Source organism: Oryx dammah, unplaced genomic scaffold (assembly GCF_014754425.2).
Source record: "Oryx dammah isolate SB20612 unplaced genomic scaffold, SCBI_Odam_1.1 HiC_scaffold_2, whole genome shotgun sequence".
Taxonomy (NCBI): domain Eukaryota; kingdom Metazoa; phylum Chordata; class Mammalia; order Artiodactyla; family Bovidae; genus Oryx; species Oryx dammah.
The window spans coordinates 32,500,362-32,572,450 of record NW_024070186.1 but is presented as its reverse complement, the minus strand read 5'-3'; the positions used below and the strand labels follow the sequence as shown (position 1 = coordinate 32,572,450).

The 72,089-nt window shown below is 39.4% G+C and overlaps 1 pseudogene; it reads right to left on the bottom strand.

Annotated features, from left to right (window-relative positions):
* Positions 1-29,171: 29,171 nt before the first annotated feature.
* Positions 29,172-62,785, bottom strand: LOC120881438 (annotated as a pseudogene).
* Between the last annotated feature and the right edge of the window lie 9,304 nt (positions 62,786-72,089).

Here is a 72,089-nt window from a genome sequence, read left to right as displayed (position 1 = left end):
GCTGAATCTTGTCAAATGCATTTTTTATGCTTATTGACATGACTATATGGTTTTTATCCTCCATTTTGTTTGTGTGGTGTATCACATTGATTGATTTGAAGATGTTAAGCCATCCTTGCATCCCCAGAGTAAATCCCACTTGATCATGATATATGAACCTTTAAAGTAGAATTCAAAACTGGGCATTCAGAAAACGATGCTCTCTTTGTTAAGTTCTGCCTCATCGAGACTAAGACAAATGATCGCATACATGCACACCTAATAGGGAATTATTTTAATGCTACATTTAACCTTTTGGAGGTATGAGGAATGGGAAGAAGAACCCAGTGTCTTTTTAAATCTCAAGCATGAGTTTTTAATTTCCATTGCTGAAACAAGGTCACTGTTTTAATGCCTTTAGCACCTGATTAATTAGTAATCAGGACAGAATTAGATAGTTTTTATGGTTCATAGCTGATAATTACCATTTCTGACACAGAATTCAACTTTTGATGGGCACACTGATGTCACAATTATACTCTGTTCCATACTCCAAATTTATTTTAAAGTTCTGTTTGGAAGAAAAGAAAACAAAACGAATTCTTATAAAGATTTTATCTAAAGCAGCTTCTTAGAGTAATTTTTTTTTCTTTTATAAGATCTTTTTATTTATAGGTGATGTAATTAATTATTTGATGAAAGCAAAGAATTTATGGAACACTATTAGGTAGCTCAGGGACATATTAAACACTCATGTCGTGATTTTTAAAAAGAGGGGCCTTGGATTTTGAAAAAGTTATTGTTTTTTAAGAAAGTTTCCTAAAGTATCATGGGAAGTTAAGAAAATCTGGCTTTTTCCTTTTCAATTTTAGTATTGTGCCTGCAGACAAACAGATGTCTAAAGCCATGATTTATTCACCTATTAATTAAGAATTATTTGGGAAAAAATATGTAATAATTCAGTTGATATTCACTTTTGGAGTAGAAGTAACCAAATTATCAACTATAAGTCCATTTTTCTATTATCAATGTTGGATGCTGAAGAGAAAAAAAAAATGGTAAGATAACCACAACAAAAACATCTTAAAATTCCTGTCAACAAAAAAGTGGTCACTGTTCTCTAGCTAGAATTTTAAGGTATGGGAAGCCAGCTTTAGGGGCATTTCCTTTTTAAGTAGTATTCTGATCAAGTCCAAGCTCATACTCCTAGAGGGACAAGATGTTGTCACAACAAATAGCAACTTTATTCAGAGACCAGCAGACCAAAAAGATGGCAGACTAATGTCCCAAAGAGGCATTTTGCCTGAGTTAGAATTCAGGCTCCCTTTATGCTAAAAGTGTGTGTGTGTGTGTGTGTGTGTGTGTGTGTGTGTTAGTGGGTGCTGCTTGTTGCAAACTTCTTGGTCTTGGCCGACCTGTGGATAGGATGTGATAATCCTTTGTACTTGCACCTGTCCATGTAGTTCTGAGATAAAGAAGGAGAGAGGGCGAGCATGAGTAAGTCTTGGAAGAAGGAGGGATAAGAGGCAAAATGGTTTCCAGAGGGAACTAAGAGGCTAAAGAAAGACTTTTAAAACAAAAAATGTTATGATGTGTGTGCTTGGTTGCTCAGTCATGTCTGACTCTTTGCAATGCTTTCAACTGTAGCCTGCCGAGCTCCTCTGTCCTTGGGATTTTTCAGGCAAGAATACTGGAGTGCTCTGTGTGTAATTAAGTGCCGATAGGAAATAGACAATGGATAGGGTTACAGTGAAGCTTCAGGAGGGAAAGGGCATAGGTGTTGTTGGTACAAGTCCCATAGGAAGGAGAGCAAAATTGGGATCCAGAGAGCAGTTGGAGGAATAAACTACATAGAAACAAGAACACCTTTCAAATTCTGAGAGACCAGTTAGACCATTTTGCAGAGACCACACATGTTTTACATATGTGCAATCAACAGAACTTTTTTGTTTTCAATCTATCACAGAAAAGAGGACACTAAGACACATGGCGCTTACAACTTAAGGTAAAAAAAAAAAAAGAATCACATAAATGTGAGCACAGTAAATGAAGCAGAACTGGAGTTTCTTTTCAGCCCCACATTGCTGGACTGTAAGTCCTTGTGAGGTCAAGAGGAGGGGACGATGATGGACTATTGAGCACCCAGGAGGATTCAGCAGCAATTTAGCAAATGATGCCAGACCAAGAAATATTCAGAGATCCAGAGATGAAACTCAGAGTGCAAGGGTTAATAATATAGAGAATAAAGCTTTACAATGTTTTGAGGGCTTCCCTTGTGGTTCAGCTGGTAAAGAATCCACCTGGCAATGCGGGAGACCTGGGTTCGATCCCTGGGTTGGGAAGATCCCCTGGAGAAGAGAAAGGTTACCCACTCCAGTATTCTGGCCTGGAAAATTCTGTGGACTGTATAATTCATGAGGTCACAAAGAGTCGGACATGACTGGACGACTTTCACTCACTCACTCACAATGTTGTGACAGTTTCTACTGTACAGCAAAATGAATCAGTCATACATATACATACCCCCTCCCTTTCGGACTTCCTTCCCATTCAAGTCACTACAGTGCATTAACTGGAGTTCTTTATGCTATACATTATGGAGAACAAAGTATTTAGATACAGTGAAAGGCTAGGACAAGAACTAAGGTGAATTTCTGTATGGAATATTTAAATTTTTGTACTTAAAAAATATATATTCTCCCAGGCTCTGTTACAAAGTCAAAGCTCTTAGTAGGCCTAGGCTGACCATGCATTCCAGGGTCAGCAACCTATCAAGAAAAATATTAATTGAAACTCAAGCATGGTCACCTGCAAGGCTATTAGTAATATAATAATGAAAGGGCCCCTGGTATGCAATTAATTTTTTTTTTTTTTCGGCCATGCCACATGACATGTAGGATCTTGGTTCCCTGACCAGGGATTGAACCTATGCCTCCTACAGGGGAAGTTCGAGTCTTAATCACTGGACCACCAGAGAAGTCCCTGCAATTGATTTTTAGGACTACAGTAAACATATGCCAAACTTAATACTCTTCTGTGTGACTATTTCTGATTCATCTATAAGGTTTCATATTAGAAACCTACTTGAATAAGTCTAATTTATATTTTGCAGAAAATTTTCTAATGGATCACACTCTGAAATATGAGGGATTTGTAAAAAAAAATCTTTAAATTTATAATAAAGCACCAAAATAATAAGGATGCTTAAATTTTAAAAGATCAAGAGATAGTTCATTAGAATAACAGAAGTATTATGGGTAAGCTTTTTCCTAAATATTTGGTACTTATAACTGTAAACAAATTTGGAAGTCAAGTTAATGATATGCTTGTTGAAATATTTTGAAGTGAAAAGTACAAATATCTGCAACTTCTTTTGAAATGTATAAAAAATACAAGATGCTTTGTTCCATGGATAGAAGGATGGATAAATGAGATAAGTAATAAAGCAAAAGTAGAAAATGTAGCAAAGCATTAATTGCAGACTCTAGGTGATAGAAACATGATTGCTAACTTTATGATTTTTCAACTTTTCTGCATGTTTCAAAAGTTCATGCTAAGAAGTTTTAAAAAGTATTTTTAGAAATCATCATTTTACTCAAGTTCTTGCTTTCATCAGCTACCATCCTCTCAAGGTCCTTGCTTCATCAATTATGAACTATTTTTGGTCTGTTTTATACCACTTTTTTTTTTTCTCCTTACATGTTCTTCCATCATTTCAACACTTTGAATAGATTCTATATGTGCATGTATATGTGTGTGAGTGTGTTTTGTAAAAACAGAAATGTATTCCAATTAGTCTTATAGAAGAAAGATTTGGACTACTCATAGTTTGCAAGTTACAGCGCAATCTGACTTGGACAAATGGAAAATTACTTAACTCAAAAGTCATGCTACAGAGGTGAATCTGGAAGCCTCAGGCAAAACTGAATCCATAAACTCAAATTATGCAGTCAATAATCTAATTTACTTCCAGCTCTCTGCCTTTCTTTTACTATACTGGTGTCTTTTCAACCAGGATAAGATTATTTGAGAAGTGGTTACCTGAAGGATAGGATCATATATAAAAACCTCACCTGTTCTGGAAAACGTGAATCTCCTTCTACATCTCACCTTATCACTTGCCATACATTTTGGATATGATATTCACTTCCTTCCTCACTTCAAAATCCCTCCTTGGTTCTCTGCAATCTGGCTTCTACTGCCACAACTTCATTGAAACTGCCTTTGCAAAAGTAACTAATGACTTCCATGTTGAGGAAGCCAGTGGGGAGACCTTCAGTCCTCTTACTTGTCCTCTGAGCTGCACTGACTCTACTCACCATATACTACCTTTCTTCATTTGGAGTCTCTCAGTAGCAGATGCTAAGACAAAGATTTGGGTTCAAGAAGTTTATTTGAAAAATGACCTCAAGAAACACAATTGAGGAAGCAGAAGGAAGTGAGACAGGGAGGAGATAAATGCTCACAGAAAGTCAATCATTTTAAAAGGCCCTCATCAAAAGAAATACTTAATTTAAAAAAGAAAAGGCCCTCATTAGCTTCATTCTCATCTGGGCTGTGATAGCAGTCCCCTAATGAGTCACCTTGCCCAGATTTTGCTTTTCTAAATCCATATCAATGTACATTCAAGGAGTGAAGTAAAGTATTAGTTATTCAGTTATGTCCCACTCTTTGCGACCCTCTAGATTGTAGCCTGTCAGGCTTCTCTGTCCATGGCATTCTCCGGGCAAGAATACTGGAGTGGGTTGCCATTCCCTTCTCCAGGGGATCTTCCTGACCCAGGAATCAAACCCGGATCTCCTGAATTGAAGGCAGATATTTTGCTTTGGTAAATCCACATCAGCATGCATCTGATGCCTCTGACACTCCTCCCTTTTTAGGCTTCCGGAGCCCTGCCAGATACAGACAAATCTAGCTATCTAGCATTCAGCACAAGGCCTCCCACCACTTCACTGTTATTTGCTTTTCTTCTCACTCCTTGCCCTGGTCTCTACGGCTAGTTTTGGACTAGGACTTAACTACTGTGGGACTCCCAACAAGATGGACTCCTTCTCAACCTCCTGTCTTGGCCTCTACCTAAAGCGCACTCCCCCATCTCTATACCTAAAAATACCTTATGCTTCCCTCATGATGGATCAGGCGGCCTTGCTCCACATCGCAGGGCATCTTGAGCAAACCTTTACACTGGCATCATTTAATGCAAATATATCAACACAGTCTATTCTCTTTTTCCATCTCCCATACTAGATCAAAAGAACTTCAAGAATAAAGACCATTTATGATTTAGTAGGACTTAATGAATACTAAACTGTTAACTAAAAAATACTAATACTAGTAAAAAATATCATTCCTGACATCTCTCGACCTAAGCATATAAAATTGATGATAATTTACTTGAGGATATAACCTCTATTTACTGAAGGAGTGAGGAAGAACAGCAAATAAGTCTGCTTTACTCTAGTATGTTGGAGCTAGCCAAATGTCCATAGCATAAATTGCTGGAACTGGTGAAGGAGAGCTCTGTGTTTCTTGGCACCCTCCTTGGTGAATTTGCTAAAGTTTCTAGGATATGGAATTGGCCTCAGCCACTAAGATGAAGATATGCTTTGATTAATAGGTTGAGAGAATTTAAGTTGCTGTTTACCTTACCTAATATAACTAGGTGTAAACTTCCACCACAAAAATGGGTGACTTGACCTTAGTTCTTGAGATTCTCAGAATAGTCTGTTAGTACACGCCCATGTTCTTGCCTGGAGAATCCCAGGGACGAGGGAGCCTGGTGGGCTGCCATCTCTGGGGTCGCACAGAGTAGGACACGACTGAAGCGACTTAGCAGCAGCAGCAGCAGCAGCAGAGAACTTACAATCCGCATTCATGATTCATTCATTCAACTAATATTTTGTTTCATTTTAGTTAGGTTTTTGAAAAAATCAAACATGAATATGGCATGAATATTAAATGGTTAAAAAATAGAATATAGTCAGTACTCTCCAAATCATTGTTCTGCAAAGATGAAAATGTTCTATTTCTGTGCCAATACGGTAACCACTATCCACATGTTGCTATTAAACCTTGAAATATGCTTCGTACAAATGAGGAACTGAATGTTTTATTATATTTTAACTAAGCTAAATTTAAATAGCTACATATGACTAGTGGCCAACATATTTTAGTATAACGTAAATAGCAAAAGCTCACTTCCCCAATGTTTCCCCCCAGTCACCAAGTTCCCCTCCTCAAAGGAACTCATTATTATCAGATTCTTGAATGTCATTCCAGTGATATTCTACACATTTACAAACACATATAGATGTGAATGTGCACAAATAGAAGCATAGAGGATTACACAAACCACTTGGGTTTCTGGTTTTTCCCTTCAGATATTTTGTTTATAATTCCACCTCAGAATATAGGATTGCCTCATATAGGAGTACTATATGGTACTGTAGAGTATTCCTTTCTGCATGGTTGCCATGACTAGTTCTCTTTTCTTTTTTTAAATATTTTTATTTATTTGCCTGTGCTGGGTCTTAGTTGTAGCATGTGGGATTTTTAATTGCAGCATGCAGGAGCTTTCTTTTTTTTGTTTTGGTTACAGCATGTAAACTCTTAGTTGCAGAAAGTGGGATCTAGTTTCCTGACCAGGGATTGAACCCAGACCTCCTGCATTGGCCGTATGGAATCCTAACCACTGGACCACTGTTGGTCTTCTTTACAGACCTGGACCTGGTGGACCAGAGTTGATGAAAAGAAAGAGAGAAAAAGAGAGAGAGAGAGCAGTATCTCTCGGGTTATTGGAAAACCAATAAAACCCATACATAGGATCTGTACCACTCATGAAGGCACAGGGCATCCTCTCAAGTAGGTCTTGAAAGCCCGGGCAAGAAAGTGAGCTCAGTAGGTTTCCATGCTCCGACAAAAAGGAAGACAGAAAGAAGAGCGCAGGGGACCCAGGTCTCTATTGGAGCAAGAGTATTTTATTAGCAGAAACGCAGGCTTATATATCTTTAGTAAAATGATTATTCAGCTATTACAAAGAATGAAATTCCATCAGTTGCAACAAAATGGATAGTCTAATACCTACAAGGTCGCTGATGCTGAAAAGAGTCACTGAAGGGAGTTACTGAAAGGAATCCAAGCAGGTACCCCTTTCCCATGATCTCAGTCCTGAAAACTGCATGCAGCTCTATTTGTTCCAGAATAGGAACTGATAAGGAACAGAGAATCCTTGAGAAATGGCACACAAAGGAAGAAAAGTGCAACATATTGGATTCCTTAAAGTTGAACGTCCCCTGACAGACCACCAAGGAAGTCCCTTGTTCTCTATTCATAGACATTTTACTTGCTTTAATAATTTGTTGTGAAGATAATTTATAATAAGTAGTTCAGGAGTCCCCAAGACTATCTACATATTCCAAGATTCAACAGAAGGACTCTCAGCATTCAGAATATTGTTGCTCTCACAGCTAAGGTTTATGACAGCAAAAGGACATATAACAAGTTCAGTAAGGGGGAAAGACATAAGCAGAATCTGAAGAAATTCATGCATAGGCTTCCAATGTTTTCTTCCTCCTTGAGGGGACACACAGAGTGTACACCTTCCCTCAGCAACAAAATATGCAATAACATGTATGCAATGTTTCTGTCCAGGAAAACTATTTACCCAAACTCAATACCAAGATTTTCACTGAGGATTGGTCACATAGGTACCACCTGCCTAGCCACTACCAAAATTCCAAACTTCTAGAAGGAAAGCAGTAGATCAGTATCCCAAGTAGGCATAACAGCTTTATCACTTAGGAAATCTTCGTATCAATACAGGAAACTATTTACCAGCCAGGTTTTCAGAGCCAGCCAAGAGCTACCTTATAAGCGAATATTTCTAAGATAGCAGCCTCAGATTTATTATGCTAACTTTTTTCTGTATCATGAATATCGTTTCATGTACCTGATTTTTCACATGTATATCTGTAAGATAAATACCTAGGTATAAAAACTCTGTATCAAAGAACACGAACATTTCCAATCCTAATAGATATTGCTAAACTCTACCAGTGTACACCAGCACTTGCAACGGTTGAGAGTATTTCCCTAAATCCCCACAGACACAGTAAAACAAATAGTTTAACATATACTATGGACTATAGAAGGCAAGAGTTCACTGGGCATATAACGTTAAACAAGGCAGAGGGTTCCTGTTTACATTCTATATGAAGAAAGAAGGGAATAAATAAGTAAATGACTAGTGAACAAATAATGATAAATCATACGAAGAAAGTAGAATCAGGGACTTCCCTGGTGGTCCAGTGGCTAAGACCCTGAGCTCTCAATGCAGGGCCCTAGGTTTGTTCCCTGGTCAGGGAAATACATCCCACCTGTAGCAACTAAGAGTTCACATGCTACAGCTAAAAAGATCCTGCATGTGGCAACTAAGACCCAGTGCGGTTAAATAAAACAAACACCTAAAAAAAAAAAAGTAGAATCCTATGAAAAGAGTAGAATCAGATCACATAACATATGAGAGCAAAGGGGAATACTTTGGATTCAGTAGTTTAAGGAAGTTCTCTCAGGTGAAATGATCTTTGAGATGAGATCTGATTTGCAAGGGTACAATTATCCCAAGACTGGAAGCAGAGCCCCGCTAGATAGACTTAAGGGAACCATCATAGGCTTCAAGGGAAAAAAAAGAAGGAAGTTCACTGAGGCCAGAACACACTGCTGGACCAAAGGTGAGACTACTTCAAGTCAGAAAAGATAGCCGGGACCTACTATGTCACTGTAAAAAGTTTTGGTTTCACACTGAGTGTTTCATTTTGTTTTGTTTTGTTTTGTTTTCTGACCAGGGATCGAATTCAGGACCCCTGCACTGGGAGCCCGGACTCTTAGCCACTGGACCACCAGGGGAGTCCTTAGTGTTGTTGAAGAAATCAGACTCATGTATGCAGTATTCAACCCCTTTCTCAGTCACATAGGAAGGGGCCATGAGACTTCCCCGGTGGTACAGTGGATAGGCATCTGCCTGCCCATGCAGGGGACACGGGTTCTATCCCTGGTCCTGGAGGATCTCACATGCTGTGGAACCACTGAGCCCCTGTGCCACAATTACTGACACCCACGCGCTCTAGAGTCCATGTTCTGCAACGAGAGATGTCACCACAATGAGAATCCTGTGCACCACAATGAAGAGTAGTCCCCATTCTCCACAACGAGAGAAAGCCTGCTCACAGCAACGAAGACCCAGCCCAGCCAAAAATAAAATAAATAACAATTTAAAAAAAGAATGGGCCATGAACTTGGAACCTCTCTTTACCAAATCCTTGATGGGCTTATGACCTTACATGGGAATATCTTTCCCTGTTTCAGACACAGTTGGGTTCTGCCTTGTTCTGCTTAAGGGTGTGGGTCATGTGACATGTGGTCAGCCCCACTGCTATATCTGTCCCCTGCAAGATGAGGACACAGTCCTTCTACTGCAGCACAAGAAGGGTGAGTGCAGGCCAATCGCCCTGCATTGGCTACTGGAAGGAACCTGCTGGACCTGGGGGTGTGACATTCACTGCTGAAGCTCTGTCTTGCTCTGTCTCTTCTCTAGTAAAGCATTGTTCCATCCAGGGCTTGACAGAGGCTCTGCTAACAAAACACCACAGGCAAAAGTGCAACAGATAACACTTGCTCAACAACCACAATGTGATTGTATTAGATTTCTTTGTACAGAGCATTTCCTCACTTAGAATCAGTCTTGAACTAGAATTTCTGGGTTAATGGGTAAGAATATTGATAACTTTCTTCTCACAAAATGACACATTGCTTTCCTAAAGCGTTGACCAGTTTCCTCTGATGCCAGAAATGATGCTAATATGTTTCTCCCCTGCATTAGATACCACCATCTTCAAAAAATATTGTACTAGTTTGAAAATTAAGAAACAATATGGATTTTGATGAATTTGTATTTCTTTGTTTACTAGTGAAAATAAAACATTCTATATGCTTACTAATTATTAAAAAAAATCAATGAATTGACTGAAATAATCTAAGTATTTCTGCCACCTTTTATCATTTCTGAAAGATAAGCTAACACTACTTTTTTTTTTCATTGTTTTTTTTTTTAATTTTACTTTACAATACCGTATTGGTTTTGCCATACATTGACATGACTCCGCCACAGGTGTACATGAGTTCCCAATCCTGAACCCCCCTCCCACCTCTCTCCCCATATCATTTTTCTGGGTCATCCCAGTGCACCAGCCCCAAGCATCCTGTATCGAACCTAGACTGGCGATTCATTTCTTACATGATAGTATACATGTTTCAATGCCATTCTCCCAAAACACTACTTTTTAAAAAAAAGCGAAAACAAATGTAATAGAGGACTTCAAGTGGGAGACCAAAGTGATTGGTTGACAACTGTATAGAAAATGGATTTGAAAAAATATAAGAAAAAGAAGAAAAATTTTAAAGTTATAAGGCATTCCAGATGAGAGATGATGGTGATGAATCCACGGAGTAGCAGTATGGGTGGAAGAGGTGAAGCCAACAAGAATGACGGTTTTAAGCTTGAGCAAGCTTCAAGAGTTCGTGATGGACAGGGAAGCCTGGCACAGTCCATGGGGTCACAAAGAGTCAGACACAACTGAGCGACTGAACTGAATTGAACTCATACCACGGACTGGAACCAACATAATCTTGGTCCCTGTGTTAAGGATCCTGAACCAGGCCTAATTTCTTTTCTGCATGTTAAACAGTAATGAGAACAAGCATGAACTAACTTAGCTAATTGAGGAAATACTAGCTTCTTAAACATGAGATACCCGCTCCAGTCTTCTGGCCTGGAGAAGTCCATGGACTGTATAGGGTCGCAAAGAGTCGGACGTGACTGAGTGACTTTCACGTAAACATGAATTATAGAACCAACTAAATACCTTACCCATCAAGACTAACAGCTTCAGAACAATAACCTTGACATATTAGCCTAACTGAAATTATTATGTTACAAACTCTGTCTAATCTCAACCAGCTTCTTGCCTTAGAAGACTCACCTTAAAAATTGGTGAAAATCCAATAGATCCAATAAAATAAATACCTAATAAAATCCAATAAATATCATCCTTGACTTCAAAGATACTGCTAAGATTGTCATGGTGGTTTTCCTCTTTACTACAGAGGTCTAAATAACTCAGCTCTACTAGATCAACAGCTTGTTCCTGTTTTCTTATAGTGTTGAAAGTCCAGAATGTGTTGGGAGAAAGGGAGAATGAAGCAAAAGAGAAAGAGTCTTATGGAAGATTCCTATCCTACCTCTATTACTGTAAAGCTATCAAAATCTTGGTATGAAATCCTAGCTGAATGAGTCCTAGATTAAAATTCAAAATGGTTAGTCTGTGGCAAACCCATTGACTTAAACCTCTCAGGGCCTCAAGCTCTTTTTCTACTAAATAATGTAAAAATAAAAATTTAAACTTTTGTCCATCTTCAAACATATGAAATTATATATGTAAAACACTGAGTAGCTTGAGGGGAAAACTGAACTTTATGAAGTAAAGGAACAGTATGATTTTCTGATTGGAGTGGAACTTTTAACTCACATTCAACCATTTCTCCCTTTGAACCACAAGATGAGATTTTCTGATTCTGCAGGAAGTGCCTTGAAACCAATTGTGTTTTACATGAATTTAAATTCTATCAAAATAGGTGACAGAACTAGTATCTGGGTATTAAGTTTCTTTCAAATAGTAGGAAACAGATAATGATCCCAGAGCCAGTAGGACCTTAAAAATAGACATAATCCTAAATTACACAGAAAAATGATTATAAAACAAAGAGTACAAATATTGGCAGGTATCCATACGACACTTTATTCCAGTTATGCAAATTCAATTGTAAACTATTATTCTTCTCAAAAGAACCTATTCTTGTTATCATAAACATATTAAATCTTTACTGATTTTGAAATGCAAAGCAAATTTTGTTCAAAATTAGGAGAGAAAACAACTATACTTCTGTCTTGTTTGAATTTTCTATTTCAGTGTTTCTCATCAACTATTTGTAATTTCTTTATATATTGCATGGACCAGGTGATACACAAACCAGTATAAACCTTTTCCATAAAAAGACAATAATTAATCAGAAAATGAGAGTCTATCAACAGTATATTGTGGTATATCATCTTGCAAAATCTAAATATAGTGCTGGGTCAGCTCCTATAGGTTACTAAACAGGACTGCTGGCAAATCAAGACAATTACTTTTTGTATTTCCCCCCTAACATTTTCACCAGCTGTCTTCATGTCTGACCTCTCCAATCATTTCAAGCAGTTCACAAAGGGAAGAAGGAGAAAAAACTGGCAAGCCCATATGCCAAACTAAATCATATCCAGGAGACCAAATGCCTCCTGAACCTAAGAAATGGCTATATATAGACTTGTAATTAGTGATTAAAACCTCAGGGAGTACTTTGTTTTCCTTTTAACCTTAAATTCCTCTCAGTTTCAATGTATTCTCATACTAAATGTGATGCTGCACAGCTCTGCCATTTAATAGGAAACAACCTAGTAATTATTGTGGGAAATATGCTCTTCACAGTATGTCTAGTTTGCCTCATGTCTTTAGTGGCCAATTATTCTTTAAAGTAAGATCAGAGCCTAATTTTTCATGGTCAACCATCAGGAAACTCATCAATGTAGAAATTCAGAGAGACATTAAAAATGAAAAGTGACTTTTCATTAGTAGGAATATTTCTGATACATTTAAGCAGGAATAGAGACTTAGGAAATGGATGTTCAAGAAGGAAAAACAGAGTCAAACTCACTATATCCCTATAGATTTAATAAGTGAGAATCGAGCAATGTTAGTTTAAAAGTGCTGCATGTGTGTGTGTGCACATGTGTGCTCATTCATGTCCAACTCTTTGCAATTCTATGAACTGTAGCTTGCCAGGCTCTTCTGTCCAAGAGATTTCCCAGGCAAGAATACTGGAGCAGGTTGCCAGTTCCTCCTCTGGGGGATCTTCCTGACTCAGGGATCGAACCCATGTCTCCTACTTTGGCAGGCAGATTCTTTACCAATGAGCCATCTGGGAAGTCCTTAAAAGTGCTTATCTATCATCAGTTGTTCTGAATATTAACGAGTGAAGCCCTATATATTTGTTTAATTAATATTTGCCCAAATATAGACACTTTACTTCTAGCACTGAAAAACAGAGATCAGAAAACAAAACAAAAAGATAGTAATGATTAAAGATCTCATGCCCAGAAGCCCAAATAATTTACATAGATACTCTGCCCTCAAAAAGGGGGAGTGTAACACCCCACTGCTTGTGTGGGATCCACACGGTAACTTCTTCCAAAGAGCACAGTATTCTCCAGGAGTAAGGAGGAAGAAGAGAACAACTCTGAAGTCAAGAAACCTGACAAACCCCACCTCAGCCAGGTGACCACAGTCAGTATTCACAGTGTGGCTCATCCTGATAGTATGCACTCTTGATATGTTGTGATGACAATGGCACCTCTGGTTATTTCTCCCATAAAAGCCCATAATCTCAGTTTAATCATGAGAAAAACACCAACCAAATTCCACTAGAGCGGCATCCTACAAAATACCTGACCAGTATTCCTCAAACGCATTAACGCCATCAAAAACAATGAAGTCTGAGAAACTGTCACAACCAAGAGGTCCTAAAGAGACATGAGAACCAAGTGTTAGGTGGTGTCCTGAACGGAATTCTGGAATAGAAAAATGAGATTAAGTAAAAACTGAGGAAATCTGAACAAATTATGGACTTTAGCTCATAAAACATCAATAATGGTTCAAGAATTACAAAGAATATACCATATTAATATGTTAATAATAGGAAAAGTCATAAGTATGTAGACATTTCCTGAATTAATTTCTCTATTTTTCTGTAAACCTAAAACTGATATAAAAGAAAATATATATATATAATTTTTTTAATTTTTATTTTATATTGGAACATAGTTGATATGACTTTAATGGAAAAAAGTGAAGAGGAACTAAACAGCCTCTTGATGAAGGTAAAAGAGGAGAGTGAAAAAGCTGGCTTGAAACTCAACATTAAAAAAAAAAACCTAAGATCATGGAATTATTGGTCCCATCACTTTATGGCAAATAGAAAGGGAAAACAGTGACAAATTCTATATTTTCTTGGACTTCAAAATCACTGTGGATGGTTACTGCAGTCTGAAATTAAAAGACACTTGTTTTTTCAAAGGAAGGCTAAGACCAACCTAGACAGCTTATTAAAAATCAGACACATCATCTGCTGACAAAAGTCTGACATAGTCAAAGCTATAGTTTTTCCAGTAGTCATGCACAGATGTGAGAGTTGGACCATGAAGAAGGTTGAGCACCAAAGAACTGATGCTTTTGAATAGTGGTGCTGGGGAAGACTCTTAAGAGTCCTTTGGACAACAAGGAGATCAAACGAGTCAATCTTAAAGGAAATCAGCCCTGAATATTCATTGGAAGGACTATTGCTGAAGCTGAAGCTTCAATACTTTGGCCAGCTAATGTGAAGAGCCAACTCATTAGAAAAGACCCTGATGCTGGGAAAGAGTGAAAGCAAAAGGAGAAGGGGGTGGTAGAGGACGAAATGGTTAGATAGCATCACCAACTTAATGGACACAAATTTGAGCAAACTCTAGAAGACAGTGAAGTGAGGAGCCTGGCATGATGTAGTCCATGAGGTTGCAAAGAGTTAGACATGACTTAGCAATTGAACAACAACAATAATTGATTAACAATGTTGTGTTAGTTTCAGGTGCACCACAAAGTGATTCAGTTATACTTGTATCTATTATTTTTCAAATTCTTTTCCTATTTAGGTTATCACAGAAAATTAAGCAGAATTCACTGTGCTATATAGTAGGTCTTTTTGGTAATCTATTTTAAATATAGTAGTGTGTATATATCAATCCCAAACTTCCAATTTATCCCTCCCCCTGAACCTTCCCTCTTTGATGACCATAAGTTTATTTCTAAGTCTGTAAGTCTGTTTCTTTTTTATAAAAAGCTCATTCATATAGTGTTTTTAGATTCCACATATAAGTATTATCATATGATATTTATCTTTCTCTGTCTGATTTACTTAGTACGGTGATCTCCAGGTCTATATACGTTGCTGCAAATGACATTATTTCATTATTTTTAAGGCTGAGTAATATTCCATTGTATATATGTACCAACCTTTATCCATTCCTCTGTTGAAGGACATTTAAGTTGCTTCCCTGTCTTGGCTATTGTAAATAGTACTGCAATAAACATTGGGGTACATGTATCTTTTCAAAAGTATGGCTTATGCCAGATACAGGCCCAAAAGTGGGATTGCTGGATCATATGTTAGCTCTATTTTTAATTTTTTAAGGAAACTCCATACTGTTCTCCATATCAGCTATACCAGTTTACATTCCCACCAACAGAGTAGGAGGGTTCCCTTTTCTCCTCACTCTCTCCAGCATTTATTATTTGTAGATTTTTAATGATGACCATTCTGATGGGTGTGAGATGACACCTCATTGTAATTTTGATTTGCATTTCTCTAATAATTAACAATGTTGAACATTTTTTCATGTGCCTCTTGGCCATCTGAATCTCTTCTCTGGAGAAATATCTATTAGGTCTTCTGTCAATATTTTGATTGGTTTGTGTTTTGCTTTTGTTTTTGTTTTTGTTTTTTTTTAATATTGAGCTTCCTGAGTTGTTTGTAGCTTTTGAAGATTAACCCCTTATTTGTTGAATCAATATTGTCAAAATGACTTTACTACCCAAGACAGTCTACGAATCCAATGAAACCTCCATTAAATTACCAATGGTATTTTCACAAGCATAACAATTTTCTTTAATTTGTATAGAAACATAAAAGATGCTGAACAACAAAAGCAATCTTGAGAAAGAAAAATGGAGCTGGGGGAATCAAGCTCCCTGACTTCAAACTATGCTACAAAGCTACAGTCATTGAAACAATATGGTACTGGCACAAAAACAAAAATGTAGAGCAATCGAACAGGATACATATCCCAGAAATAAACCCATGCACTTATGGTCTATTAATCTGTGACAAAGGAGGCAAGAATATGTAAGGGAAAAAGATACCTCTCTTCAATAAGTGGTACTGGGAAATCTGGTCAGCTACGCATAAAAGAATGAAGTTAGAACATTCTTTAACACTGTATACAAAAATAAACTCAAAATGGATTAAAGACCTAAATGTAAGACCTGATACTATAAACTCTTAGAGAAAAACATAGGAAGAACACTCTTTGATGTAAATCATACCAAGATCTTTTTCAGTCTGTCTCCTAGAGTAATAGAAATAAAAACTAAACTAAACAAATAAGATCTAATTAAACTCAAAAGCTTTTGCACATCTAGAGAAATCATAAACAAAATGAAAAAACAACCCATGTTGGGAGAAAATATTTGCAAAGTATAAAATACTTAAAAAATAATAATACCTCTAGTACCCAGATCTTGGTTCCTTGGAGAAACTGGCTTGGTTCCTCGGCTGATTCGTGGACTAGGGCAGGAAATAAAACCTGGACCAAGAAAGTAAAAAAGTACTCAAAAAGAAAAAAGAAAAAAAAAAAAAGAAAAACCTCCACAATGGTGAGCATATGTCAAAAGGATATATGAACTAACCAAAAGAGCTGCTAATGGCCAAAGCCAAAAAAAATTAATCATTTAGCTTTTGCCACTGATCCAAGAAGAAAAGAAACTAATATCAATCATAGGCTGCTGCTAAGTCACTTCAGTCATGTCCGACTCTATGCGACCCCAGAGATGGCGGCCTACGAGGCTCCCCTGCCCCTGGGATTCTCCAGGCAAGAACACTGGAGATTATAGGCTGCACTATATTAAATGCTGAGCATTCATGTTGAATTTAACCTGAAGGTATCACTCTATGATGAAGACATGATTATCTCAACTTTATAAATGAAGAAGCTACAGGTCAACAAATTTACTCCCTTGCCCAAGTCTCACAAGTTTCAAAAACAAAACCATATGTTTTGAATCCTGGGGTTGCATAGCCCCTAAGCCCATACTTTTTTCACTGTCCAAAGCTGCCTCTAAATCAAATTCAGTCTTCACCTGATCATGAAGCTTTGTCCTAAATTATTTAAAGTTTTCTTGTGATACCTTTTAGAAAGTTTTAAAAAATTAGATAGAGAAAGGAGCCTATGTTAAAATTTATTATTATTATTCTTTTAGTGACCATCATGTACAAATTACACACACACACACAGACTACAAAGCTGAGGACATAATAAAGATATCCATTTAAGGTACCCAGAGCTTAACTGTTCTTGGAACTTCAATTTGCATCCCAGCAGTGGCAACTTACACTCAGTCCCTTAAAAAGCAGAGTGTTTCTGCCTCATTTCTGTTTACTTAGCCTCGAGGAGAGCCAGTTTCTACCAAGTTGTTGAATAAACAGCTAATGGAATCTCTGTGTGACTTCAGGAGAAGAAAGAACCCAACATACTTCATAAGGCTGCTCTCATCAAGCTGCTACCTTGGAAAGGCCAAACAGAATCTAGTTAAACAGTGTTTTACCAGGGAATGCACAGTAAGAGCACAACCCAGCATAGCGCATACACTGCCTATGTACGGGCTACATCCCTCTCCACATACCACCAATCCTGCCTCCACTCCCTGTCCCCGCCAGCCGCATTACGTGATGCTCAGTAAACTTCTCACCCAAAGGCCTCAGTATCCAAATACTAACCCAGTGGCTGTTCACTACTGTATTTAATCAACACTGTTCTACATTGCTCTTGTTGAAGTTTATTTCCTCTTTGTAGATAAGTAATCCGCATTGGTTGTTTTGGACTATATGGATTTCATTTACATATTTGTTTTCCTTCAGCCTCTCAGTGGTTCATTCCAACTACATTTTCAAATTCTGACTTGAACATTGTCTCAAGAATTGTATGGCTTGGAAATTTAAACATGACAATGATCAGAACTATGAGGTGTCTCAATGTATTTTTCTGACTTTGGAAATGAACCTTTGCTTTTTTCAAATTATAGTCTTTATCATTATTCAATTAGTCACTTGTATATGTAGGTCATTTTCATTATGTCTTTGTAAACAAACTTTTAAAATCTTCTTAGAACCTAACCATGTTATTTTCTTATTTTCTTTGCATAAACAATCTTCAAGTCATTGAAGAATAGACTAAGAGATTGAAAAATATCTGGCACCATAGAGTAGAAATGATCTTATTAAACTGAGAAGGCATCCGAGGCCTTCCAAACTGGGCTTCCAGACTCTGGGAAAGTTTTATGGGGGCACAGCTCATATCCAAAAGGCTTGATATACAGTAAACCAACTCAAGTTTCTATGTCAAAGAATAAAGAATCTGCCATTTAGAATGATATATTGGGGCAGGAGGTTAGGGAGAGAGTATAGTTAATCTAATGTTTTTTATATTACTAATCTTTATTACAAAACAATTTTAAATAACTTATTTTTGCTTCTTATAAAAAAAATGAATGGCTAACTTCCAAGTAAAAAGTATATTTTGCCTGCCTGAAAGAAATTAACAACAATATGAGTAACAAAATTTTAAGCAGAGTTTGAAAAATATTATTTCTAATATTTTCCCACAGTTAACAGTCTGGTGACATTTTCCCTTGCTAGATAACCAAGGAGCTAACCCTATATAACATTCTGGCAGTTTGCCCCTCTGGACAAGGGTGGGAAAAGCAAGTATTCAAACTCTGGGAAAAAGCCATCTCCTAGGAGACCCCCATGTTTACCCTTCTTGGAGGAAATTGTGTGAGAGCAGGACTTTCCATGTCTAAGCAGGTGACAGGCAGAAAGAGCTTTCAGCAGACATTAGCTTATTTGACTTTTTGTAATTAATGTCTGTGTAACTGTCCAAAGCCTCACGCTGCCATGAAGAATGAAATCTCTGGGAATTTAGCCCCTGTATTTAATGGCTGGCAGGGAGAAATGGCCAAAAAGAGAGAGAGGGTTGAAGAAAGGGCAGAACCAGTTTGCATAAAGAATGGAACAAAGCATCTCTCATCTAAAAAAAAAAAATTTAAAAATCAAATTTTAGCACTCAGTGTTTCTAATTAAATTTGGATTATTTCAAAGACATTCCCTTTCCCATCACAAACTGTTTTAGAAAGGATTAAGCATGATGCTAAAGAAGAGATTTGAGGTTCCAAACCATTGAACAAATAGGACATTTTTAATATAATATGTCACATATGAGGCTAGCTTCCAGTATAGAAAATGTTGGGAAATGTACATACTGTGTCTAACCATAGTTAATATTAGATTTTGTACAAATGAGGGTGGAAGAAATAGCCAAACTGCACCATAGGTATAATTGTATTCTTGAATCCCATTTAAAAGTTCTGCTATAAACTCAGGGAAACAATCTAGAAGGATTTTTAAAAAAAAGGGATTAAGATTCAATTGTTTTTCATCTTTGTCTGATAAGGTAATAAAGAGGGTGCATTCAGTGATCAAAGCAGTAATGGGGGCTCAGGGAAGGATGGAGCCCACGTAGTTAGGACAAAGAGTAGGTGTTTTACTGATGAAGCATCTTTGAAATGAGCTATGAAGGAGTACTTTGGCCACCTCATGCGAAGAGTTGACTCATTGGAAAAGACTCTGATGCTGGGAGGGATTGGGGGCAGGAGGAGAAGGGGACTACAGAGGATGAGATGGCTGGATGGCATCACTGACTCAATGGATGTGCGTTTGAGTGAACTCCGGGAGTTGGTGATGGACAGGGAGGCCTGGCGTGCTGCGATTCATGGGGTCACAGAGTCGGACACGACTGAGTGACTAAACTGAACTGATAAAAGAAAAGGAGCATTGAGTTTTGACAGGTGGGGATAGTGAGGACTAATGTCTGGGTAAAGGCTCAATGGCTAAAAATTCATAGTAACAATAACAATAATAGTGAGTTTGGGTACATGAATTGGCAGCTTGTTTAGAGCTAGTGGTTATCAAAATGCAATAAGTGAAGCAGCTGTCAGAATTGTATAGAAACTTGTTAAAAGTGTAAATTCTTCCAAAGAAGATATTCAAACACCCAACAAGTATACATGAAGAGGAGCTCAATATCACTAATTATCAGGGAAATGAAAATCATATTTGTTAGACTAGTTATTATAAAAAAGGCAAAGGATAACAAGTGTTGACAAGGATGTAGAGAAAAGAGAATAATTCTTGAGCATTATTTGTGGGAATATGAATTAGTGCAATGACTATGGAAAATAGTATCAGTTCAGTTCAGTCACTCGGTCGTGTCCGACTCTTTGTAACCCCATGGACTGCAGCATGCCAGGCCTCCCTGTCCATCACCAACTCCCAGAGTTTACTCAAACTCATGTCCATTGAGTTGGTGATGCCATCCAGCCATCTCATCCTCTGTAGTCCCCTTCTCCTCCTGCCTTCAATCTTTCCCAGAATCAGGGTCTTTTCCAAGGAGTCAGTTCTTCACATCAGGTGGCCAAAGTATTGGAAAATAGTCTGGAGGTTTCTCAAAAAATTAAAAATAGAACTGCTATATGACCTAGCAATTTCACTCCTGAGTATATATACAAAGGAAATGAAATTATACCAAAAAGACATCTGTACCCTCATGATTTTTGCAACATTATTTACAGTAGTCAACACAAGAAACAATCTGAGAGTCCATTGGATAAAGAAAATGTGGTATATACATTTACAGTAGAATATTATTCAGTTATAAGAAAAGGAAATCCTGCCATTTGTGATAACATGAAGGGAGCTTGAAGGCATTATGCTAAGTGAAATAAGTCAGACAGAGAAAGACAAATTCTGCACGATTTCACTTATTTGTGGAACCCAGAAAACAACAAACAAACAAACTCGTAGAAATGGAAAACAGACTGGTGGCTTCCAAAAGCCAGGTAGGGGAAGTCCAGGGAGAAGGCATAATTTATTCTCCTCTGATAATGGTTTATATTCCTACTTTCTTATTTTAGCTCTCTTATTTCATAAACATTTTCCTTTTTTCTTTTTTGAGGTAGCTAGAATCAAATATGTACATAAATACTGTAAATATTTCCAAGTTGGAAACAACAAATGAAAAGCTGATTATTTTATAGCAGATTGCATCATAATCAAGGGATATGAGTACTCAGAGACTAAGAGATTTTAGTTTTTTAAAGTAATTTAATGTATATACTATGACAATAGGCTGGAATAAACATTGATATGAGCCAAAAGTATGGATACTCTGACATTCAGTGCTTAACTGCAGTAATTCACCCATATTTTCTGGGATGGAAGTCAATAAAAATTTTCAGTTGTGACAAAGCACTTTTAGACAGCAAGCTGATAACAGAAGAATATACCAGCTACATAGAGAATGTGTTACACTTAGAGGGAAGGGTGATATGGAGTAAGGGTTGGGAGTTTTAGCTATGAGCTTCATGGGGTTCCCATGAACTCACCTGGGACATTTGAGGAACCAAATAAATAATAAGAGTGATGGAAAATAACATCACATACAGATTTCAATAACTACTCAAAGACAAAAATGGGTATATATCTAAGATTCTTTTCAGCAAGATGTGGTTAAATGTATCTTGCCATGTCTGGAGTATTTAGCCCTCTGGAGGGAAATAAAGGGCAGCATTACATCAAACACCTCGGTAATCTGCCTATTTATTATATTATTCTTTTGAGAAGTTCCAGTGATTCTTTCTGATTTTCCAAAGAACATGAAACAGTAGTGGAAGGAATGATTCTGAGAGTGCAGGGCAAACATTTTAGCTTTATAGCTTGACAACTGAGATTACACAGACAACATTCAGTTCCCTATGTCCTCAAGCTTATAATATTTTCCATCCTAAAAGACCTTGTGTTGTTTTCCAGCTTCAAGACAAGGGTCCTAAAGAGAAAAGGAGATGTTAGACACTTTAAGGTATCCCAAGTGAGCCAGAGGAATGAAGGCAGAGCTAGAGGTGGAGGAATTACATTGTTTCACAAGAGAAAGTGGGAGGGGGAGAGAAGATGGATTTGTCAGCTACTGCTGTAATGAGGCAGCATAACAACTGCTGCTGCTAAGTCACGTCAGTTGTGTCTGACTCCGTGCAACCCTATAGACGGCCTCCCACCAGGCTCCCCCATCCCCGGGATTCTCCAGGCAAGAACACTGGAGTGGGTTGCCATTTCCTTCTCCAATGCATGAAAGTGGAAAGTGAAAGGGAAGTCACTCAGTCCTGTCCGACTCCTAGCGAACCCATGGACTGCAGCCCACCAGGTTCCTCTGTCCATGGGATTTTCCAGGCAAGAGTACTGGAGTCAAAAATCAGGGGACTGAAACACCAGCATTGCTTCTTTATACACAGGTCTTTCACTTTGCAGACATGACTGCTCCAGGCTGTGGGTTGGTTCTAGAATGCACGCTGGGACCAAACCCACTCTAGCCATCTTTCATCTTCCTTGAACAAGTATGGACAAGTGACTGAAACAAGTTCTTTCTGATACTCAGCCACCTGGGTCACTATCATAACCAAAAATCAAATGCAAGAAAAACCTGGAACTACTTAAGACTCTCTTGAGATGTAAGAAAAAGAAAAAACTGCCAGTCGATCTGGGAAATATGATTCTCTCCAAACAACCTTCCTGATCTCACACCCTTGCTCCTACCTCCTAAGTATACTTTCTGATGAATTTCTGAACTGTCTCTACTTCTTCAAATCTACTAATACATGGCTAAACTCGTAAGTCAAAAAAAAAAAGATATTGAAGAAAGAAACAAAGATAAAAGGCCACATTTGATAATAAGCAGCAGACACCACTGTGTAGATCACTTTATTCTTGCTGAGCCTCAGTCTCTACAAAATGGGACTTTTGACCATAGACAATGTTGGCAGTTTAAAAGCAGTAAAGAAACTGGATGGAAGGGAATGTAATTCCAAAGTCTTGAGTGCCTTCCTGAGAGAAATGCTAGCATTACACAAATTTAGCAACATCCTCTCCTTAAATAAAAATCACCACTATGAGAGTTTCTAAAGGCCAAGTCTGAACCAAAAATAAATATGTTAGTAGATATTTATTGGAACAATTGCCCTGAGAAACAGGTTTCACATTGCAGGTGAATTTTTTCTCTCTGAGGGTAGGTTCAGGGTAGGGAGAGATATCAGCAACAGGAATGAGGAAGGTCACTGATGACTTAGAGGAGGCAGATTTTTTTCTTGGAATGGCACACAGACTGCTAGAAACTTCAGTCCCATTACTTCCTTTCTCTCTAGCTCCATTTCTTCTCCACACTTGGCAAGTGTGGGCCCCGTGCACATGAGTGGCATAGGGGGTCAGGAGGTGTGAGCCAGCAGGGCCTACTCAAGGGTACTGGGGGCACTGGTATCTGCTTGGGTCATGGCAAGTGGCTGAGTGTTGCCTTCAGCCTTCTACAGATCAATTTCACTTGTCAAACAAAGGAGCTGCCATGAGGTTCCTCCTACAACCTCCTCACCTTGAATGATGAATAGCAGAGCAGGGTGGTGGAGCAACCCATCCCTGCCATTTCTGCTTATGCTATTGAGTTTGGGAGATGTTGTTTTTCCACCGGCCTTCAGGCTCAGAGCAAACGCCTGGACATGCAGGGACAGCACATTGTTGTGCTGATCACCAGAGACTTGCCAACTCTTGGCCAAAGAGGAGGCTACTAAGATTGGAAAATCAACTTGGTGGGAGGCACCTGGTAGGCAGCAAACTCTCTTATACCAAGCAGTGAAAACAAGTAAGGAAGGACTAGCCTCGGGCTAGTGGGGGAATCAGGGCCCCAGCTCCCATCTTGCTGCCAGCTGAAGCCCGACACTGTTTCCCTGATAACATGGGCCAAATATGCCCCAGTCCTTTGGGAACACCTTGCAGCATGTGGAATGGGGCCAGACCCACAAGCCCAGAGAGAAAATGAGCTTCAGGATCACAAAGCTGCCAGCTGGACGGTATCTATGCCCTGAGTGTTTTCTTGGTTTGCTTTTCTCACGTTCTCCCTCAGTACTCACTACAGTAACTGAGTCTTTTTGTATCAGCCTATCTCAGTGGTGGAACTTTCCAGAGAAGACAGAGCCCCCGCCAACCCAGAGCTGTACAAGGTGGCATGGTCATGCCAGGAGAGAGTGTCTCAGAGGTGATAGACTTGGAGCTGCTTGGCTCAGGTGGTTTTCCCCATCAGAAAACTGGTAGATTTTCACATTAACGGAGGAATGTCCCTCCCACAAAGAATGGCATGCTATTCCTTGTGTAGGGAGGAAACTCCCTTAGGGGCCAAGAATGTGGTTTCTGGAATTAGACCTAGGACTCAATTTGGTGGGCTTCCCCAGTGGCTCAGTGGTAAAGAATTTGCCTGCAATGCAGGAAATGCAGAAGACACAGGTTTGATCCCTGAGTCAGGAATATCCCCTGGAGAAGGGCAAGGCAACCCACTCCAGTATTTTCGCCTGGACAGAGAAGCCTGGCCAGCTACATTTGAAGCGACTGAGCATGCATCCATGCACTAAATTTGGTCCCACCACTTACAGCTGTGTGGTCTTGCTTAATTACTGAAACTACTTTTCTCATCTATAAAATGGAGATAATAATTGTAATTTAAAGGTTATTGTAAGGATTAGATAAAGTAATGCTTGTAAAATTCTTGGCACAAGGCCTGGAAGAACAATTATTATTATCCTTACTCCTTATTCTTCCTGGAAATTTGGAGAACAGAGGTAATACTTAAAACTTTAGGGTGGAAGAAATTGTTAACTCCTTCATCTTTCTCTCCTATTTCAGTCTCCCCATTATACGTGGACTGCTGACTCCAAATAATTTAATAAGGTAGCACTTTCCAAGATGGGAGGAATAGTCACTGAAAGTTCATAAAGCTCTTTCGTGAAGCAAGTTGACTCCTCAACAATTGAGGCAACAAATGTTCCTCAGCTTCATCATAAAAACCAAATGCCCCTCATGTTTTCTGATGTAAGATTAAGGTCTTAATATTGATTACATCATCTAAAAAATGAGAACCAGATATCCCCTTCACCAACATTACAGTTTAATTTTGCAGGACAAGCTTCCTGTACTAATCATACAGTTTGAGAATCCACGATTCACAACCATTATGGAGAACAGCAAAGAGATTCCTTTAAAAAACTAAAAATAGAGCTACCACATGATCCAGCAATCCCACTCTTGGACATATATCCAGAGAAAACCATAATTCAGAAGGATGCATGCATCCCAATGTTCACTGAAGCACAGCCAGGTCATAGAAGCAACCTAAATCCATTGGCAGAGGAATAAATTAAAAAGAAAGATGTGGTATATAGACACAAAAGAATATTATGCAGTCATTAAAAAGAACCAAATAATGTCATTTGCAACAACATGGATAAACCCAGGGATTATTACACTGAGTAAATAAGTCAGATAGAGAAAGAAAAATATATGATATTACTTATATGTGGAATCTAAAAAAAATAGTACAAATGAACTTACAAAACAGAAACAGAATCACAGATATATCAAACAGACATGATTACTAGGGAGGGAATGGGGGAGGAATAAATTGGGAAATTGGGGTAGTTTTTTTTTACTGCAGGCTAGACCAGTTATTTTGGACTTTCCATTGGGTCCTAGGTACTTTAAACCTACTATATATAAAATATATAACTAATAAGGACCTGGATTTTCCAGGTGGTACAGTGGTAAAGAATCCACCTACGAATACAGAAGATGAAAGAGACATGAGTTTGATCCCTGGTTTGCAAAGATCCCCTGGTGAAGGAAATGACAACCCACTCCAGTATTCCTGCCTAAAAAATTCCACGGACAGAGGAACCTGGCAGGTTACAGTCCAATGGGACGCAAAGAGTCGGAAATGACTAAGAGACTAAGCACAGACACACGGTAAGGACCTACCATATAGCACATAGAACTCTTCTGTACAGTCTATAATGACCTATATGGGAAAAGAATCTTAAAAAGTGTGTGTGTGTGTGTACATATATATATATATATTTGCATAGAACTGATTCACTTTGCTGTATAGCAGAAATTAACACAGCATTGTAAATCAACTATACTCAAAAAAAATTTTTTTAAAGAAAGAAAAACAGGAAAGGATAAAACCAAGGTTATAATTCTTTCCACATTATCCTTCTGCCTCCTTCAGTAAAATTCTACTATAAAGACAAAAAAAAAGAGTCCATGATTCATGACTCCTGATGAAGGACCATCAAAAGGAAAAGTTAAACTGGAGAAACAATATCCCCCATCCTTTGAACTGAAAATTCTCCTTTCCCATACTCAGTACAACAAGATTCACTAAATAAAGGAAGAAAAGAGAGAGATGCTCCAAATTGCCAGATATTTTCCTTTGATAAGGGGTATTTTTAGATAAGTGGAAAAGAACAGGGATGTTTGGGGCATAGAAGTGGAGACCCTGAGGGAAGGAAGGTCAGGTTAGAAGAAAAAGGAAATGTCACCAGGACACCCCCTCACACACACACACACACACACACACACACACACACACATGTTTTAAAGTACCTAGGACCCAGAGCAAAGTCCAAAATAACTGGTCTAGTCTGCAGCAAAAAAACTACCTATATCTGCCAACTGTGGAACACCAATTTTGGAGAGACTAAAGATACCAGTAAGGAGATCAAACCAGTCAATTCCAAGGGAAATCAACCCTGAATACTCACTGGAATGACTGATGCTGAAGCTGAAGCGCCAATACTTTGGCCACCTGATTCGAACAACCAACTCATTGGAAAAGACCCTGACGCTAGGAAAGATTGAAGGCAAAAGGAGAAGAGGGCAGCAAAGGATGAGATGGTTGGATGGCATCACCAGTTCAATGGGCATGACCTTGGATGAACTCCAGGAGATGGTGAGGGACTGGGAGACCTGGCGTGCTACAGTCCCTGGGGTCACAAAGAGTCAGACAGAACTTAGTGAGTGAACAACAACAAAAGATACCAGGTGGGAAGGGGAAGGAAAGTGTCCTGTTTTGTCCCATTTCCTCCCAAGCTGAGAGGCAGCAACAAAAAAAGTCAAGTGAAATGCATTTTGAAATTCCACATAGAGATCAATGGTATGAGCTAATGAGGCCAGGAAAATCAGGAAAGTCAGGACAGACTCAGTGAGTCAGAGAAACACTAACGTGACAGGTGGAGAGGGTAGAAAGTAGGAAAGCTGAGATAAAATAATAACCACTAAAGAAATCAAATTAGAAAGCAAAAGTTTCCCCCACCTAAAGATAGGCTTAGACAATTATAGGAAATTACCTCAGCAGTTTTACTAAAACTTCAAGTAAATAATAGTATAAATCTTACAGAAATTGCCTCAGTGATGAGAAAAAGTGAGGGAGCTACCTGACTCATTTTGGAATGCCAATATAACCTAGTGGGCACAACTGGATAGTAAGAGGACAACAAAAGAAAATTGATATCTGTTTCTCTTATGAGCACAGATTCAAAAATATGAAGTAAATAATAGTACATCAAATTCAGTAGCTTCTGTTTAAAAATGAATGAGAAGGGTTATCTTAATGTTAAAGTTTCAGGTTTTTATCAAAAGAAAGCAGCTATAATTTAAAAGAGAAATCAGAGAAGCTAACGGTGTTTGTTTTATTTTGCCAAACTGGCCCCAAACTCCATTTCATAATATCAAGATTCAAAGAATGCTTATAGTGCATTTAAACAGGATTTTAAAGTATTGCCTAATGCCTCGATCACCATGATCTTATTGCAGCCAACAGGAAGGAGAAAAAGGGGAAGTGGGGCATGACCTCCTCATTGAAAGACACTCCTCAAAGTCTCACAGAACACATTCATTTACATATATTTTGCTGGAGTTTAATGAAATGTCCACCCTCAGCAGCAAATGCAGCAGGCAAATGTGGCCTTTGTTCCAGGCAACCCCGTTCCCACTTAAGGGAGGAGATCTCCTCCTAAAATAGTTCTGTTTTTGAGTCACTCAGTTGTGTCCAATTCTTTGTGACCCCAATGGACTGTAACCCACCAGCTTCCTTTGTGCATGGGATTTTCCAGGCAAGCATACTGGAGAAGGTTGTCATGCCCTCCTCCAGGGGATTTTCTCAACCTAGGGATCAAACCTGCGTTTCCTAAATTACAGGCAGATTCTTTACCGTGAGCCACCAGGACTTCCCTCCTAATGTAGATGATAGATAGATAGATGGAGAGGAAGAACAGGAAAGCTAGGATTGGGAAAGGTGGGACAAGGGTAGAGCCCCCAGGCGCATATCTCCACCTCTGGACTGACCCAGGTTGCAGTGAAGGCTTTCAACACACATGGGAACCATCATCGAGGCCCCTTTCTGTTACTCTTCCCATTTCAGCAAGATCCCCACCTCAAGCCATCTAGTAATCTATAGTCACCAGAAACACAAACACGGTCCCCTGGAGTTATGGGGAAGTGATTTATTAACTAACAGGATGAATAAAAAATAAATAAAAACATACATTTATTTGGAAAAAGAAATGGCAACCCAATCCCATATTCTTGCCTGGAGAATCCCATGGACAGAGTAGCCTGGCAGTCCACGGAGTTGCAAGAGTTGGATACAACTTAGCGACTAAACTACCACCACCAAACACATACATAATCTTGGGCCAGGCCGGTGCACACAGACAGGACCTGCCTTCATTCAGCACTGCGCAGGTCCTGCATTCCATGCAACCCGAGCCCAGAGAGCGGAGAGTGGAGGCAGTCGGGGCTGAAGCAGCCAATGAGCAGTGCAACAGGGCAGCCTGGGTGTCTGGAATGAAATTGCAAGCAGGATCGAAAGGAGGAAGTTCCAGGAGGATGAGCCAAGGGTTCCAAGTCTCCAGCCAGGTAGAAGGGTCACTGTATGCTGGGATTGCAGACATTATGTCCTGGAAATCGAGCTTCATGCCCCAGCTCTTCTGTGATTCTCATTTGTGAGCAGATTGTACTTAGCCAGGTGTACCAGGCACCTGTATTGATCTGGCCTGTGAACAGTTCGCCCACCATGTTGGCAATGAACATGTCTTCAGTCTCTAGCAAATGGTGACTCATCATGACCCTCAGCCATTCTCCTGGGCTTCCACACTTGGATGGCTTTGGTAATCAAATTGATCTGCCTAAACTTCAGCCTCAAGGGAGACAACAAGATAGGCCCTAACAAAGTCCTGGTCCCCAGTGATGTATCAGTAAGACTTAAAGTCTTAAAGTCATATCTGCTACCATGATAAAACTCTGAGGTGGCAACATTCATGCTGATGACAATTTTTTCTGTGTAGCCAGCCTTGTCAATGGCTGCATTTACCAGCTCCAAGACTTTGCTTGGAAGCATCTGATCTCTAGAATTCAGGAGGCAAAGCCATGCTCATCTCGCACATTGGTGGCATCTTTGCCTTGCTATTCCTAGATGAGTGTGTGATAGACCTCCACCTTAAGTCGCATGACATCCTGAAAGCTCTCAGCACCCATCAGTTCAGTTCAGTTCAGTTGCTCAGTCATATCTGACTCTTTGATCCCATGAATTGCAGCACGCCAGGCCTCCCTGTCCATTACCAACTCCTGGAGTTCAATCAAACTCAGATCCATCGAGTCAGTGATGCCATCCAGCAATCTCTCCTCCTGCCCCCAATCCCTCCCAGCATCAGAGTCTTTTCCAATGAGTCAACTCTTCACATGAGGTGGCCAAAGTATTGGAGTTTCAGCTTTACCATCATTCCTTCCAAAGACCCAGGACTGATCTCCTTTAGAATGGACTGGTTGGATTTCCATGCAGTCCAAGGGACTCTCAGGACTCTTCTCCAATACGACAGTTCAAAAGCATCAGTTCTTTGGTGCTCAGCTTTCTTCACAGTCCAACTCTCACATCCATACAAAGTCACTGGAAAAACCATAGCCTTGACCAGATGGACCTTTGTTGGCAAAGTAATGTCTCTGCTTTTCAATATGCTATCTAGGTTGGTCATAACTTTCCTTCCAAGGACTAAACGTCTTTAAATTTCATGGCTGCAGTCACCATCTGCAGTGATTTTGGAGCCCAGAAAAATAAAGTCTGACACTGTTTCCACGGTTTCCCCATCTATTTGCCATGAAGTGATGGGGCCAGATGCCATGATCTTCATTTTCTGAATGCTGAGCTTTAAGCCAACTTTTTCACTCTCCTCTTTCACTTTCATCAAGAGGCTTTTTAGCTCCTCTTCACTTTCTGCCATAAGGGTGGTGTCATCTGCATAACTGAGGTTATTGATATTTCTCCTGGTAATCTTGATTCCAGCTTGTGCTTCCTCCAGCCCAGCATTTCTCATGATATACTCTGCATATAAGTTAAATAAGCAGGGTGACAATATACAGCTTTGACATACTCCTTTTCCTATTTGGAACCAGCCTGTTGTTCCATGTCCAGTTCCTACTGTTGCTTCCTGACCTGCATATAGGTTTCTCAAGAGGCAGGTCAGGTGGTCTGGTATTCCCATCCCTTTCAGAATTTTCCACAGGTTATTCTGATCCACACAGTCAAAGGCTTTGGCATAGTCAATAAAGCAGAAATAGATGTTTTTCTGGAACTCTCTTGCTTTTTCCATGATCCAACGGATATTGACAATTTAATCTCTGGTTCCTCTGACTTTTCTAAAACCAGCTCAAACATCTGGAAGTTCACGGTTCACGTATTGCTGAAGCCTGGCTTGGAGAATTTTGAGCATTACTTTCCCAGTGTGTGAGATGAGTGCAATTGTGCGGTAGTTTGAGCATTCTTTGGCATTGCCTTTCTTTGGGATTGGAATGAAAACCCCTGGGGAGGATCTAAACTCCTGTGTGGTCAGCTTGTTCCCAGCATGAGAGCCGCCACTGATCATGCTGAAGGCACAGGCAGGATGAGATCGGAGTTCTTGGCCAGTGGCGCAATGTGGTGGTGAAGGGGCAATTCCTGTTCAGCTGCCCCTGCTTTACACATGGCCAAGGACACATCCAAGATGGCTTTGCCCACAAACTTGGATTTGTCCTCAGTCTCATCCAAGTTCAACATCAGGTTGTCCAGCTTCTCAAGTTCCATCACAGAGGGACACAAGCTGATGAGGGTGCAGATGGTGGCAATGTTGATGTGGTCCACTGCCTTCAGAACACCATTGTTTTGCAGTTTGTCCCTATCCCTTAGATTCTGGGCCTCAGAGATAACAGTGGAGGCTCCATTGGGTACTGCCACCTGGAAAAAACCTGAGAGGGGAACATGGAATGAGAAGGAAGACGGAGGACACTACAGTGACCAGAGGGTCCTTCAGCCTTCTAGCTCTGCACTCCTGTAGCCACATCCAGCCTTCCCCACATACTGCTCCTTAACACCCCCCCTCCCACTCAGACACAGAGGCAGATGCACAAGCAATGGCCTCCTCATCTGCCCAATTGGAACCCCACATGCACAAATAGGAGCCCGAAGAAATGTAGCTATGCAGGCAGCACACACAATATACACACACAGCGCACACAAGGGGGAAGAGGCAGGACGCATCTCCAAACACCTGCTGCTGTTTAGGGAAAGGTGAAGATGCATTTCAAACCATCAGTCCCATTCTTGGAACTAGAGAAACTCCCCTACTTATGAGCAAGAAACACAAGGAAGGAGTACCACAGTAGCATTATTTGTCAGTGTGAAAATTAGAAACAACCTCATACGTGTCAAGGAGAATGGATTCTTTACACGAGGTATACTTAATATTCATTTAATACCATATTACATAATGCTAAAATGAATGATCTCTGGATCATGTATAAGGCAGTATGTATCAAAACAGATAAATCTTAAAAATGTAATGTAAAATCTAGTACTATCTACACAAGCTTTGAAAATGTAACACTTTAAGGATTACCTAGGAGTCTATTGGGGGGTGGGGGAAGAGTATATACATGTATATAAATGGAATAAAGTGTGAAAATGTACTTGAGAATGATAAATGCAAGATTCATGATGGAGGTCACTTCTTAAAAATGAAGAAGGGTAATGGGATCTGGGAGTGTTACAAGAAGTGCTTCAACTATATTAATGGGTACCCAGGGGTCTTTTTTGCTACTGTACTTATCTGCTATCGTTTAAATATGTCAGAATTATAAATATTAAAAATTTACTGCAGCTGAATTTACTAGTAACCTGTAATCTTAAAGCTGTCTCTCTCACAAAAAGGCCATATTTGTTTCAAAAACATAATTTTTTGGATAGAGTATTATACATGTAAAGAGATTTCCTGACTTATGAAACAGCTTCCTTTTAACAAACTCCGAAGAATATCCTTAAATTTCATTATGTAGTAATTCTGTTTAACCCCACATACTTGCAAATTCTTGGGAAATACTTCTGTTGATATGAATTTAAAGACTTGTTAGTCAATAGTAATATAGTAAATTATTAAAGGAAGCGATAAATACTTACCCAAATTGTTCAGACAACTGGAAGAAAAAAATATGGTTAGTTCTTCTAACAAAAGTTTACCAAAATGTAATCATTTCAACTGTGTACACATTAACTGCTCTAATTGGCATGTTTATGTAATAAAAGTTTGCTAATATAGTATTCACAGGGGATGGGTTCCAAAAACACCAGTGGATGCCTGAAACCACAGATAGTACCAAACTGTAAAAATACTGCTTTTTTCTATATATACATCCCTTTGATAAAGTTTACTGTTTAGGCACAGAAAGAAATTAACAATACTAACTAATAATAAAACAAAATAATTATATACTGTAATAAAGTTATGTGAATGTTCTCAGTCACTCAGTCAGGTCTGACTCTTTGCAACCCCATGGACTGTAGCCCACCAGGCTCTCTGTCCATGGAATTCTCCAGGCAAGAATAATGGAATGGGTAGCCATCCCTTCTCCAGGGGATCTTCCCAACATAGGGATCCAGCCTGTGTCTCCTGTGTCTCTTGCGTTGGCAGGCAGGTACTTTACCACTGAGCCACTTGGAAGCCAAAAAGTTATGTGAATCCCACTTGTCCCTCCAAATATCTTGTCCAAATTTAATGTCTTTTCCATCTTCACTAAGCACTTATCACACACGCCTGTGCCATAACTTCTGCAGTTTAAAGCACGACAGCAGAACTAGCACGAATTTCTTTTTCTTCCTTTCCACAATTTCATGGAGAATTGTTCTTACCATAGATTTCAGCAATCTCAGCATATGATTTTTTTCTTTCCTTATTAAGTCAGAAACTTTTGCCTTTTCACTTGAAGAAATCATTTTACAGCTCCCCTTTGGGATATCTGATACCAGCATCACTACTCTTGTGCTTTTGGGGCCATTATTATCGATAAAGGAAGGGTTATTTGAACACCAGCACTGAGAAACTGCAACAGTTGACCTGATAACGCAGACAGCCTCTAAGTGACTAACTGATGGGAAACACTGAACAAAGGGATGGAGCAGGTGGGATGGAGTGGGATGGCGCAAGATTTCATCACTCTAGAAAAAAATGGGTACCACTTAAAACTTACAAATTGTTTACTTTGGGAATTTGTCATTTAGTATTTTCAAACTGTGATTGACAAAGATTAACTGGAACTACCGAAAGTGAAACTGAGGATATGAGGAGTATATCTGTAACTCCAGTTAAATTCTACAGAGATTGCTACTTTCAACTTTACAATATTTGAGATAAGACAGTGATATAGTAAAGAAGACTCAATAAAATTTATCACCTCCCCTCTTCATTTCTTGTGTGGACCTTAAGTTTTAACCTGTGTACATACTAAGTTATATGAAAACTATCAAACAAGGCATCTTAGCCAGTGGAAAAACCCCAGACTGAGGAGTGAGTAAGACTTGGATTTCATTCCAAGCCCTGCCACTCTCTAAATGTTTGACTAACTTGAGAAGTTTCTCTATACTGAGTTTCAGCTTCCTTGTCTATTAAATTAAGATAACAATATCTACCTTATAAAGTGAAGGATCAATGCATACACTCATGCGTAAAATGTAAATAGTCATACAACACATACCAGCTAATTGGATTTTTAATCTAGAATATGATATACATTAATTATATTTTATGGGCTTCCCTCATAGCTCAGTCAGTAAAGAGTCTGCCTACAATGCAGGAGACCCAGGTTCGATTCCTGGGTCAGGAAGATCCCCTAAAGAAGGAAATGGCAACCCACTCCAGTATTCTTGCCTGGAGAATCCCATAGACAGAGGAGCCTGGCAGGCAGTCTATACAACTGACAGTCGATGGGTTTGCAAGAGTTGGACACTACTAAGCACACACAGCAACAATTATATCTTATAGAAATATGTACATTTTATTTTTATTTTTTAATTGAAGTATAATTGATTTACAATGTTTCAGATATACAGCAAAGTGATTCAGCTATACTTGTGACTCAGCTGGTAAAGAATCTGCCTGCAATGTGGGAGACCTGGGTTCAATCCCTGGGTTGGGAAGATCCTCTGGAAAAGGGAAATGCTCCCTACTCCAGTATTCTGGCCTGGAGAATTCCATGGACTGCTTAGTCAATGGGGGTCACAAAGAGTCAGACATGACTGAGTGACTTTCACTTTCGTGTATATATAATATATATTCTTTTTCAGATTCTTTTCCATTATAGGTTATTACAAGATATTAAATATAGTTCCCTGTGCTATACAGTAGGTCTTTATTGTTTATTTATTTTATACATAGCAGTGTGGGTATCTGTTATCAAGCTCCTAATTTACCCTCCCCACCTTCCCTCTTTGGTAACTGTAACTTTGTTTTCTATGTCTGTGAGTCTATTTCTGTTTTTAAATAAGCTCACTTGTATCATTTTGTTTCAGGTTCCACAAGAAATATGTAAATTTTAAAAGTACATTTTTATTAGTCTACTGTAAGGCAAGTAATTATAGCTTACCCCTCCCACAAAGGTAATTGATTTAATAGATAAATTTCTTAGGGTCTCATTGTTCTGCTATGATGCCCTAGGAGCAAATGGTACAGAGGTGGAAAGTGATTCAGGAAAAAAGGTCCAACTTTTAATTATTGAATTTCAACATGGCTAGCAAGAATAGCTTGTTACTCCGACCAACATTACCTGACACCAATGAAACACTTTCTTTTTTAAAGAATTATGGAATGTGATTGACTGCTTTTCAACTCTGAAAGATCATTCTGTAGATTTATTAGTGGCTAGTTCAGTTGACACAAGTACAAACAAGCAAGCTGTAAAAGTGTTTAGGAAAAATATGACAAAATATCCAATGTATTTATTCCACAAATACTATGGGCAAGGCTCAGTGTCAGTGCTAGCACTACTGGACAGCTATAACAATGAAGCAAATATGAATATTCCCTTAAAAACTTTAGATGATAGGAGATTGAAGACCATTTAGGTATTGCCACTTTTAAAGGCATACTTACAAATTTAGAAATATTTAAAAAGCAGGAGAAAGCAACTGGAAGAAAAATGCATTTTAAAAGGTAGAGATAAATAAAAGGCATCAATTTGTTAAAGAGGCAAAGATAAAATGTTCTAGGAGTTCAGAATAAGGAGTATTACTTCCAGCAGGGTTGAGAGCAGAGAAAGGAGGTATCATGGAAAATGTCACCAGGAAGATGGAATTGGAGACAGGAGAGGCAGAATTTGGACTTCAAACACAGGGTAAGCCATGACCGGCAAAAAGAAGGAAGTAACACTGGGAGGTGAACAGAGCAACAGGGACATGGAGAGGTCATGTGTAAGAAGGATATTGATTCAAGCTTGCTGGCACAGAGGATAAATCAAGAGAATCTGTCAGAAATGGGGTCAGAGAGATAAACTGAGGATGGATTTGGAGGTTCTCCAGTGCTACATAGAAGGGTCTTATTTTATATCACATACACAACTGACAGAAAGAGGATAATGCAAAGCAAAAATGGACAAGTGTGTTCTTTTACTGTGTCAGCACTAAATGCAAATATCAGAATCATCTTTGATTTCAATGTCACAAAGAAGTAAAACTTTTCCAAGCATTTTGAAAAATCATTACAACAAAGGACAGGTGACTTAGCCTGCTTGAAAAGTGATCAGGGTAAAGAATTTTGCATGTCAACTTTTAATTTAGTTTGTTAAATTTCTTAAACACGTATTTTTACACTCTTAATCCAGGACGAAAAAGTTTTCCAGTATCTTTCTCCATGAAAATGATAAGATTTTCATAACTGATGTCTATCTGTAAAGAACACAATGTATTCAAAACTTCCTTAGCTTGGAGTGGGAAGATTTAAGTACTGGGCTATATCAATACTGAAAAGCTTTCAGTTGCAAGTGATGGAAAACTTAAATAAAACTAGCATAAAAAAGTAAATAAGGGCCAGAAATGGGCCAACTGCCTCCACCCCGACCCTCTGCAGGTCTGTGGGTTTAGGAGGTGCAGGAAACAGCAAGAATAAATCCAGGAGCAATGGTGTCCAAAAACAAACAAGCAGTAAAAAAAAAAAAAAAAAAAAAACTGACTGTGGAAAATGCCAACCAGGAGAATGAAATAAAGGGTGAAAAAGAGCAAGATGCTAAAAACAGAGCCCTTATCCCTCCCTTTGTAAGCTGGTGACTATTGCATATCTGGAGGAAATCATAGGTGGTTCCCTGTTAGGCAGCACATCCTATAGTACAGATGGTGCATGACTCAGAGGCTTGGAGAGCCACAGGCAAGAATGAGAAAGAATTTGGAAAGGATGGGGAGAAGGTGAGATGGCTGAAGGAAAAGCAGTTGAGTCATAATTTGTGGGCAGTTAGCATCCCACCCCACCCCCACCTCACGAGGTCATCTTAATGAGTTTTCCCACATGCCTTAAATCCTGATGTTTTCCCTGAAGTTAATAGGGAGACACACCTGCTTCCTAAATATACATATCTGTGATGTGCTTTTGTTGTAAGACTTTGGAGTTACTTGTTTCTTGTAGGTCTCCTATTATCAACTTCTAATTGACTGTTGTGTTGTTGACCCAACCTGTAAGTTTCCGTCAGCAGGAGAGCTTTTCCTATTGCATGGAGAGATCTTCATTATATATCGTGAAGTCAATAAAGCAGTTTAATAAAGTAAATAAATAAGACCAACAAGGAGCTATTGTATAATACAGGGAACTATATTCAGTATTTTGCAATAACCTATAAGGGAAAATGAGAAATACATATATATATATAATCTGAATCATGGCACTGTACACCTGAAACTAATATAAATCAATTGTACTTCAATAAAAAGATTTAATTAAAATTTTAAAGATGAGTTGGGCACATACTGGAAAACTAGAAACAAATGAAGAAAATAACCAACTCTTAAGCCAAAAAGCCATTGGTAAGTTACACAGGTATATATTTGCATGTTGAGTCTTCCCACACTTGAGAAGATAACTGAAGTCATGAGCTGGGAGGAGGAGGAGGAGTAAGAGAGAAAAGCAGAGGGTACAGAAGAAGACGACACTGACGGTCTTAAGCCCCCAGCAGCAGCTGAGTTGTCCTCACTTCTTCCATTGTGGGGCATCAAGTAAAGAGTGGAAACAGAATAAAAGAATTACTTGCAAAAATAAATAGACATATAAAAATGAATGCATCATATAACTAGAAATCCAAGGCAGACAGTTTCCAAAATTGGTTAATTCTGTAACTCAACAGCATCATCCAAACCCCCAGTGATTTCCCTTTCTGCTCTGTATCCTCAGCATGCCACTGGCCTTAGGGCTAATGCTCTTCATGGTGACAAGGTGGCTGCCTCAGTTCTAGGCAGCAAATCTCAAACAGCAAAACCCAGCTGGAAAAAAGGAGGGCATCAGTCCTGTGTGGCTGCTTTCATGAGCCAGAAAAACCTTACACAAACCGTCTCAACAGACTTTCTCTCTCATTTCACTGGCTAATTGCCAGGAAGAATTCAATGCCTCTTCTTAAGGCTGAGACCAATCAGGATTAGCTCTGGGTTAATGAATCAGAGGTAAAAACCTAAAAAATCAGAATCAGCCACCAAGGAAGAGTGAATGGCCTTGGGCTGGCAACCAACTACGCATGTCGTATAGTCTACCACTCCATCCTGGATGACTGTGCATATATAATGTTTAACTTGACATCCTCATCTGTAAAATAAGGAATTTTATTAGTTCCCTATGTTACTTTTCAACTTCCTGTTAAATATCTTGCATTAAATGTTATCTTCCTCTTCCAAATTTTCTTCTCTTTATTTGTATTACTTGCTTTTTGTTGAAATTTAGGAAGTTGGTGGTTTAATGCTGCAAAGGCATTTCAGATAACATTAAGATGAATAGAAAACAAAGGAGGTAAAAAAATTTGCCATTTATACAGAAAAATGGTTAATTTTAAATATATTCTATATATACACATATACATAACTGACACTTTCACTTTTTATGTATATAGATGAATATATATGTTATATATATATATAGTTATATATATTGTTGTTTAGTCACTAAGTTGTGTCCAACTCTTTGCAACCCCATAAACTGTAGACCCACCAGGCTCCTCTGTCCATGGGATTTCCCAGGCTAGATTACTGGCGTGGGTTATCATTTCCTTCTCCAGCGGCTCTTCCCAACTCAGGGATCGAACCCGGGTCTCCTTGCAAATACTACACTGGCAGGTAGATGCTTTACCACTGAATCACCTGGGAAGCTCATATATGTGTATGTATATATATATATGTATATATATATATATGAAAGAAAATCCCTTCGAATTGGAAAGAAAAAAGTCAAATTAAAAACTAGATAATGTTCATAGAGACACACAGATCCTGAAAGAAGGAATACAAATGATTCTGAAGTATATGAAAATGACACAGTTTAGTTATAGTGAGAGAAATTCACATTAAAACTGCACTGCAACACAATTTTTTACCTGTTAGACTGGGCAAGAGCCCCAAACTTGGTAATGTCTTCTGTGGGCAAAACTTCAAGAAAGCAGGAGCTGCAGGTGATTCCTATTGAACTGGAGATGGAGAGACCTCTGGAGGGTAAGGAACTAATAGTACTCCACAAGACAAATACACATGCCCTCTAAGCCAGTGAAGAGTCACCTGATGCTAAGAGCTAATGCATTGGAAAAGACCCTGAGGCTGGGAAAGATTGAGGGCAGGAGAAGAAGCGGGCAACAGAGAGGAAATGGTTGTATGGCATCATCAACTCATTGGACATGAGTTTGAGCAAACTCCAGGAGATAGGAAAGGACAGGGAAGTCTGGTGTGCTGCAGTCCATTGGGTTGCAAAGAGTCAGACACAACTGACTGACTGAACAACAGCTGAGCCAACAAAGTCAGTTTTAAAATATTGTCCCATATTGTATCTCTGGTAACAAGATGATTCACGGCAAAGTTATTTTAAGTTTTTTTTTAATTATTTTACTTTTTTTACTTTACAATACTGTATTGGTTTTGCCATACATCAACATGAACAAAATACTTGACTGAAAAGTAACCATACTCCAATAAAAATTAATAAAAGATTAACAAAATAAAATGCCTTTAACAAAAACAGATATACAACTACAACTTATAAGATTTAAAAACTTACTGTAGACAGCAAGGAAATATAAAAAAAATTCCAAACTAAGATGCTCTTTGGAAATGGGTAGACATTTATCTTACCGGTAACATTAGAAATATCCACTCTAGAATAAAAAATACTTTTCCCAAACTAATAAAAATTACTAACCCAAGTCATAAATAGACTATTGGACCCTGCTCTAATTCACACATCACATCAACATGGATTGTGAAATTCAAGAAAAATGTTGACTTATAGAGATTTGGTTTAAAAATGAATGTAAAGCCCCTATCCCTGGTGATGTTAAAATATTGTTAGAAAAGCTTAATGTCGCCACAGTCAAGTGTCTCTGTTCTTGTGGTATCAGCAATGTTCAAAAACTTTCACTGAGTCTTACTTCTATCCCAGTGTACCTTCCTGTCTTTGAAAAGTGATACCAAATAAACTAACAAGCATACAGATACTGTGAAAAAAATACTAGAAACATCTAAATATCTGTCAATAGAAGACTGATTTAAAGAATTGAATATACTGCATGGGTGGCTTAGTCCCTAAGTCATGTCTGACTCTTGTGACCCCATGGGCTGTAGCCTGCCATGCTCCTCTGTTCATGGGATTTGCCAGGCAAGTTTATTGGAGTGGGTTGACATTTCCTTCTACAGGGGATCATCCTGACCCAGGGATCGAACCCAGGTCTCTTGCACTGCAGGCAGATTCTTTACCAACTGAGCTCCCAGGGAATACCTAGTATACTGCATACATATAGAGAAATAATATGTCTGAGGAAAAGCAAAAAAAGGAAGACTGAGGTGCTAATATACTAATGTGTGTGTGTGTGTGTGTGTGTAGTGAAAAAATCTTTAAAGATGTGCAGTCCAAAAAAATGCACATAGTATGATAATATTTGCTCAAGAAAAGTGAATAATATATAAGATTTTTGCTCATATTTATTTTAATTTTTATTTATTATTTTTGCTCATGAATAGTTTAAAAATGAATCATGTTGATTTCCACTGTGAAGGAAAATGACCCCTGACATACAGAGCTGAGAGAAAACTTTTTTCACTGTAAGTTATTTTATATTTTTGAATTTTTAACTATATAGATACATTGCCCATTCAAAGTTAAATAAAATGTTTTAAAATTATTTTATAGAGGCCTCATAAAACTAAGTTTGCTTCAACATCTGTCTCACAAAATATAACAATAATCATCATAAGTTGAAAAAACCTACAATATAAATTTCTATTCATGGAAAAGTAGACTTTTTAATTAAATATATATATATATATATATGTAGGGACTTCCTTGGCAGTGCAGCAGTTAAGACTTCATGTTCCCAAGGCAGGCAACTCAGGTTCAATCCCTGGGTCAGGGAACTAGATCCTACATGCTGCAACTAAGACCCGGTCAAATAAATAAAGGCAACAACCAAAAGAATATATAAGTAGATTTTTTTAAAGTATTTGCTCAATGATTATTATTGCCTGTTCCTAAAAATTATGCTTCTGGGGCAGTTGATGGTTTATATCTGTGAGCATCTGGAAACTGATTGTGTATAGAAATCCAAACTTTGGTATCCTGCAATCAGCTGCTGTGGCAATCATGTAGTTCACTCACAAGGACCCACTTCAGGGCAGGAGATGAGCCAATACATTTCCTTATTTCCTGATTCATCTGTTACAAACCAACAAAATATGACTAGACCCGTGATGAAGATCAACCCTCAGCTTCACCTGTATCATTATGGAGATTGGACTTTCTTTAAAGATGACAATCAGCACCACAATTTAAGCAGGTGCATATATCTATTTTGAACACTGGGCAATAAGAAACTTCCATGATTTTAGCTATAGCAAGCTATTTGAGGAAACTATAATAGCAGGAAGACTGTCCAGAATAGTCAGCCACTGCAAGAAATGAAACTCCTCCTCGTACATTTCTGATTGCATCCCAGGGAAATAATTTTTTGACTTCATAGCTTCCCATACATCCATCATATCCTATTTACAATAAGTTCATTTCTAAATTATACACATTAACTTCTTTAGTAATAAACTATGTATAAAACCTTCTGAAAGAAATAGCAAAACCTTTTAAAAACCAAAAGATAAACACCTATAAAAGTTTTAATATTACCTTCCTACACTCCAGGATCACGTATTCCTTGTGGTACACACAATCTAACATAGAATATAAAAATATTAAAGCTCAGTAATTTTCTTATGATTTTCATACTGTAAGAATTTTTGCATGTGAATATAATTAATATCTGTACCCCATCTATTTGCCATGAAGTGATGGGACCAGATGCCACAATCTTAGTTTTCTGAATGTTGACCTTTAAGCCAACTTTTTCACTCTCCTCTTTCACTTTCATCAAGAGGCTTTTTAGTTCCTCTTTTCTTTCTGCCATAAAGGTGGTTTCATCTGCATATCTCAGGTTATTGATATTTCTCCCAGAAATCTTGATTCCAGCTTGTGCTTCTTCCAGCCCAGCATTTCTCATGATGAACTCTGCATAGAAGTTAAATAAGCAGGGTGACAATATACAGCCTTGACGTACTCCTTTTCCTATTTGGGACCAGTCTGTTGTTCCATGTCTAGTTCTAACTGTTGCTTCCTGCCCTGCATATAGGTTTCTCAAGAGACAGGTCAGGTGGTCTGATATTCCCATGTCTTTCAGAATTTTCCACAGTTTATTGGGATCCACACAGTCAAAGGCTTTGGCATAGTCAATAAAACAGAAATAGATGTTTTTCTGGAACTCTCTTGCTTTCTCTATGATCCAGCGGATGTTGGCAATTTGATCTCTGGCTCCTCTGCCTTTTCTAAATCCAGCTTGAACATCTGAAAGTTCGTGGTTCATGTATTGTTGAGGCCTGGCTTGGAGAATTTTGAGCATTACTTTACTAGCGTGTGAGATGAGTGCAATTGTGTGGTAGTTTGAGCATTCTTTGGCATTGCCTTTCTTTGGGATTGGAATGAAAACTGACCTTTTCTAGTCCTGTGGCCACTGCTGAGTTGTCCATATTTGCTGGCATATTGAGTGCAGTACTTTCACAGCATCATCTTTTAAGATTTGAAATAGCTCAACTGAAATTCCATCACCTCCACTAGCTTTGTTTGTAGTGATGCAGCACATAGTGACCAAAAAATTTTTTAATTCATAAAAAAAAAAAAAAAAAGATTTCATGATTCTGAACTACACAGAAGGCTGTCTTCTATGTGTTTTGAATGAAGCAATGATTAAGAACTCATTATTTTTGTCCTTAAGGATCATGGAACTCAGAAGGGATGTTGCAATCTATGGTTTTATGTGAAATCTACATTTCCAGGAACTGACAACTACCATACACTCAAATGATTTGTAGAGGGCAAATTAAAAGGTAATTCAACAGGAATCTTCAAGAAAGACATGACTGGAGAGGCTAGGTTACACCTTATCTTTGAATAACAAGGAGCTTTTCAACAAATGGAGGTGAGTTTGGGCAGGACATGGTAGGCTGTAACTCTGTTCTACATAGGGAGAAGTGCAAGAGCAATATGGCAGAAGGATGTGGAATATTAAAAGGACAAGGAGAGGTGAGCTGGAAGTATGAACTGGGAGTCATATTGTGAAGGACCTTGAATTGCTGGCTAAGGATGTTGGTGTTCACTTAACACTCAAAAAGCTCTGGAGAAGATGTGACAGAATTTAAAGAATTCTAAAACGAGAGTTAGGAAGCCCAGTTCTAACTCTACTTACAGTTATTTGAGATCAAGAAAATTAATCATTCTAAACCTTATTTTTCCCTAGATGAAAGCTTCTTTCATCTCTAATATTTTATGATTCCTCAAGGACTTATGAGCTTGCTTTGCTGTGATCTAGAATCCGGTTAAAAGTTCAGTTCAGTTCAATTCAGTCACTCACTCATGTCCAACTCTTTGTGACCCCATAGACTGCAGCATGCCAGGCCTCACTGTCCATCAAAAACTCCCAGAGTTTTCTCAAACTCTTATCCATTGAGTCGGTGATGCCATCCAACCATTGCATCCTCTGTCGTCCCCTTTTTTTCTCCCCTTCTTTCGTCTCCTTCCAAGAACCCCATGAACAGTATGAAAAAGTTAAAATATATATCATAATAATCCAGAGGAGAGTAATGGTTGCCTACACTAGGGAGGTGGCAATGGAAGAAGGCCATGATGTCCACAACACTGGAACAATCACTATCCTGCTCTAGGCTTTACTTCAGAAATTTTCCAAATGACACTGGGAAGGAAGAAAGAATATGAATGTCATTGCCAAGATCATACCGTAGGGCATAATGAGTAATTGGAAACAAGTGGACAGGAGAGAGAAATGCAAGAGGATTCAAAACTTGTTAGCCTACATTCAGTTCAGTTCAGTTCAGTTCAGTTCAGTTCAGTTCAGTTGCTCAGTCATGTTCCACTCTTTGCGACCCCATGAATCGCAGCACACCAGGCCTCCCTGTCCATCACCAACTCCCGGAGTTCACTCAAACTCACGTCCATAGAGTCAGTGATGCCATCCAGCCATCTCATCCTCGGTCGTCCCCTTCTCCTCCTGCCCCCAATCCCTCCCAGCATCAGAGTCTTTTCCAATGAGTCAACTCTTCACATGAGGTGGCCAAAGTATTGGACTTTCAGCTTTAGCATCATTCCTTCCAAAGAAATCCCAGGGCTGATCTCCTTCAGAATGGACTGGTTGGATCTCCTTGCAGTCCAAGGGACTCTCAAGAGTCTTCTCCAACACCACAGTTCAAAAGCATCAATTCTTCGGCGCTCAGCTTTCTTCAGAGTCCAACTCTCACATCCATACATGACCACAGGAAAACCATAGCCTTGACTAAACAGACCTTTGTTGGCAAAGTAATGTCTCTGCTTTTCAATATGCTATCTAGGTTGGTCATAATTTTTTTTTCAAGGAGTAAGCGTCTCTTAATTTCATGGCTGCAATCACCATCTGCAGTGATTTTGGAGCCCCCCAAAATAAAGTCTGACACTGTTTCCACTGTTTCCCCATCTATTTGCCATGAAGTGATGGGGCCAGATGCCATGATCTTCATTTTCTGAATGTTGAGTTTTAAGCCAACTTTTTCACTCTCCTCTTTCACTTTCATCAAGAGGCTTTTTAGCTCCTCTTCACTTTCTGCCATAAGGGTGGTGTCATCTGCATATCTGAGGTTATTGATATTTCTCCCGGCAATCTTGATTCTAGCTTGTGCTTCTTCCAGCCCAGCATTTCAAGAGAATTTCAGGACCATTAACAGAGAAATTTGCATTTTAAAAGGAAAATATTTTAGGAGAAGGAGGTGAGGACACTTTGCAGCCTTTTGAGGTTAAATATGTAGGAGATTGTCCAGGTCAAGATGTCCAGTAAAAGGACTTCCCTGGTGGTCCAGTGGTTAAGATGCTGTGCTCCCAATGCAAGTGGCCCAGGTTCAATCCTTTGTTGGGGAACTAGATCCTGTGTACCACAATTAATACCTGGTCAAATAAATTAAAAAAGAAAAATAAATAAATAAACCAGGGCAACTTTATTTTTTAAAAAATCTACTAAGAAGTTGTTAACTTGACATTGAAATGATAGATTTGAGAGTCATGCCCCCAAAAAGAAAAATTCAAGATGTGAATTACAAGTAAAGGTTTTCAAAGAGTTCATGAAGACATAGGAAAATGCCCAGGAAACTATTCTCAAGTGGAAAAAAAGTAATATATATATATTTCAGTTGCAATGTATTTAAATATATGTTCCTAGATAAAAGGTAAAAACAAAATGATCAATACATTATCATTCCATCAACATTATGAATATATGAATGAATTTTATCCATTTTTCTTCCAGTGTTCTATAATTAACATATGTTATTCTTAGAAAAGAAAAACAGTAAAAAAGAAAATGCAAAAATATAAGTGATAATCAAATTTTCTATTAAACTTTGATAAGATTTTTAACATAAATGTCTCTAAAAAAGAGGTCTGTTTCAAAAATCCTTCTACTGACTAAAAATCACACTTCACAAAAGTCCAATGGACACAATGCAAGAATCAATTTCTCAAGGCTACATGGTTCCATTTATAAACAATAAGCTATTTATTCTCACGTTCCTAGTAGAATTGGGCACATTCTCTCTGTCTTTCTTCTATAACAGGCTTCTGTGTTCTTAAAAGAGAAACAGAGATATATCTGGGCATGGAGAAAACCTTTGAGGGAGAAAAGGTAACTCTAAGTGTCAAGATAGAAAATTTGAGCTTCAATACAGGACTGCCCCTATTAAAATCACTCCATCACCAAGTATTAAAACAAAGATTTAAATTTAAATTTTATTGTTTAATAAATGTTGGCAGCATCTTATTCTCTGGAGAAAAATTATATCAAACATAGGAGGAGTCTTAAACTGAAAAAAAAAAAGAAATTTTTATTAAATCTAGAATTAAGTAACCTAATTTGTTGGATCAGATGTAACAAAAGTATAAAAAACAAAGTAAATATATTGGCTTTGTCTACTCAGAAACTCACATTTGTACTAACATTAACTAACATTAACATGACTTCCCTGGTGGCTCAGACGGTAAAGCGCCTGCCTACAACGCAGGAGACCTGGGTTCTATCCCTGGGTTGGGAAGATCCCCTGGAGAAGGAAATGGCAACCCATTCCAGTATTCTTGCCTGGAAAATCCCATGGATGGAGGAATCTGGTAGGCTACAGTCCATGGGGTCGCACAGAGTCAGACATGACTGAGCGACATTTACTTACTTTACAAACTACAGTTAGCCTGGAGCAGTATATAGTAGATAATCAACAAGATACAAGTTTCCAGGATTCCTCTGAAATTGGTTAGTATTTTTCCTTCTTAACTATCTTGAAGGGAGCTGTTTTATACCAAGTGGCCTGAGACATTCATTTCTCCTAATGAAAACTCTCCCAGGGCCACTTGGATATAAATAAAAACATAATTTATCCATGTGATGTCATGACTAAAGAGACCAGACAGCGACAGAAGCAAAAGAGAGGTCATTCCTTATGTATCAATTAGGCAGGAATTAACTCAGGTACCAGGTGCTCCTCTGTAATTTCTTTGCCCAATGAGAGTGATCCCTGGGTCAGCCTAGACTGCTGATCCCACATCAGAGGCACTAGAGAGTAATGTCCAGCTGAGTACTGAACCTAGCCTAGAACAGGCCTCCAAAAAGAATTATAGTTGCGCCATAATTGACTTTCTAATATCCTCTGCTTGTGATCTCTCCAGGGTTCTGGGGAAAAACATAGCCTATGTAAAGGATCACAGGCTTTGAAACTACAAAGGCTTGGATTGAAATTCCAATGCCACCATGTGACACTTATTAGATGACCTTGGACAAGTCATTTAACCACTTAAAACTGAATTTTTGCATCTGTGGAAATAAGGAGAGAGAATTCCCTGGTTGCTCAGTGTTAAAGGATCTGCCTGCCAATGTAGGAGACAGGTTCAATGCCTGATCCTGGAAGATCCCACGTGCCACAGAGCAACTAAGCCCACGCACCACAGCTACTGAGCACGTACTCTAAGGTCAGCAACTACTGAAGCCTGAGCACCCTAGAGCCGTAAGAGAAGGGAAGCCGCTGCAATGAGAAGCCGGCACACCTCAGCTAGAGAGTAGCCCCCGGTCTCCACAACCAGAGAAAGGCCCGAGCAGCAGCAAAGATGCAGCACAGGCAAAAATTAAACATATATATATTTTTTTTTTAATAAGGGGAGAAAATTTTACTACAGGAGATAATCATGAGAATTAACTGAGATAACTACATATTGATACAAATATTATAACTGTATCAACTCAGTGCTAGTATACAAAGAAGTCTTGTATTTAGGTTCTCTAAAGAAGCAGAACCAACATGAGACAGATGATTAATAGATTCTTACATACATACCTGCATACATATTTAGATACATAGATATAAGGGTAAATACATAGATATCAATACATAGATAAATACATAGATAGATAAACATATAATCAACAGATATATTCATGGAGAGAGAGAGAGTATGAAGATTATGGAGACTCAGAAGAGCTGATGATATAGTTCCAGTCAAAAATCCAACAGACTTCAGACTCAGGAAGAGCCAATGTTTCAGGCAGGAAAAGACTGATGTTCCAGCTCAAGAAGTCAGGTAGGAAGAGATCTATCTTAATTGTCAGGGTGTTAGCCCTTTTGTTTGATCCAGGTCTAGGTCAATCTCCTTCACTCAGTCCAAAGATTCACATGTTAATCTCATCCAGAAATACCTTCTCTCACACCCAGAATAATGTTTGACCAAATATCTGGGCACTCATGAGCCAATCAAGTCAACACATAAAGTTAACCATCACTACAAGATCTTAGTGGTTCACAAGGAGCATTCATTCTTCTTAGACAATGGCTATCACAAGCTGATCTGACAGCAGTGGCAGACATGCATGAGAACATGCCCATTTCATGTACAAGTCATATAAGCATCCATTCACATCACATCTGCTAATATCTGAGTAGTTCAAGCAAGCCATATGGCAAGCCCAGCATTTATAGAGCTTGGAAATATACCCACCTCTGGTAGGAGAAACTGCAAAGTCACAGAACAAAGGGCTTGAATGCAGAGAATAGCAAAAATTGTGGGCAAATGATACAATTTACTATGGTAACCCAGTTCCAGGCACATGTTAGATATCCAGTAAATTTTATTTGTATGTCTTTCCCATTTCCTCCATCCCAGTTCCACTTGTTGTTTTCCAAGAATTTTCTCATTCCTCTTTGCAATGTTCCATACTAAATACAAATATAATATTTTAAATAATTAAGATAATTCCAGTAATAAGAAAATGCTCATTCACTCTATGGAAAGTTCCATGTACCAGCCAAGATGCTTTCTTAACTGACCCACAGTATCTGTTAGTTCATGGCCCTGAGAGGTTTTACAATCTATTAGGAATGTAGCATGTGTATAAGTAGTTTACATCCTATTCTTCAATGTGCCCTACTTCGCACTTGCCTGTTTCAAATTTCACCTGCTGTTATTTTGCTCAATTAACTATGTTTGTTCCACAATTATCTAATCTTTTTAATATGTTCTGGGAGTCTTTAAAGCTCTGTTCTCATCTTTGCCCTGACTAAATAATTTATCATCTGGTATGTCAACAGTCTGGCCATTCTGCCCAGCTTGTCAGAAACTTCTTTGAAAATATGAACATTTCAAGTCCCAGTGTAGAAGGCATGGATATTGTACAACTAATTTTGTTGCAAGCTGTGACCTGCCTTTTTCTCTTCCTTGTTTTACTAATCTCTCAGCTCATTTTTAAATCCATAATAGAATTTCACATCTCACCACAATGCTGCCAGTTTCTTTGTGTACTTCTTTCTGGAACAAATATGAAGATCTTATCAAGATGTCAACAGTCACAGTGAATAACTTAAAACAACATGAAAATCACTCATAAGGAACTGAAAGTTTCAGGTGGAATTTTAATCTTTAGCAGCCAGTGTTTAACGTGAAGATGGGTATTTAACCCTTAAGATATGTTCTTTCAAAGGAAGAACATTATATTTGTTGCCTCTTCTAGAATCTCTCGGGGCTTCCCAGGCGGCTCAGTGGTAAAGAATCTGCCTGCCAGTGCCGGAGCCACAGGAGGCACGGGTTCTATCCCTGGGCTGGGACTATCCCCTGCAGGAGAGTGAGGCAGCCCACTCCAGTGCTCTTCCATGGAGAGAAGGGCCTAGTGGGCTATAGTCCATGGAATTGCAAAGAGCTGGACATGACTAAGCAATGAGCATGCACACTGAATCCATCAGGATGTATAGATGTGCTCAGGCACTCCATTTGATTTTAATTCTCACCACAACCTTACTAGATTTTTACTGCTATATCTTGTTTACAGATAAAAGAAATGAGTTAACTACAAGGACTTGATCAGGGTGGTCAGCAAAGATGTGTAACTCCCAATGATGGATTCTGAAGTCCATCTTTCCTCCAAACCTCACTTAATGCACTTAATAACTCTTTCTCATTTGTTCATCTATGACTTTTAGTGATAAAAATTCTCACCATCCCACAGATATATTGGGTATTAAATTTCAAAAGTGAATTCAAGCAAGAAGACGGAACATAAGTTTTTTCAAACTATCAGTGAAGTCACTCAGTCGTGTCTGACTCTTTGTGACCCCATGGACTGTTTCAAACTATACTCTTCACATTAAAAAGAATATATGCATATATATGTATATATATACAATATATATGTACACACACACACACACATGTATATATGGCTTCCCTGATGGCTCAGAGGGTAAAGAATCTGCCTGCAATGCAGGAGACACAGAAGATGTGGGGTTGATCCCTGGGTTGGGAATCCCCTGGGGGAGGAAAATGGCAACCCATTCCAGTATTCTTGCCTGAAAACTCCACAGACAGAGGAGCCTGGAGGGCTACAGTCCAAAGGGTCACAAAGAGTCGGGCATAACTGAGTGCCTAAGCATGCACGCACATATATATATCTGTGAAAGTGAAAGTCGCTCAGTCCTGTCTGACTCTTTGCGACCCCATGGACTCCATGGAATTCTCCAGGTCAGAATACTGGAGTATTCTTATCCCTTCTCCAGGGGATATATATATATATATATCATATATATATATGATGATCTACTATGAGAGACTTCCCCTTTCAATTTGAAAATCAATCATTTGTAATATTAAAATCAGTTCAGGAAAACTATCACCTTGATATCAACCTCCAAATTCACTAGGCTATTCATTGTTCTCACTGTGTACTATCTCCAGACACTTTTGGTCATACATTCTTTTTTTTTTCATACATTCTTATTAGTAAAAATTTTTGCATATCTATCTTCAAAGCAAGTTTATTGATTTACACATCATTTACCTGGACTACATTGATCCATGGGTTATATGTTTCACAAAGCTGATGTTTTTCTTATTTTTAGAGAACACATATAACTAAAAGTTTTAGTATCCTTTCCTCCACCATTAAGTGAGAGGAAGGATAGTTAGAGACCAGTGCTAAATTGTAAGCTTCTTGAGGTCCTCAATAGAGTCTTATTTGCCTCTGACTCTGCGAGACTGTGCGGCCCAGAGGAGATACCCTATGTCCAAGGTCAGTGGCAGCAACCTTGAGGATATACACCACGTTCAAGGTAAGAGAAACCTCAGTAAGATGGTAGGTGCTAAGAGAGGGCATTGGAGGACAGATAGACTCAAACCACAATCACAAAAAACTAACCAATCTGATCAGATGCATACAGCCTTGTCTCAGTTCAGTTCAGTTGCTCAGTCGTGTCCGACTCTGCGACCCCATTAATCGTAGCACGCCAGGCCTCCCTGTCCATCACCATCTCCCAGAGTTCACTCAGACTCACGTCTGTCGAGTCAGTGATGCCATCCAGCCATCTCATCCTCGGTCGTCCCCTTCTCCTCCTGCCCCCAATCCCTCCCAGCATCAGAGTCTTTTCCAATGAGTCAACTCTTTGCATGAGGTAGCCAAAGTACTGGAGCTTCAGCATTAGCATCATTCCTTCCAAAGAAATCCCAGGGTTGATCTCCTTCAGAATGGACTAGTTGGATCTCCTTGCAGTCCAAGGGACTCTCAAGAGTCCTCTCCAGCACCACAGTTCAAAAGCATCAATTCTTCGGTGCTCAGCCTTCTTCACAGTCCAACTCTCACATTCATACATGACCACAGGAAAAACCACAGCCTTGACTAGACGGACCTTAGTCCGCAAAGTAATGTCTCTGCTTTTGAATATGCTATCCATGTTGGTCATAACTTTTCTTCCAAGGAGTAAGCGTCTCTTAATTTCATGGCTGCAGTCACCATCTGCAGTGATTTTGGAGCCCAAAAAAATAAAGTCTGACACTGTTTCCACTGTTTCCGCATCTATTTCCCACAAAGTGATGGGACCGGATGCCATGATCTTCGTTTTCTGAATGTTGAGCTTTAAGCCAACTTTTTCACTCTCCTCTTTCACTTTCATCAAGAGGCTTTTTAGCTCCTCTTCACTTTCTGCCGTAAGGGTGGTGTCATCTGCATATCTGAGGTTATTGATATTTCTCCCGGCAATCTTGATTCCAGCTTGTGTTTCTTAACTCAATGAAACTAAGCCATGCTGTGTAGGGCCACCCAAGATGGATGGGTCTTGGTGGAGAGTTCTGACAAATGGTGGTCCACTGGAGAAGACAATGGCAAACCACTTCAGTATTCTTGCCTCAAGAACCCCATGAACAGTATGAAAAGGCAAAAATATAGGACACTGAAAGAGGAACTCTCCAAGTTGGTAGGTTCCCAATATGCTACTGGAGAAGAGTGGAGAAATAACTCAAGAAAGAATGAAGGGATGGAGCCAAAGCAAAAACAACACCCGGTTGTGGATGGGACTGGTGATAGAAGCAAGGTCCGATGCTGTAAAGAGCAATATTGCATAGGAACCTGGAATGTTAGGTCCATGAATCAAAGCCAATTGGAAGTGATGAAACAGGAGATGACAATAGTGAATATTGACATTTTAGGAATCACCAAACTTAAATGGACTGGAATGGGTGAATTTAACTCAGATGACCATTATATTTACTATTGTGGGCAGGAATCCCTTACAAGATACGGAGTAGCCATCATAGTCAACAAAAGAGACCGAAATGCAGTACTTGGCTGCAGCCTCAAAAACGACAGAATGATCTCTGTTCGTTTCCAAGGCAAACCATTCAATATCATGGTAATTCAAGTCTATGCCCCGACCAGTAATGCTGAAGAAGCTGAAGTTGAATGGTTCTATGAAGACCTACAACACTTTTCAGAACTAACACCCAAAAAAGATGTCCTTTTCATTATAGGGGACTGGAATGCAAAAGTAGGAAGTCAAGAAACACCTGGAGTAACACGCAAATTTGGCCTTGGAGTACAGAATGAAGCAGGGCAAAGGCTAACAGAATTTTGCCAAGAGTATGCACTGGGCATTGCAAACACCCTCTTTCAACAGCACAAGAGAAGACTCTACACATGGACATCACCAGATGGTCAACACCAAAATCAGATTGATTATATTCTTTGCAGCCAAAGATGGAGAAGCTCTATACAATCAGCAAAAACAAGACCAGCAGGTGACTGTGGCTCAGATCATGAACTCCTTATTGCCAAATTCAGACTTAAATTGAAGAAAGTAGGGAAAACCACTAGACCATTCAGGTATGACCTAAATCAAATCCCTTATGACTATACAGTGGAAGTGAGAAATAGATTTAAGACTAGATCTGATAGACAGAATGCCTGATGAACTATGGATGAAAGTTTATGACATTGTACAGGAGACAGGGATCAAGACCATCCCCAAGAAAATGAAATGCAAAAAAAGCAAAATGGCTGTCTGAGGAGGCCTTACAAATAGCTGTGAAAAGAAGAGAAGCGAAAAGCAAAGGAGAAAAGGAAAGATATACTCATCTTAATGCAGAGTTCCAAAGAATAGCAAGGAGAGATAAGAAAGCCTTCCTCAGCAATCAATGCAAAGAAATAGAGGAAAAGATTAGAATGGGAAAGATGAGGGATCTCTTCAAAATATCAGAGATACCAAGGGAACATTTCATGCAAAGATGGGCTCAATAAAGGACAGAAATGGTAGGGCCCTAACAGAAGCAGAAGATATTAAGAAGAGATAGCAAGAATACACAGAAGAACTGTACAATAAAGATCTTCACAACCCAGATAATCACGATGGTGTGATAACTCACCTACAGCCAGATATCCTGAGATATGAAGTCAAGTGGGCTTTAGGAAGCATCACTATCAACAAAGCTAGTTGAGGTGATGGAATTCCAGTTGAGCTATTTCAAATCCTGAAAGATGATGCTGTGAAAGTGCTGCACTCAATATGCCAGCAAATCTGGAAAACTCAGCAGTGGCCACAGGACTAGAAAAGGTCAATTTTCATTCCAATCCCAAAGAAAGGAAATGCCAAAGAACAATTGCACTCATCTCACACAATAGTAAAGTCATGTTTAAATTCTCCAAGCCAGGCTTCAGCAATATATGAACCGTGAACTTCCAGATGTTCAAGCTGGTTTTAGGAAAAGCAGAGGAACTAGAGATCAAATTGCCAACATCTGCTGGATCATGGAAAAAGCAAGAGAGTTCCAGAAAAAACATCTGTTTTCTGCTTTATTGACTATGCCAAAGCCTTTGACTGTGTGGATCACAATAAACTGTGGAAAATTCTTCAAAAGATGGGAATACCAGACCACCTAACCTGCCTCTTGAGAAATCTGTATGCAGGTCAGAAAGCAACAGTAGGAACTGGACGTGGAACAACAGACTGGTTCCAAATAGAAAAAAGATTACATTAGGCTGTATACTGTCACTCTGCTTATTTAACTTACATGCAGAGTGTATCATAAGAATGCTGGGCTGGATGAAACACAAGCTGAAATCAAGATTTCTGAGAGAAATATCAATAACCTCAGATATGCAGATGACACCAGCCTTATGGCAGAAAGTGAAGAAGAACTAAAGAACCTCTTGATGAAAGTGAAAGAGGAGAGTTACAAAGATGGCTTAGAGCTCAACATTCAGAAAACTAAGATTATGGCATCTGATCCCATCACTTCATGGCAAATAGATTGGAAAACAGTGGAAACAATGGCTGACTTTATTTTGGGGGGCTCCAAAATCAATGCAGATGATGACTGCAGCCATAAAATTAAAAGATGCTTACTCCTTGGAAGAAAAGTTATGACCAACCTAGATAGCATGTTCAAAAGCAGAGATATTACTTTGCCAACAAAGGTCCATCTCGTCAGGGCTATGGTTTTTCCAGTAGTCATGTATGGATGTGAGAGTTGGACTCTAAAGAAATCTGAGCTCCAAAGAATGGATGCTTTTGAACTGGAGTGTTGGAGAAGACTCTTGAGAATCCATTGGACTGCAAGGAGATCAAACCAGTCCATCCTAAAAGAGATCAGTCCCGAGTGTTCACTGGAAGGACTGATGTTGAAGCTGAAACTCCAGTACTTTGGCTACCTGATGCAAAAAGCTGACTCGTTTGAAAATACTCTGATGCTGGGAAAGACTGAAGATGGAAGGAGAAGTGGACCACAGAGGATGAGACAGTTGGATGGCATCACCGACTCAATGGAAATGAGTTGAGTAGACTCTGGGAGTTGGTGACAGACAGGGAGGCCTGGCGTGCTGCAGTCCATGGGGTCACGAAGAGTCGGACATGACTGAGCGACTGAACTGAACTGAACTGAACTGTGAGACTGGGCACAGACCTGGACCACGCTAGGCATGGAATTGAAGCTCGTAAGGTTAACAATGGATGAGAGAGCTGATTTTTTAGGAAAAGATCAGAGCCAAGCCTTTGTTATACTTCTCAAGCTCCAGAAAAATATCTGTTGTCAAGGACATATGAGACCTTACATTCTTTCCCCAAATATGAATTTTCTCATGAAATGAATCTTTGACACAATAACACTCAAATCTCCACTCTAAGATAAAATGGTTTCTAGGAAGGGGTACTGACCTGAGACTTTGGCATTTAATTTCAGCCTTTTTACTGGCTTAATTCATGCCTTTACACAGGTCTCTCCATCCTTTTTAATCCCTTTTGTATCAACTATTAGAGAAGCTTGGAATATATAATTATGAATAGCACTCCAGCTACACCCAACTAAGTAAGAGGCTGTTTGTAATTATTTTCTTGAAGAGAAGTTATATAGCATTTTTCAAAGATTTATGTAAATACTTACAAAAATAAATAGTTAATTGAACCAGTCTAATACTGAGAAAAGTTGTTCTTTCTTCTTTATATTCCTAAGTAAAAAAGCAGATAAAGCCCAGAGACGAGAAAGGATGTGGCTAGGTCCAAACATACGTGTTGTAAAATATGTGTTGTAAGAGATACCATCCTTCAGCAACTCCCATGTAAACACAATGTGTATAGGAAACTTCGTTTCCCTACGAGGCTTACCTTTTTGGTAGAATCTCTAAGGAAAGACAAAGACAATCAAATTAAGGCTAATGAGTGATGCAATAAGAAACAAGTCATAAATTTCTTTGTGCTGATCTGTTTCTGTTCAAGGAATGGATACAAGTTGATTAAATTACAAAATGCTATTATAAGAAAAGACAGAAGGCTGGGGGTTGGGAGAGAGACTTTTTCTTCAAATAGTTGAAAATTTCCATATTCAAAGAGATAACATTTTATTTATATAATTAAATATATCGTGTAATTCCTTCTGCCAAACATACACTGTATCTAAAAATTGTCTCTTGGCATTTTGTCAGACTCTGATGTTCCAAAGACTATACTAATGTGAAAGGATGAAATAAGTTCTACTAAATGAATGGAAAATTCTACCATCAGATGGCAATTTTCTGTCAGAGATCTGCCCTTTATCTCCTAAATTAGATCTAGTTGCCTTCCTAGAAATTAGCATTCTTATCAGAGACTAAAGCAGTCCCAAAACAAAAGAGAAAGTTTAAATACTCTAGAGTTTAATGAAGCAATCTTCTGACTTCCCAATATGTATTACTTTGACAGAAAGCAAAGTCACATGTGGAGTAGAGATGAAGTAAAAGAGTGTACATTTTTAAAATCCTCATTTTTTTCTCCTCCATGCAATGGTTTGCATAAGGAAACTCCACAGTCAAATGTTCTCTCTAAAAAAGGCTGCTCTTTGACAGTCTCTTGGCAAATAAAGTGATTGGGGAAGGTTTTCCTGGTTTAAATGTTGCAGCCTTCACAGGAGCAGTACTATGACTTTTTTCCCATTCTACAATGTTTCCCACCAATGATGTAAAACTTAGAGCAAGAAATTTCCAAAGCCAGCTTTTGAACGTCTACTAATAGCCATGGGCTCTCAGGACATCATTTGAGCATGGATAAGACAAAATTATCCTGTCTTTATATATTCCCTAGTAGCTCAGTCAGTAAAGAATCTGCCTGCAGTGCAGGAAATCAAGGTTTGATCCCTGGGTTGGGAAGACCCTCTAGAGAAGGAAATAACAGAGGAGCCTGGCAGGCTATAATTCATGGGTGGCAAAGAGCTGGACATGATTTGGTGACTAAACCACCACCATAACATCTCCTTTGTATAGCTGAGTACACTGAAGCTCAAAGAAGTTAAATAACTTGCCCTAATGCAGACAGCCGGCAAGTGACCACTGTCTGTTTATCCCAAAGCTCACTATGTCATAATAGTATGTGGACAACCTGCTGATCTGGGTTTCCAGCCTTGTTTTCACCTCAACAGTGACAGAATAAAATACAATTTCTCGAGACACTCCTCTTATCTCATACAAGATAAATACTTTATTGTTGTTTTGTTGTTTTATTTTGGCTGTGCTGGGTCTTCATTGAAGCACACAGGTTTTCCCTAGTTGCAACACGTGGGTGTCTCGTGTTGTGGTGCGAAGGCAAGGTTCAGCAGCTGTGGCATGCAGGCTCTCTAGTTGTGGCACAAGAGCTTAGTTGTCCTGTAGTATGTGGGATCTTAGTTCCCTGACCAGAGATCGAACCTGCATCCCCTACATTGGAAGGTGTATTCTCAACCACTGGACCTCCAGGGAGGTCCCAAGATTAATCCTGATTTGACTTTACATTGTGGGCATTTTTTTAATATTTTAAATTAAACACAACTCTTTTTCCTCCAAAGACAAATCAAGCAAAGCCATGCTTCCTTAATGAATCTCACGCCCACAAAATGTTGAAACCAGGAAGTAAGCTTCCCAGATGTATAAAGAAACCCACTCTAGTAATCACTTTCTCCTTAAGAATTTATGGTGTTTTCATATCTATCATCTCATTCCTTACAACATCTTTCTATAAAACTTAATTACTACATTTCATGATTAGTCATAGTTTCCAAAGACTGCTATTTCTAAACTAGCTCATCCAAAGAACCTGCAGGAGGAGAGAAAGATTTATTTCATCGTCTTAGATTTAGCACTTTTTTTTCCCCCCAAATAAAAACAACTGAAGGGTGGAGAGTATACATTCTAGTTGAATATAATTCTAACCCATACTTACAGCCCAGTGGCTTTTTACAAAGGAGTGCTTCTTTCCATTCTGACACTACTGCCTGCTCTCTCTTCTCCCTCATTTTCCTTAAAGAAAACTTGGGTAGGTTCTAGAATCATGATCAAGTGAATTTCTCCATAATGTTTAAGCATGCAATGCATACACACGTGAACATGTCTATTTATTTATTTATTAGAAAAGCTACAATATTATGTCATAATTACAATATTGTGCTCAGGTGCTCAGTTGTTCAGTCGTGTCCAACTCCTTGTGATTCTGTGATTCTATAGGTCACCAGGTTCCTCTGTCCTTGGGATTTTTCAGGCAAGAATACTGGAATGGGTTGCCATTTCCTCTGCCAGGGGATCTTCCCAACCCATTGATGGAAACTGCATCTCCTGAATTGCAATATTATGTCTTCTTTATTAACGTCTGGTGATTCTGCAAGCCCAGGCAAAAAGAATTTGTGTCATTTTCACTGGGGTTCCACAAGATTTTAATTTCTCACAATTTCCTTTTCTTAAAAACTAGTGAGTAGGGACTTCCTTAGCAGTCCAGTGGCTAGGACTTTGCACTTTCACTAGTGAGGGCCCAGGTTTGATCCCTGGTTGGGGAACTAAGATCCCACAAGCTGCACAGTGCAGCCAAAAAAATATAAAAAATCCCCCAAAAAATTAGTAAGCAAAGCACACCTGCAATTATGCAGAAAGAAATACTGCTACCATACCTTTAAACATAACTGGGCCAGTAATTAGACTCCAAGTTTGACAATGAAATTAGCCTCAGGCGGTTTCACAGGTACTCATCTCATTCAACATGTCTTTAACCAGTGCCGGCATTAATTTTCATGGCATTTGCTAGCTATTCACTGCAGCAAGGGAAAGCAATGGAAAAAGGTATCTTCAGAATCTCGAAAGTAAAAGGACACTAAGACTTATCCAAAATGCACAATTGTGGCCCCCTGTTGTGGATCAGACTTATCTGGAATAAGAGGTCTTATTATGGTGTCCAAATGTCCCCTTTAACTACCTGAAAGCTTTCACTTTTGTGTAGAGGATGAGTAAAAAATAGATTTTCACCACTCGTTATTTAACCTTATTATCATGCAGAAGATTACACTGATGCAAATTACCCACACTGGTACCAACTCATCAAGCAACGTTTGCTCTTACTATGAAACACATATTCCACCCCTTTGCCAAAAAGCTGTCCCTGTGACTAAAAAGTATTCTTAGAAAAAGGAACGCAATCCACATTGAAAATGAGAACTATCACTGAGTCTCCAATCTTTTCTTTTTCTCAGATGAGAAAGATATGAATTGAGAAATATCTTTATTTTCTTCCAGACACCTATCAAATAGGGCATCAGGGAGAATCTGCATAGAGGCCTCACATGGAGAACTTCTTTAATTTGTATTGAAGATTGTGATTATCACCAATGAGTTCAGAGGTGATACACAATTTCTCTCTGCATGTAACAAGTGGTGCTGGGAAACAAACACTCTGTCATCCTAAGACATGTATTAGTTTTCTTGAGCTGCCATAACAAAGCATTACAGATTGGGTGACTTGAACAGCAGAAATGTGTTGGCTCACAGTTATGGAGGCTAGAAATCCAAACTTAAGATGTCACCAGGGTTGATTCCATCTGAGGGCTCCAAGGGAGAATATGTCCCAGGCCTCCTTCCTTGGTTTTAGATGGCTGTATTCTCAGAAAAGGGAATGGCACCCCACTCCAGTACTCTTGCCTGGAAAATCCCATGGACGGAGGAGCCTGGTAGGCTGCAGTCCATGGGGTTGCTAAGAGTCGGGCACGACTGAGTGACTTCACTTTCCCTTTTCACTTTCATGCATTGGAGAAGGAAATGGCAACCCACTCCAGTGTTCTTGCCTGGAGAATCCCAGGGACGGGGGAGCCCGGTGGGCTGCCGTCTATGGGGTCGCACAGAGTCGGACACGACTGAAGCGCCTTAGCAGCAGCATTCTCCCTACATCTTTTCCTATTTTCTTACCTTTATGTGCACTTCCATGTCCAAATTTCCCCTTCTTAAAAGGACACCAGTCATGTTGCATTAGGGCCCACTCTAATGACCTCATTTCAACTTGATTATCTCCATAAAGATTCTATCTCCACATACAGTCACATTCTGAAATGACAGGGAGTTGGGACTTCAACATATGAATTTAGAGTGGACACGGCTTAGCCCAAAATGAGACGCTGCTAGCTAAATATCATGTGCAATTTAGGTGAACTGTGCCATGTCTGATGCAGCAAGTTATTGATTTTGACCATCACCAAATTTTAATAAGAATCTGGTACAGATTGTTGTTCACTCGCTAAGTTGTGTCCAGTTCTTTGGGACCCCATGGACTGTAGCCCGTCAGTCTCCTCTGTTCATGGAATTCTCCAGGCAAGAATACTGGAGTGGGTTGCCATGCCCTTCTCCAGGTACAGAAAGAGGAGGTCCACATAGCATAAGATCCCAAATTCTGCCCTCAAACACTAACCAATTTAATTGAGAAACTGGATACACACACAAAATAAATAACAATACAATGTACTTGTGATGCAGAGTAAGATAAAATTTTATAAACTGAATGATACTTTCATTTCCTTTTTATTTTGATTATACATTTATCAGCACAACCAAAGGAAATGTTTGAGCAGCAGCCATCACAGCCGTGACTTAATCAGAATGATTAGACACCAAGTACAAATGGAAAAACCACCTGGAAATTGCTTTTAAGTCTAATAGGCCAGTATCAGAGATCAACGTACAATAATATATCAACAGAACCTTTATGTCTTGTTTACCTGCTCTGAATGCTCGTTTCTACACTTGTGCTAGTAAGTGATACAGCTGCCAGCTTTTATACAGGTTATTTTATTTGGTTTTCCAACACCAAAATGTGTATTATAAATTTACAAATGTTGATGATGAAGCTCAGAAACCTTTAGTTGACCTGGTCAAGGTTTTACCACAACTTGGCACTGAAAACAGGTCAAGATTTTGGGTTCTTTCTGCTTCTGCCCACTGCCCTGCTTCTCATAAAGTGGTAAGGACTGCAACTGTAGAAAATTCATAAAGAGATGGGAATACCAGACCACCTTACTTGTCTCCCTGGAAACCTGTATGCAAGACAAAAAGGAACAGTTTGAATTGGACATGGAACAATGAACTGGTTCAAAATTGAGAAAGTAATATGTCAAGGCTCTATAACATTATCATGAGAAATGCTAAGCGGGATGTAGCACAAGCTAGAATCAAGATTGCCAGGAAAAATATCAATAACATCAGAGATGCAGATGATACCACCCTAATAGTAAAAAGAGACATCAGTTTGCCGACAAAGGTCCATATAGTCAAAGCTATGGTTTTTCTAGTAGTCATGTACGCATGTGAGAGTCAGTCCATAAAGAAGGCTGAACACTGCAGAGCTGATGCGTTTGAACTGTGGTGCTGGAGAAGACTCTTAAGAGTCCTTTGGACAACAAGGAGATCAAACCAGTCAATCTAAAGGAAATCAACCCTGAATATTCTTTGGAATGACTGATGTTGAAGCTGAAGCTCCAATACTTTGGCCACCTGATGCAAAGAGCTGACTCTTTGGAAAAGAACCTGATGATGGGAAAGACTGGGGGCAGAAGGAGAAGGGGGTGACAGAGGATGAGATGGTTGGATGGCATCACAGACTTAATGAACATAAGTTCGAGCAAACTCTGGGGGCTGGTGAAGGACAGGGCAGGCTGGTGTGCTGCTTCTACAGGGTTGCAAAGAGTCGGACATGACTGAGCAACTGACAACAGCAGCAAGGACTGCAAACCTTGCATGGATAACATTTTGTAAAGTTTCTCAGCCCATCTGCACCTGAACCAGGCAGCTGTCTCATAAACATGTTTTGTGGGCACAAGGGGCCAATCAGTGAAAGGTTGTGAGTGAATCAATAACAACTCAAAATGAATCTTCTACCTATGTTGGGTCAGGAGCTATCTACTTATCATCTTACATGAAAAATGTACTTGTAAATTACATTATAGACAGCCCACTGAAAATACAAGCAAGAATAAAAATACTTTGTTCTTTGGAACCATTTGTGTTTCCATAGCCTTGATGCCATGTTTACAAACCTGTTGCTATAGTTTCATAAACTTGAACAACAGGTTCCTACATGTATGGGTCTTGTTGCTACTAACTATAAGAAATAGACACAGAATTGAACAGTCATGGAGGAGAGAGAGAAATACAACAAAACAGTTATTGGAGTAGTTGAGCTTACATACTAGTGATTCTCAAACCAGAGTCATCCTGTCCCTAGGGAGACCTCAGAATCTCCTGCCACAATATATATATTATGTTTTAGGAGGATGACAGTGATCCCTCACATCCTCGTGCTCGTTCACTAATGTCGTTTTTCACTAATGTAATTTTTCTTATCAAGAGGTGGGCTTCCCAGGTGGTACTAATGGTAAAGCATCCACCTACAATACAGGAGATAGAAGAGATGCGTGTTCAGTCCCTGGGTTGGGAAGATCCTCTCGAGAAGGGCATAGCAATTCACATCAGTATTTGTCTGAAGAATTCCATGGACAGAGGAGCCTGGCAGGCTACATTCCACAGGGTCAAAAAGAGACAGACACGACCAGAGTGACTTAGCACAAACGCACGCTTATCAAGAGGTGTGTCTATTTCCACTCCACTTAAAGCTGGGCTGTCCCTGTGACTTATTTTGACTTTGGCGCTTTCTGAGTTTTGGACCTACATCCTAAGAGAACTTACAACATCTGTTTTTACCTTCTTGGAAGCCAGATACCATGGAAAAAAGCTGAGGTGGAATAATGAGGTACCATGTGGACCGAGAATGCTCCCAGCCCCCTAGGCATCTTTAACAAGGCCCCAGATAGGATGGTTTGACTGATGTCATCTTGGACCTTCCCACACCTCCCAGCTGCCGGCTGAACACACAGCTGAGTGAAGCAACCTGAGTGAGCCCAGGGAACACTAACAGAAGATCCAGTATGCCAAACCACATGATCATGAGAAGTTAAATGGTTGTTGTTTAAAACCACTCAGTTTGGGGATGATTTGCAACAAGAATAAATATCTGAAACACCTGAGAGCTTTTCTGAAAAACCCACGCACCCTTAACTTCCTCCCTTGAACTCTATTGTACTACTTACCTTCCTAGGAACTTGAGGTTTATCAAGTAAGAATCAATAACATGACCTTTTCTTGCTCTCAGTTTGTTCAAGCGAAGATAATTAGCCATAGCTCTAGCCACCTTGCAGTAAGTGCCAAAGTATAAATGTGCAAGAATTTTTTTCTTTATCAGAAGTGACCTTCACCCTTGTCAAAAAAGTTGAGAATTTCTGCTTCAAAGAACCACTGAAAATTATTCTCATTCTACAATATTTAAAAAGAATCAAACTGATTTTTAAAATGGGCAAAAGACTTGACATTTCTTCAAAGAACATAATCAAATGGCCAAAAAGCATGTGATAAGATGATTAACATTGTTAGTTATAAGGGAAATGTACACTAAAACCATAATAAAATGCCACCTCACATCCATTAAGATAGCTACTCTCAAAAAAAAAAAAGAAAATAACAAGTGTTGACAAGGATGTGGAAAAATTGGATCTCTTGAGTATAGTTGGTGGGAATGTAGGATGATGCATGTACTGTGGAAGAGTATGGTGGTTCTGAAAAAGTTAAATACAGAATTTCCATATGACCCAGCAATTCTCTTTCTAAGTATATATCTGGAAAAAAAAAATGAAAACACTAACTTGAAAAGACTGGTGCCCTATGAGGTTCATAGTAGCACTAGTTACAATAGCCAAGATTATGGAAGTAAGCCCAGGGGTCCATCCCAGACAATGAATTAAAAATATGTGATATATAAGTATAGATACATACATAATAGAATATTCTTCAGCTATAAAAATAATTAAATTATATCATTTGCAACAACATGGGTAGACTTAAAGAATAATATGCTTAGTCATTAAGACAAAACTGTATGGTATCACTTATATGTGGAATCTAAAAAATAAATAGCAAATATACATAGTAAAACTGAAACAGGCTCATAGATATACAAAGTAAACTATGGTTACCAGAGCAGAGAGGATAGTGGAAGAGGAAAGTTAGGATATGGGATTAAGAGATACAAATTATTCTGTGTTAAACAGATAAGCAAAAAGAAAATGGCTATACTTTCCTGTGCTGTTTATATAAGCTATGTATACAGATAGCACAGGGAATTATAGCCTATCATGTGATAACTTTTCAGTTCAGTTCAGTCGCTCAGTCCTGTGCAACTCTTTGTGACCCCATGGATTGCAGCACAATAGGCTTCCTGGAGCTTATTCAAATTCATGTCCATCGAGGCAGTGATGGCATCCAACTATCTCATCCTCTGTTGTCCCCTATTCCTTCTGCCTTCAATCTTTCCCAACCTCGGGGTCTTTTCAAATGAGTCAGTTCCTTGCATCAGGGGGCCAAAGTATTGGAGTTTCAGCTTCAGCATGAGTCCTTCCAATGAATACTCAGGACTGATTTCCTTTAGGATAGACTGGTTGGACTTCCTTGCAGGCTAAGGGACTTTCAAGAGTCTTCTCCAACATCATAGTTCAAAAGCATCAATTCTTCAGCACTCAGCTTTCTTTATAGTTCAACTCTCACATCCATTCCTCAGTTCAGTTCAGTTCAGTCGCTCAGTCGTGTCCGACTCTTTGCAACCCCATGAATAGCAGCATGCCAGGCCTCCCTGTCCATCACCAACTCCCGGAGTTCACTCAGACTCACGTCCATCGAGTCGGTGATACCATCCAGCCATCTCATTCTCGGTCGTCCCCTTCTCCTCCTGCCCCCAATCCCTCCCAGCATCAGAGTCTTTTCCAATGAGTCAACTCTTCCCATGAGGTGGCCAAAGTACTGGAGTTTCCGCTTTAGCATCATTCCTTCCAAAGAAATCCCAGGGTTGATCTCCTTCAGAATGGACTGGTTGGATATCCTTGCAGTCCAAGAGACCCTCAAGAGTCTTCTCCAACACCACAGTTCAAAAGCATCAATTCTTCGGCACTCAGCCTTCTTCACAGTCCAACTCTCCCATCCATACATGACCACTGGAAAAACCATAGCCTTGACTAGGCGGACCTTAGTCAGCAAAGTAATGTCTCTGCTTTTGAATATACTATCTAGGTTGGTCACAACTTTTCTTCCAAGGAGTAAGCGTCTTTTAATTTCATGGCTGCAGTCACCATCTGCAGTGATTTTGGGGCCCAGAAAAATAAAGTCTGACACTGTTTCCACTGTTTCCCCATCTATTTCCCATGAAGTGATGGGACTGGATGCCATGGTCTTCGTTTTCTGAATGTTGAGCTTTAAGCCAACTTTTTCACTCTCCTCTTTCACTTTCAATAGAGGCTCTTTAGCTCCTCTTCACTTTCTGCCATAAGGGTGGTGTCATCTGCAGATCTGAGGTTATTGATATTTCTCCTGGCCATCTTGATTCCAGCTTGTGCTTCCTCCAGCCCAGCATTTCTCATGATGTACTCTGCATACAAATTAAATAAGCAAGGTGACAATATAAGCCTTGATGGACTCCTTTTCCTATTTAGAACTAGTCTGTTGTTCCATATCCAGTTCTAACTGTTGCTTCCTGGCCTGCATACAGATTTCTCAAGAGGCAGGTCAGGTGGTCTAGTATTCCCATCTCTCTCAGAATGACTACTGGGAAAACCATAGCTTTGCCTAGATGGACCTTTGTTGGCAAAGTAATGTCTCTGTTTTCTAATATGTTATCTAGGTTGGTCATAGCTTTTCTTCCAAGGAGCAAGTGTCTTAATTTCATGGCTGCAGTCACCATCTGCAGTAATTTTGGAGCGCAAAATTATAAAGTCTCTCACTGTTTCCATTGTTTCCCCAACTATTTGCTGTGAAGTGATGGGACCAGATGTCCTGATCTTAGTTTTCTGAATGTTGAGTTTTAAGCCAACTTTTTCACTCTCCTCTTTCAATTTCCTTCCCTGGTGGCTCAGACGGTAAAGCGTCCACCTGCAATTTGGGAGACCCAAGTTCGATCCCTGGGTGAGGAAGATCCCCTAGAGAAGGAAATGGCAATCCACTCAAGCACTCCTGCCTGGAAAATCCCATGGACAGAGGAGCCTGATAGGCTACAGTCCATGGGGTTGCAAAGAGTTGGACATGACTGAGCAACTTCACTTTCACTTTCACTTTCACAAGAAGCTCTTTAGTTCTTCTTAGCTTTCTGCAATAAGGGTGGTGTCACCTGCATATCTGAGGTTATTGATATTTCTCCCAGAAATCTTGATCCCAGCTTGTGCCTTATCCAGCCCAGCATTTCGCAAGATGTACTCTGCATATAAGTTAAATAAGCCGGGTGACAATATGCAGCCTTGACATACTCCTTTCCTGATTTGGAACCAGTCTGTTGTTCCATGTCCAGTTCTAATTGTTGCTCCTTGACTTGTATACAGACTTCTCTGGTGGCATGTAAGGTGGTCTGGTATTCTCATCTCTTGAAGAATTTTCCACAGTTTGTTGTGATCCATACAGTCAAAGGCTTTGGCATAGTCAATAAAGCAGAAGATGTTTTTCTGGAACTCTCTTGCTTTTTCCATGATCCAACGGATGTTGGCAACTTGATCTCTGGTTCCTCTGCTTTTTCTAGATCCAGCTTGAACATCTGGAAGTTCACAGTTCATGTACTGTTGAAGCCTGGCTTGGAGAATTTTGAGCATTACTTTGCTAGCATGTGAGATGAGTGCAATTGTGTGGTAATTTGAACATGCTTTGGCATTGCCTTTTTGGGGATTGGAATGAAAACTGACCTTTTCCAGTACTGTGGCCACTGCTGAGTTTTCCAAATTTGCTGGCATAGTGAGTGCAGCACTTTCACAGCATCATCTTTAGGATTTGAAATAACTGGAATTCCATCACCTCTACTAGCTTTGTTCATAGTGATGCTTCCTAAAGCCCACTTGACTTCACATTCCAGGATGTCTGGCTCTAGGTGAGTGATCACACCATCATGATTATCTGGGTCATGAACATCTTTTTTGTATAATTCTTCTGTGTATTCTTGCCATTTCTTCTTAGTATCTTCTGCTTATGTTAAGTCCATACCATTTCTGCCCTTAATTATGCCATCTTTGCATGAAATGTTCCCTTGGTATCTCTAATTTTCTTGAAGAGATCTCTGGTCTTTCCCATTCTATTGTTTTCCTCTATTTCTTTGCACTGATCACTGAGGAAGGCTTTCTTATCTCTCCTTGCTATTCTTTGGAACTCTGCATTCAGTTGGGTATATCTTTCCTTTTCTCCTTTGCCTTTAGCTTCTCTTCTTTTCTCAGCTATTTTTAAGTCCTCTTCAGACAACCATTTTGCCTTTTTGCATTTCTTTTCCATGGGGATGGTCTTGATCCCTGCCTCCTGTACAATGTCATGAACCTCTGTCCATAGTTCTTCTGGCACTCTGTCTATCAGATGTAATCCCTTGACTCTATTTGTCACTTCCAGTGTATAATCATAATGGATTTGTTAGGTCATACATAAATGGTCTGGTGTTGTTTTTGCTTTGGCCCCGTCTCTTCATTCTTTCTGGAGTTATTTCTCCAGTCATCTCCAGTAGCATATTGGGCACCTACTGACCTGAGGAGTTCATTTTTCAGTGTCCTATCTTTTTGCTTTATCATACTGTTCATGGAGTTCTCAAGCAAGAATACTGAAGTGGTTTGCCATTCGCTTCTCCAGTGGACCATGTTTTGTCAGAACTCTCCACCATGACCCATCCATCTTTGGTGGCCCTACACACCGTGGCTCATAGTTTCATTGACTTAGACAAGGCTGCGGTCCATGTGACCAGTCTAGTTAGTTTTCTGTGATTGTGGTTTTCATTCTGTCTGCCCTCTGATGGAGAAGGATAAGAGGCTTATGGAAGCTTCCTGTTGGGAGAGACTGGCTGATAGCTGGGTCTTGTTCTGATGGGCGGGGCCGTGCTCAGTAAATCTTCAAGCCAATTTTCTGTTGATGGGCGGGGCTGTGTTCCCTCCCTGCTGCTGGACCTGAGGCCAAGCTATGGTGGAGGCAATGAAGACAATGGCGACCTCCTTCATGCACTGCTGCAGTCAGTGTTCCTGACCCTGCAGCAGCCCACTCCCGACCCACGCCTCCACGGCAGACTCCCGGACACTCCCGGGCAAGTCTGGGTCAGTCTCTTGTGGGGTCACTGCTCCTTTCTCCTGGGCCCTGGTGTGCGCAAGGTTTTGTCTGTGCCCTCCCAGAGTCTCTTCCCCAGTCCTGCGTGAGTTCTGGCAGCGCTATGGTGGGATTAATGGCGACCTCCTCCAAGAGGGCTTTTGCCATACCCAGGTCTGCTGCACCCAGAGTCCATTAAAAGTGATCATTTTTAATGGAATATAATCCATAAAAATACTGAATCACTCTACAGTACACCTGAAACTAATTTAATGTTGTAAATCAACTATACTTCAATTTTTTAAAAAAGATAAACTCCTAAAAAATTATGTTCACACAAAAACCTATTCATGACAATTCATAATTGCCAAAAACCCAAATACCCTGCAAGTAATGAATGGATAACAAACCGTAGTACATCTCAACTGTAGAATGTCCCAGTATCCCCAGAGCAAATGGAACTGTATGAAGATATTAGCTTTGAGAAGATATGGATAGAAACACATATATCTTAATTTTGCACTGTATTCCTTTCTGATACATATCCCCTCAAACACTGTGACCAGGAAGCTTCCTGGCAGAAATGAAAAGAGCAGGCCTATCCCATGCAGATAATGGATAAAATAAAGGATGTGCTGCATACGGCTTGAGGTCAGTCTACTCTCAATCACATTGGAGCAATAAGATCTAGGTAGAAGTGAAGAATGAATAAATGACCAATCTCTGCCCTCAAGAAGCTCAAAGTTTAGGAAGGAATTACTTACCAACAAATGGTGACTGTCCAATATATTAATAATAGATAGGGTAAGAGTAACGTGTAGAGAGCTATGGGAATGCAACGCAGGGGGCTGATCCAGGGAATCAAAGAACCCTAAGAGAAGAAATGATAGCTGGGTTTTATTTTTAACAGTCATTTTCAGGGACTTCCCTGGCGATCCAGTGATTAAGAATCCACATTCCAATACAAGAGTCATGGGTTCATTGCCTGGTTGGGGAACTAAGATCCCAAGCCTCAGAGCAACTAAGCCTGTGCACCACAACAAATGAAGACCCAGTGAAGCCAAAAGTAAATAAATAAATTAATATTAATATTAAAAACAACCACAACAATCATATTATCAGGGAAATGCAACTTAAAACCTTGAGGATACAAGTTCATGAATACTAGGATGGCTAATAAAAAAAGACAAGTAATAACAAGTTTTGGCAAGAATGTTGAGAAATCTGAATCCTTGTACACTGCTGGCAGGAATTTTAAATTGTGTAGATGCTTTATAAACAGTTTGGTAGTTCCTCAAAAAATTAAAAGTAGAGTTACTGTATGACTCAGCAATTTCACTTGTAGGTATATAGCAAAGAAAAATTAAAGCATGTGGTCACACAAAAACCTGTATACAAATGTTAATAATAGCCCCAAAGAGAAATAAGCCTCCAACTGATAACAGATAAATAAATGTGGTATGTCCATACAATGAAATATTACTTGGTAATAAAGTATTGATACATACTGCAACACGGATGAACCTTGAAAACATTATGCAAAGTACAAGAGACAAGTCACAAGATGCCACATATTGACTAATTCCCTTTATCTAAAATGTGCATAATAGGCAAATCCATAGAGACAGGAAGTAGATTAGCCATTGCCAAGAGCTGGGGAGAGGAAAAATGGAGAATAACTGCTAGTGGATACAAGGTTTCTATTTGGAGTGATGAAAACATTCTAAAATTGATCATGAACATCTTAAAGGCTGTTAAATTAAACTCTTTCAATAGGTAGATTTTACGAAATGTGAGTTATATCTCAACAGAGCTATAAAAGTTCTAAAGGAAATATGACAAAATCCTAATATTTCTTAATCCTTGTGGGGCTGGGGAAGTAGGTTTAAGTTTATCAGAGGACAGCAAGGCAAGGGAACTCCAGGAGAGAGGAAAGGCCATGGAGGTATTAAAGACCATGTTGTACTGAGAGATTAGTGGCAAACCCAATATGGTCCTAAAAGAGTATACAAAGTGTGGAGTGTAGAGTGGTGAGAGCTGAGGCCGGAAAGGGGTTTGCATTACTGGCTATTGCGTTGAAGTCTGAATTTGCCCTGAAGGTAGCTGAGAATCACGAAATGCTTTTAAGCAAGAGAGTGAGTCCTGTTTTAGGAATATTTGTCTGGAGGTGTGGGGTGGATTGTTGAGGTAGCGACTGGAGTCAAGACAGACCAGTTGGCTGGTGACGGCGATCATCTTCCAGAGGTCAAGGACCTGGCACATGTGATAGGAGCGAAAAGAGGGGATATTTGAAAGCTGAGTTATGAAAAATCAAAAAGACTGAAAAAGTCACTTGCCATGGTAAGATTTTTAGGTTGGGGAAATAAATTCTTGCTGATATCAGCTTTAACTCTTAGAGTAAAAGCCAGAAAATTCAGGATACAGTGCCCAAGAAAATGCACTGGTGGGATCTTCTGCTGCAGGGGCATAAGGACTGAAGGCTCAGATGCCCTGAATCCACTGATGTGTTAGCACCAAGGCTGTGCTGCCTCCAGGGCTCTCTGCCAATGACTGAAGTGGTTGAAGCACAAAAGCAGGTCCCTTTCTACAAAACATAGCCCTCGGCTCAGAGGCAAATTTGACTCCAGGACTTCTTACTGAAGCTTCCTTAGAACTGCACTGCAGTGTGAGGTTCCATTTATCCCAAGCTTCTTCCTTCCCTCTCTCCTTCACTAAGGTCTGACCTCCATGGGTCTGACAACTCTCTCAGTCTCTTTCAGCTTATTCCCATTTTTCCCTTACAAGTGTCTCCAGACTGAATTCTTATGTCTCCCTAAAATTCATATGTTGAAATCTTAACCCCCAGTATGATGGTCTTAGCAGTCAGGACCTTTGGGGTTATATGTTGCAACCCTATGTTCACAGCAACGCTGTTGACAACAGCCAAGACATGCTGCTGTTCATTGCTGTTCAGTCACTCAGTTGTGTCTGAAGTTTGCAACCCCATGAACTGCAGCACACTGGGCTTCCCAGTCCTTCGCTATCTCCCGGACTAAGTTTGAGTTCACTCAAACTTAGGTCCATTCGGTCAGTGACGCTATCCAATCATCTCATCTTCTATCACCTTCTATAGCCCTCCTCTTGCCCTCAATCTTTTCCAGCATCATAGTCTTTTCCAGTGATTCAGCTCTTCACATTAGGTGCCGAAAGTACTAGACCTTCAGCTTCAGCATCAATTTCCTTTAGGACTGACTGGTTTTATCTCCTTGCTGTCCAAGGTATTCTCAAGAGTCTTCATAGCACCACAGTTCAAAAGCATCAGTTCTTCAGCACCCAGCCTTCTTTATGGTAGAACGCTCACATACCTACATGATTACTGGAAAAACCATAGTTTCACTATGTAGACATTTGTTGGCAAAGTGATGTCTCTGCTTTTTAATATGCCATCTAGGTTTGTCATAGCTCTTCTTCCAAGGAGGAAGTGTCTTTTAATGTCATGGCTGCAGTCAACATCCGCAGTGATTTTGGAGCCCAGGAGAATAAAATCTGTCACTGTTTCCACTTTTTCCCATCTATAGATAGAAGCAATCTAAATGTCCATCGACAAATGAATGGATAAAGAAAATACTGGGTATATGTATATAAATTTGTACATATATATGGAAAGCTGCTGCTGCTGCTGCTGCTGCTGCTGCTGCTGCTGCTGCTGCTGCTAAGTCACATCAGTCGTGTCTGACTCTGTGTGACCCCATAGATGGCAGCCCACCAGGCTCCCCCATCCCTTGGATTCTCCAGGCAAGAACACTGGAGTGGGTTGCCATTTCCTTCTCCAATGCATGAAAGTGAAAAGTGAAAGTGAAGTCACTCAGCCGTGTCTGACCCTCAGCGACCCCATGGACTGCAGCCCACCAGACTCCTCCTTAGATATAAAAAGAATGAAATAATGCCATTTGGAGTAACATGGATGGAACTAGCGATTATCAGTAAGTCAGAAAGAGAAAGACAAAATCATTTATAGGTGGAATCTAAAATATGACACAGGGGCCTCCCTGGTGGCTTAGTGGTAAAGAATCTGCTTGCCAATGCAGGAGACATGAGTTCAGTCCCTGGTCCAGGAAGATCTCACATGCTGCAGAGCAACTAAGCCTATGCACCGCAACTACTGAGCCCATGCTTTAGAGCCTGGGAACTGCAGCTGTTGAACCTTCGAACCACAACTACTGAACCCTGCATGCCTTAGAGCCTGGGCTGCACAAGAGCAGCCACCACAATGAGAAGCCTGTGCACTGCAACTAGAGAGTAACTCCTGTTTGCCACAACTACAGAAAAGCCTGCACGGTCAAAATTAAATAAATAAAATTATTTTTTAA